The sequence below is a fragment of the Helianthus annuus genome, chromosome 9, assembly GCF_002127325.2.
Source record: "Helianthus annuus cultivar XRQ/B chromosome 9, HanXRQr2.0-SUNRISE, whole genome shotgun sequence".
NCBI classification, from domain to species: domain Eukaryota; kingdom Viridiplantae; phylum Streptophyta; class Magnoliopsida; order Asterales; family Asteraceae; genus Helianthus; species Helianthus annuus.
The window spans coordinates 188281601-188353689 of record NC_035441.2 but is presented as its reverse complement, the minus strand read 5'-3'; the positions used below and the strand labels follow the sequence as shown (position 1 = coordinate 188353689).

The following is a 72089-nucleotide window of genomic DNA, read 5'->3' as shown; positions in this document are numbered from 1 at the left end:
TGAGGGGTATTATACTAAAGGTGATAATAAAGTGTGTAAATTAATAAAGTCTTTGTATGGTTTAAAGCAGGCTCCCAGAAAGTGGAACGAAAAATTAACTGATGTGTTGATTAGTGTTGGGTTTGTGCAGAGTCAGTGTGATCATTCTTTGTATGTCATGAACAAAGGTTCTGTGTTTGTTGCTTTATTAGTGTATGTAGATGATATTGTTGTTACGGGCAACAATATTGATGAAATTAATAGAATAAAAGGTCTGCTTAGCAACAGTTTTCAAATTAAAGACCTGGGTGTGTTAAAGTATTTTTTAGGTTTAGAAGTTATATATGATAAAGCTGGGTTGTGTCTAAACCAGAGAAAATACTGTTTGGACTTGTTGGCTGAATTTGGGTATCTTGGGTGTAAGCCGGTTAACACCCCAATTGAGCCAAGTCATGTTGTGCATAACAAACTCAGTAGTGAAAAAGAGGAAGTTGTTGACATTACTAATTATCAAAAATTAATTGGTAAGTTGATCTACTTGTCCTTAACACGTCCTGACATTTGTTATGCAGTTCAGTTTTTAAGTCAGTATATGCATAAGCCTTTAGTGGGTCATCTTAAAATTGCTTTGAGATTATTAAGATATCTCAAGTCATGTCCAGGTAAAGGGTTGTTGTTTAAAAAGGGAAACAATCTTGAGGTATCTTGTTATGCTGATTCAGATTGGGGTAAGTGTTTGCAGACTAGAAAGTCTGTGTCTGGTTACTGTGTCTTTCTTGGTAGTAATTTGGTCTCTTGGAAGAGTAAAAAACAGAGCACTGTGTCTAGATCATCAGGAGAGGCTGAGTACAGAGCTATGTGCTCAGCCACCTGTGAACTTATTTGGATTGTGAATGTTTTAAAAGAACTGAATGTTAACTGTAAAGTGCCCTTGAATTTATACTGTGATAGTAGTGCTGCCATTTCAATTGGAGCTAACCCTGTCTTTCATGAAAGAACAAAGCACTTTGAGTTGGATTTGTTTTTTCTTCGAGAGAAAATTGCTTCTGGTTTTATTCGAACTGTGAAAATTGACTCAGATAGTCAATTGGCTGATGTGTTTACAAAAGGCCTAAGTGGAGGTCAACATGATGTTTTTTGTGAAAGGCTTAGTCTTATAAATCTGTTTAAAGCTGTAGAATGAAGGGGGGATGTTAAAATAACATGTTATGTTATTTGTTTCATTCTGGGCTTTATATCAGTCTAGACTTTATTTTATTTATTGGGCTCTTATTTGAGCTTATGTGATAGATGGGCTTTGGGCCGGTTATATCTGATCTGTTATGTTTGTTACAAGTTGGTTTGCAAGTGGTTAAAATATCTCAGGGTGCTTGTTGTAACAATAAGGACTGCAGCTGACAAAATGCAATAGTTGAAGACCTGGGTGTAACATGCTGTGTTCGAGAATATAAAAAGCCTTGATCAGTTGGAGAGTTCTAGATCTCTTTCATTGTTTGTTTTTCACTTTCACTGTAAAGTTAGGGTTTGTTGAAGTTTCATCGTTGGATCTTTGAATCTCTCATCTGTTAGAGAGATTCCTGTATATTGTTGGTATAGGTGATCATCAGTGGATGATCATCACCTCTGGTTGTATCGTTCCTTTTGTATTGATCTTACAGTTGTAAGATCTAGGGTTTTTTGGGGGGAACTTTTTTGGTTTGGGTTAATAAGATTTTTGGTCACGTTTTGTCGCTATTTCTTTGTGTGTGATTGTTATTTTCTGGTTCATCAACTTCCATACCATTGTTTTAACAGTATCACGACTAAAAAAGAGAAAACTACCAGAAGTGACAATAAATTAAAAATAAACGAGTAATTTATAGCCATGTACCTTCACCTCATGCTAAATATCACCGATCATTAATGATCAATGACTGCTAAACCATCGTCGGGGCATCAACTCTCTCTCTATATATATATATATACACACACAGACCAAGGATTAGGTTCAAGAGTGAACACTAGTGTAGCTTGCGAACTGAGTGAACTAATTCTGGCCATACACATGTGTAGATCAATGGCCAGGATTTGATGTTAAAATACATTAGTGTATTTTACGATTTGATGATGAGATCCTGGCCATACACGTGTGTAGATCAATGGCCAGGATTTGTTCACTCAGTTCGCAAATACATTAGTGTTCACTCTAGAACCCCACCCTATATACCAAATGACACGGGTTATATATTTGTTGGAGTGATTACAAATTTCAGGGTGACTTAGAGGTCTTGATCTTGAATTCCATACTTGATATCACTACTCTGCAAAATTGTAAATGATTTATAAGATAGCTATATGACTTTTTTGAACAATTTTATAAATGTACACGACTTTTGTGTACTGTCGTTTTTCATGATTTTGGTTAGTGGTTGATATCGTCCAAATATGTTTCTTTTAACTTATTTAAGAATAATTTGTTAGCATAAGTGCTTTATTGTTTCTTTTGTCTTATGACAACAAAACATAAGGGTAAATACAAAAGAATAAAAAAAAAGTTATTTTTAGATAAACTTTGGTAAGCGACCTTTATTGCACACCAAGCAGATTGTGTTTGTATTGCATGTGGGAGAGATGACAAAACTCTTGAAGATTTGAGATATAAATATAATAATCAACCTAAACTACTTGATGAGCGAAGACATCTTCGAATATGCCTCTAAAGGATAAACCTAAACTTTTTTTTTTTTAACGGCTAACGAATCCTCTAAATAGACTATTGGCGAAATTCATCACATCACGATAAAATCAAATCTTTTACCACTTCACCACCACCTCATTAGCCCAAATCTTTTACTAAACACTTAGAAATGTAACCTCCTTTGCTTGGTGTTGGATGAGATGCCAGGGGAACATAATAAATAGAGATACAGGTTAGGGGTTGTTTGTTTAGTTTTCAATGAGGCTCTTAGTGGTTCAGACCTCTTAAAGGTTCAGACTGTTTGTTTCGCGAGCATATGTCTGAATGGTTCAGACATTTGCCTCTTAATGGTTAAGCATTATACTGAGTCTGAATGGTTAAGACCTCTAATTTAAATTGGTCAGACATTTACCTCTGAATAGTTAAACATTATACTGGCTCTTAATGACTCAGACTTTTTACTGATTCAGCACTTAATGGTTCAAGCATCTAACTGTTTCAACACTTAACCATTCAGTAGTTACCAAACAGCCCCTTAGATCTTTTTCAGATCCCTCGAAATTCCACAAGCTACTATTTACTCTAAGCTACCAAATGGCTTGTACTCTAGGGATTCCGATGAGTGTAGTAAAATAATGTCCCCTAAATGGTGTAGGTTCTGATTCCATACTCGTAATATTTAAAAGTAAAATTAAGGATTGTGTAAGTTTGTTGTTCTAAGAAAAACTATTTACTCTCAGCTTTGCTCTCAAAGACTCTAACCCTAGAACATGTCACAAGAAATCTTGGTTTCTAAAATTAAAACTTGATTTCACATATCAGTTAGATATGATTTTAATAAATATTTTGATAGAAAGTAAAACGTTGAAAAATCCATTTTAAAATATGTTTAAGTTATAATACACTATTCAAACATAACTTATCTGTTTTGGATGTGATGAAACAATGGTTAACCGGGCAGGGTTAACACACAGGTCTCGCCAAGAAGGGTTAATCCTTTCCTCTCGAGGATCGCTGACTGGATCGCCTGCCGGTTGATCTCCTGCACAAGGAAATAAACCGTGACTCGTAACAAGGAGGATGGGGTGGGGGGTGCTCCTTGTTACCACTCTCCGGCGTGAGAATCAGTAGTCTGCTTGGGAAGCAAAGTATGATAGTAGTAGTAGTGAGAGAGTTGTGAAGAGATACCTCAAACCTGGTTTGGGGTTGGTATTTATAGCCGAGCAGTGAAGGAGGAGGTGGATGGATAGACTGACGGCATGCTGCACCTTTGCAGGTGTGTCAGACATGTCGGCCGGGGAGGCGACGCCACGTCAGTCTGTCGCTTACATAGACCTGACAGGCGGCTGCCATTGGTGCTACTTGCTCTGTGGTGTCAGTCCCACTTGATGAGTAGACAGGATGCGGTGCAGGCCGCATCGCTGTTTGCGGTAACTGTAGATGTTCCCGCGTCTCACTCTTTGATCAAGAAATACGCGAGATGCGGTGCCAGGCCGCATCGTCGTCTGTGGTGACTGTTGCTGTTATCCAGCTTCCCTGTATTGATAGAAGTGTTCACTGGATGCGGTGCCAGGCCGTATCGCTGTGAATACTTCCGTTTTCATACACCAGATGCGGTGCCAGCCGCATCACTATACCGTTCTCATATTCTAGGTAAGTCCTCCATCATTGGGCAGATTGGATTCAACCACTGTGTCGACGCGTTCCCGCACGAACACAAGTAGGTTGTTAGCTAGTGGGGGTTTTGATAAGGGTAATGGTCACTCGCGGTCGATGCTGACGCGAGATCTGGGACCATACCCCTTCAGGATGTAAACTTTTATGTAATGTAATACAAGTTATGGTGTCATGGGATTAATTAAAATGATAAATATATACTATTACTTGACAACATACTGTTGGTAATTACATGTCCAAATTCAATTTATAAGTTTTGAATATGATAAAGAAAAACATAACATATGAGATGAATACTAAATACACATATTCATATATTTATAACTTTACGACCTTTCATGTATAATTGTTCAACATCCTTACAATAAGTGGCTATAAACAAATAAACTTACTCTTAATGTTAAGCAAATTGACCACACCACATGCACCGAGTACAATTTGAGAAATTTGATGAGTAAGAGGTTCACGGTCGAGCCATTTATTGACCGTCTAATGTGAAATATTTAAAAATGGGCAACAAATTTCAATAGAAGAACCACAGTCAATGTCAAATTTCGACTATGCATTCACCATCAAATCACTCGATACAACTTACTAATAAATCAACACTGGAGAAATCAAACCCACCTCAACAAGACAACAAGTGAAAAAGTAATATAAATACACATGACAGTGACACAATTGAAGGGATCAAAAAAGAAAATAGAAATTCCCATACCTGATAGGTGACCCAATAGCAGAAGAAGTAAAAACACTTAAGGTTTGGACGTCATGAGTTCAAGTCATATAAGTGACAGTATTAAACAAATTCGTCATTAAAAAAAATATACTCCATGTGATTTTTTCTAGTTAATAAAAACTACAAGAATCTAAAATCTTATCAAAACGGGTTTAATAAAATGTTTGATAATGAATGTTAAAATAGATAATGAATGTTAAAATAGAACGAAGTAAATTTTTTCTATGTAATTGTCCTACACTCCTACTTGATAGAAACTAATAAGTGTTACATTTGAAAATAAGTCACTTTCTCTTTTACAGTAAAAAAAACACCTATCTTCTAAATCATCAAGTATCTTAAATCAAAATAAAGTTTTAGATAGAATTTTCTTTTATTGCAACAGAGAGAAAAAGTATACGATCAAGTTTAAATGTAGACAACTACAAGTGATGTTTTTTCTCTTTGTATCAAATTTGACAAAGCGAACTGGTTGTGTTGAGTACGTAACAGTTAAGCTAAGTTCGGGTCAAAATAGGTTGTTTCTCTGATTGGGTACTTGTCGCTAGAGTTAGTTGTATATTTAAAGGGATATTTTAGTATAACTGAAAAATCAGAATGTTATTTAATGAAGACGAGCTTTTCTTTTTATTATCACGTTAGAAATAACCTTTTTTTACTTAATAACCTTCTACATATATACGGAGTACATACATAACAAACAACATGTAAAACACAGTTCTGATATAGCTGCCAAAACTATATATTATAGATAAACAAATCTTTAACCGGTGGTTTACGTCCTTACGCACCTATTGAAATTCTATAAGGGCATGCTTTTCTTTTGAAAATCATTAATAATTAATGGTAAAATGTTACAATACATTTCACATCAAAATAATTTTACAGAAAATGCAAAAATGCCATATCAATAATGTACACAACTGATGTGACTCAAGCTACTCGGCTCATATAAACATTTGGTCTATGGTAGCTTGAACTTTGTCACTGTATCATCAGTTGACTCGAATTCAATACTAGCTTAGTTTCCAATTCGACTTGAATTGTTATGAGAGTGAATCACCATTGATTTGAACTCACCTCATTCGTGAAACAACTCTACAATAAATAAGTCTCAAAACTCATAGGCTTAATAAACTTATTTGGTATCAAAATTTATCAACACTGATTGGTTTAAAAAGACCCAAATTTACAAGATTGATCTTTAATCATTAGCAAAAGATTATTATTATTACTATTATTATTATTATTATTATTATTATTATTATTATTATTATTATTATATTGAATGTAATCACATCACGAATTCAGGAATCACGGTGACCCGTATCTGTTTTTATTGGCTAGTGTTTTCCCCGACAAATACCACATGACACTATGAGTTGGAATTGCTGTTTTATTGATTCCAATATACAACAAATTGTCATATAATTACAATAAATATGATCTTGTTGTCTTGCAAAAACAAAGTTGTCAACATTTTTATATCTGATATGTTGAATATAAAGGCGATATTAAAATTAAAAAAAAAAAACAAAAACAAAGCAAGTAATAAGACATTTAATTACCATGCAATATTTAACTGTTTTGGGACATCATTAGAAACTTAACACGTCTGAACAAGCATACCCAGTAAATCCCTTAGATAGCAAAGCTATTGGTAGGGTCAGCTTAGCTACTGCGATAAATCAATCTGCAGTACAGGAGTGGCAACTCGATCAATGGTATGTGTTGAACGAAAGGCCCATTACAGGGACGGCGAACGACGATTCTAACATAAGCCTCTGTTGATACGTCTCGAACGTTCCTCCGGCTGCAATAACGTCCTTGAGTACCGAATAATAATACTCTTTTAGCTTCTTCAAGGTGCATGCCTTCTTCATCTTCATCCATCTGATTCGAATTCGTCTGAATATTTTCACCAGCAGCTGCCGCTTTCCGCCAAGTCTCACCGTCGGCAGCTTCTTCTTCTTCCGCCTTAACGGCCAAATTCTCCGGCGGGTTGTGCACCGGTATATGGCGGTTTGATTATGTTTCATTTCGGCCATGTTGACATCATCGGAGTCTGAGAAGGTGGTGGTGTTGCGGATTGAGTTCATGGTGAGGATAAGATTCCGGTGGCCGGCGATTATTGGTGGTTTGTTGTTACCCTCTGGTCTGATTGATCTTCTTTCAATCTGATTTTTTGTTTGTATAAATTTATAACGGAATTCCACATGGGGACCACTTATTTGTGGGCCCAGATGCTTCTTGTTCTGTAGTTCCAGTGTTCCACCACGGCATCTATGAATATTTTTTTATTTTTTATTCTTTTGGCTCATATTTTTCAAATTATCATCGACTCATGTTAACATCAATATGTATGAAGGTCTATGATATGTTGTTATATAATTAGTTTATTTATATTTATTTATTTCTTACGTGTTTCTTGAATTGATCCCACAACATTATTCGTTTGACATGTTTTTTAAACGTATTAAACTCCATTGGACGGTTACATAACAACTTAAAGTAATTTGTGTACTTATATGATTGAATGACTGGATAATCAAACTTTAAAGAAATTTAAATGAACCTTGAATTGGGTATTCTTAAACTTTCATAAACTCAAGATACAACAACATAATACTTATAGAAACATTTAGTCACCTATACAAGATATGAATCAACCATCCTTGATTTCAGAAATAAATCTACATAAACTTTAATTAAAGTTGAAAACAGAAAACGTAATTTTTATTTTCAACCCATACTAAACTAAACGAGTGAACAACACCCAACATCATGGCAACATCATGACTTTTATTAACTTGTTTGTTTTGATAAAATGTGTAGCAACTTCCTAAATGTCAAGGCCGATTTAATAACTTTCACAAAAATGGTCCCAATCTTTTCTCAAACTTCACTAAATATACATCACATGTACTCGTGTAGTGACGTCATCCAACTTATCAAAGGTTCTTAAGGAATAGTTTATATGATCTTCGTATAAAAAATTACTAGTATTTAACTTTGGGAAAATTGTATTTCGTAATCCCAACTTTGACATATTGGTTAGCAACAGTCTCAATTAAGAAATGTTTTTGTGACAATTCAAACTTTTAACCTATTTTCCCTCAACGACCCTGTACTAACTAAAAGTTAACCCGGGCACGAATGAGTGAATCAACAAAATATGAAGAGATGATAGAATAAAGTTCACTTTCAATATTAAAAATTAGTTCTTAAAGTCATTGATACATACTCAATTAAAAAGTTATCCAAAGCTTGGAAATAAAAAGTAATACTTCACTAAGTAATGTAAGAGATTAGCCAAGCATGACCTTTGGTTGGACACGATCATGTGTCTCTTATCTGTTTATGTTTATCTTTTTCTTGTTGGTATCTTGAGGGAGGCACGACCCCATGCGTTGATGGCACGACCCTGTGCTTGTTAATAAACATGTCCACATCATCGTATCTCTCTTTCACCGTTATTTATCATTTTACATATAGAGTTAAGTGTCATTTTAGTCCCTATGGTTTGGGTCATTTTGCCGATTTAGTCTAAAAGTTTCATTTCGGTTATGGGTCCAAAAAGGTTTCACCGTTGCCATTTTAGTCCACTAGGTTAATTTAATCTATTTTTTCTGTTAACGAGAAGAACAATTCGGTCATTTTATATGTAGTTCTGTTAACTAGAAGGGTAATTCAACCATATAAAATGACCGAATTACCCTTCTCATTAACATAAAAAATGGATGAAGTTAACACAGTGGACTAAAATGGCAACGGTGAAACCTTTTTGAACCCACATGCGAAAATGAAACATTTAAACTAAACTGTCAAAATGACACAAACCAGGAATTTAACTCGTAAATCTATATATATGTAGTTTTACCAAATGATAACCGCATAATCATAGTGAAGAAATCAAGAATAGGTAGACAAGTCAAACCTAACAAATCGTTTTTTTAATTTATTAAAGCATCGATTTAAAATAAGGATTTTTGAAGATTTGCATTTAGAAAAGATAACATGACGAATTTCCAGGCTACAAAACTGATAACAGTTAGACTACGCGATGTTTGGGTTTCCTTCTCAAAAAAACTTATTAACTTATATAAGGGGCTGTTTGTTTACTTCTTAATAAGTCTTTTAATGGTTCAGACCTCTTACTGTTTCAGCATTTAATGGTTCAGACTGTTTGTTTCACAAGTAGATGTCTGTATGGTTCAGACATTTGCCTCTGAATGGTTAAGTATTATATTAAGTCTGAATGATTAAGACCTTAATCTGAATTGGTCAAACATTTGCCTCTAAACTGTTAATCATTATACAGGCTCTTAATGATTCAGACCTCTTACTGATTCAACACTTAATGGCAGACCTCTTTCTACTTCAGCACTTAACCATTCAGATGTTGTCAAACAACCCCTAAATCATAAGTAAAAAGTTACAAATAATAACTTTTCAAAAACAACTTCTCACCACATAAAATCATCTTAAATAAGCTAATCGAAACACTATAAAACATCTTATTAACTTTTATAAGTGAATAAGTTATAAATTGCTCCGAAATAAGCTAATCCAAACACCCCCTAGTTATCATATAAAATATTGAAATTACCAAATCCAATTCGTTTGCACTTTTTAACCCTAGACCAGTTTACCGGCGATTTCGTTGAATTTCAATGGATTCAGACGTAGCGATGGTTCCCGCCGGTGACTCATCGAGTCTTCCAGGTCCTTCATCATCTTCAAAGAAACCGAAGCGTTTTGAAATCAAGAAGTGGAACGCCGTCGCTCTTTGGGCTTGGGGTCGATATTTCAAAACCCTAATTCTGATTTTATGTTTTTTTTATGATTAAAATCTGTTTGATGTTGTTTGTGCTTTGATTGATGCAGATATTGTTGTTGACAACTGTGCGATTTGTAGAAATCACATCATGGATCTATGTGAGTGTTTTTTTTTTTTTTAACTGAAAATTGATTTTGTTGTTGGATGGATCCAGTCTTAACTCTTATGTGTTTTGATTTATTCAGGTATTGAATGTCAAGCTAATCAGGCTAGCGCTACTAGCGAAGAGTGTACTGTTGCTTGGGGTAAGTTTTCAGTTCTAAACCCTAGTTTTCTGTGCACAGTACTTGTTTATATGTTTGTAGTTGTGTTAGTGTGAATATATGCTGTGATTGTAAAGCTGGTATGAGTTATGACTGATCATTAGACTGCCCGTAGTGGGGCGTTTTTTTTAAAAAAAATTGCATTATAACGCCCAAAAACGCCCAAACCCCCATTACATGGGGCGTTTTGGGGCGTTTTTTTTGAAAAAAAATCCTCCCGGCGTGATTATTAAAACGCCATTTTGCTTGGTTGGAGGTTTGACTTATGTTTGACCCACCAATAAGAAATAACTTTGTTTTTTTTTTTTTTTTAAGGATTGAATGGGGCATTATGGGGGCGTTATACCCACTACACCACTTTTGCTATAATGCCCCCTTGCTGACTAGGACGCCACATGGCGCAAAACGCCCCATGGTGGGGGCATTATAGTGTTTAACCATTACGCATGGTCTTAGTTGTTTTTTGAGTTTTTTGGTAATTAGTTAGTAAAGTAACAATTTGTGACCCTATAAGAAAAAACATGTTATCTAGTTTTTCTATTAGATGGTTTAGTACACTGGATATTATATGGAAGTTCATATATCCTATCTTGTTGCGTTTAATGGAGCAAATACACTCATACTTGAGAGATCTTTGTTACATTTGTGGTTTGTATTTTATTGAAGATTATTACGCTAATCTGGCAAATGTAACTAAGAACTTGTCACTTTGGTAGGGATAGTTAGTTGAGGAGGTTGATTCGTATTCTTGCGATTCTGACAGTCTCTTGGATGGGATATGTTGTGAATAGATATTTCACAACTAAACAACGATACAAATGAGAATATAATCTGATTGATTTCTAGTATTTTTTGTAAATGATTACAAGTAAGAAACAAGATAAGTTTAGAGTAAGGGGATGGGATATCAGAAACATAAAGATTAGAAGAAGAAGATGCACACTGATACTCATAATTGTCATGCCCTATTTGCTCTGCTCCGTTTCATTATATCCTACGACATTCCTATTTCTTTTGTTGGGCTGCCTTAGTTGGGCTGGTTGGGCCAGGGTCCGGGTCCGGTTCATAACATTACTCCCCTCTTTCAAATACACCTTGTCCTCAAGGTGTAAGGTTGTAAAAAGAGTGGAATAAACTGAAACGACTTTCCAATGAGCTACTTTCTTTGTGGCCAGACGGTTGTGGACTAGTAATAAATTGTTGACTACTTGACACAAATGAACTCTGGTGGTTTGTGGGTATCCAAAACAGCAGGACTGATAAGATCATGGAGGAAATGTATTATGTTTGGTGGTTTATGTCCATGAAGGGCGGAAAAGGATGTGAGGTCGTGGTTCAACTGTGCGATTGGGTGAACCTTTGAAGGTGGCAATGCAATTGACAGAAACGTTAGGGAACCCGTATTAGGAAGCGTACTGCCAACCACATTACTAGCAAGATTAACATAGGCACCACTTCCTATAATACCAATTTGCAGGTGAACAGAGGTATTGATCAATCTAAGAATCTGACGTCTCTCCAACCAGCTACCGTTGTTGAAATACCAGTTCCATGCAGTTTGACAAAACTTCTTTCAGTAAAATCTCAAGACTGCTTAAAATATTGTGTGATGGGTCAGATGAAAAGTCAAGTTTGTGCCCCCAAACCACTTCAAATATTGTTTTAACAAAACTTTAGGTATCACATAGGAAGGACTTCCAACCCCATCACCAAAAGTTTCCTCCGGTGGAAACAAATCTAATAGCCCAAAGTCTAGAGTGTTGAGAGGTGAATCTTCATCTTCAAGACAAAGTCTAATGACGAAATGAGCTTCAACCAAATCGCCATAAGCCCTGTGAATTGAAGCCACATTAGAGTGTCCAGGTAAATGATGTAGGATTGCTGTTTTCCTCTGAACGGCTGCTGCAGTTTGCAAGTTCCATTTAGTGAGCGAGTTGCAAGCAAATTCATAGCCTTCAGGCCGCTGTAGGAAAATAAAAGTTGTGCCAGAATAATCATGAACCAGCTTTGGACCCAAGTTATAGTGCTCGGTTAAATGACAGTCGTAGTTTGCAACACCAATTCAGCCGGTAACCCTACACTCAACATTCTCTTCACATTGTACGGAGTTATAATGTTGCCTATGATCCAGAACCATGCTCGTGCTTTTTGAGTAGGGACAGTTGATCTAGGATCTTTGTCTATTATTAGCGGTTGTTTGTTACAATATGCATCCTTGTAATAGATCAAATGTTGTGACCAAGACCATGAAGTGATTTGATATAAATCTGTTAAATCATGCACGTGTTTTCGAGCGAATGGATTGAATATATCTGGAAAAATAGACAACCAAATAGTCGAGTGATCTGGAAGTGGAACATAAGTGGTGGGATATGGCACCCCAATAGTGGAGCCCAAAAGTGAAGTAGGAGAATAAAAAATAGTCTCAGCAATAGAATCTAATGTTGCTACATCCCTGTGCAATTGATGCTTCACAAGAAAAATAGAACGATAAAAAATAAATGAGTCCCAACTATGGCCATTCACCCCCAAAATATGAATTAGGACTAACAATTAGGGTAGCAGAACCTCTACTTGGAAAATGATTTCCCTTAACAGCCCGTGCATACATGTACGCCCATAACCCTTGGGCATGAGATGTAGAATTCTGCACTATTTGTGTAATATCAACAGGTGTAGAGCCCAAAATCCGAGACTCAAATGAGGAACCAATAGGGGCACACAACTTAATAACACGAGGAAAGTAAATCCGGTTAACCACAATCGGACCAGGATCAAAAACAAATTTCATCGATCGCAATGTAGCATTAAAATTCGCATCAACACTAGAAGCAATAAGGTGAAAAGAGTCATTCGCATGCATAAGCGCATCGTAACAACCCATACTAGAAGCATCAGACTTGTCAAGTGAAGCCGTCAAGATATTGCATTGAATTGGCACAACGACAACCAGAATCTAATCAGTAACAGTGCGATTATGTTGGAATAATCCCTTCCCAAGCCCCAATGTAGCTTAGAGTGACATCGTTGATTATTAAGTTTACATATCACTATTCTACTTGTTTTAGTTTTTCGACATACGTTCTCCACCCCGAACTTTATCTTACCAAATAAGCACTCCTAATAACCTTTTTTTATAATTATCTGGCTCGTACTTCATACATTGTTTGCTCAGTTTCATTAAACTTTCCATGTTGGCAATATGCTCACCACCCCAGATCTCATTTTTTTTCTGTAATTTATTCAAGTTATTTAGTTTATATGTATGGGGCGTAACCAAGCTGACCCCAAGCTTGATAAACCGGAGTTTGAGCTTACTTTTTTAAAATCGAGTTTGGCTTGTAACGCATCCTGTTAGCTTGTGCCACTTGTTTGTCTGAAGAGCTTAAACAAGCTAAAGCTTGGCTTGATCTCGGCCCTTCTTTTGGTGGAACCTGAGATCACTGGTTTGTTCAAAATTCACTGTTTTGAATGTTAATTTTGTTCTCTGTAGTGAAAAATACCCCGTTAGTAATTATCTCTACGTTTTCCTGGCTTTTGCCTGTGTGATCCAATCCGAGCGGCTAGTTTGTTTGCACGCCTTAATATTATATCTTACTGTATAATATTTTACCAAACTATACCATCTCGCAGGTGTCTGCAACCATGCGTTCCATTTTCATTGCATTAGCCGTTGGCTGAAAACACGTCAAGTGTGCCCTCTAGGTACACAACTGCTATTTATCATCATGATGATTTTTTAATTATCTTTATAAAATAGTGTTTAATGTTTTCGTTTCGCAGACAATAGCGAGTGGGAGTTTCAGAAATACGGTCACTAGAGAATGCTACTGGGCAGGCAGGAAAGCAGTCACTGTCAGATGGAAGTTTATAAAACATGAAGCAAGAGAGGCGTTTGTTTTCTTGTATTGTCGTTTGGAGCTTGAAACCTTTTATTGAACGATTGCAGGGTTGTTTTCACAAATATTATATTTGAATTGTATTTGCTAAACATTGCCTGTAGGCTATGGTTAACCTCCACCCCTGACTTTTTTTTTTCCTAATGAAGAATGTCTTTTATCAAGTAACAATTACCTATATACGTATTTACAGATCAATCTTTATCTGTTAATAACTAAACAGAATGAATAGTAGATGTTGTGATGTTGATCTTAGACCCGGCCTTTTGACGGTGGTAGCCTCATCACCAAGGTGACGTGTCTTCCTCGGAAATAGCCACTTTATTGTCATTTGGTTTCATCTGGGTCACATTAGAGAGAAACCGAAAGAGAGAGCGATGAGACAGAAGGGGTCGTGACCAGCTTTTGAGCAACTCTGTAGACACGTCTAAGTAAAGATGAAGATGGGGGGTGGAAGGGGTTGTCCTGGTTCGACGATGGCGGTGTTGGTTTCGCTGAGTGAAGACGGTGGTTTGATTCCGCCGATATGGTATCCGACCACCACCCTCGCCGCCGTTAAGGTTTCCGACCACAACCAACACCGCCATCGTCATCCACATCCAGATTTCTTCTAAACGATTCTGCGCACGTGTTTATTGAATGTAGTCTTGTACGATTGAGTTTTGATGATCTGGTTATAATTTGATTTATATTGTTTGCTTTTTAGCTTCTTCACATCAATATCTCTTATTATTTGTTTGAATTTTGATGTTGATTGAGTTTTTTTAACTAGATTTAATTTGGGGTTTTTAATTAAATTGTGTTTCTTTGATCATCAATTTTGAATTTTGAATTTGAGTTGTTTGGTGAATTTATAGCAAGAGGGTCAGATTCAGTTTGTACGATTTTAGCACGTACCCTTATTTTTCCCTTTCATTATTAATGAAAATGAAAATATTGGTTTGAATCGGCAGCAGTAGATTCATATATACTTGCATTCTTCGTAGAGGATTTATTCAACAAATGCTAAACTTTAGTAGATCAAGAACTTGATCGAGGCCAAACTGATCTCATCCTCTGGGAGGTAAACGGGTCTTTTCTAGCCGGGGACGTTGGAACGAGCTCAGGTCAATTGCAGATATAAATAATTTGCTTCAATATATGTTTCTCTCTCTTGCGGATGCAAGGTAAGTTTAAATAGAACTCCATTCCATCATTCAACCCTGGACTTCTTACTAGAAGGGAATCAGACGCTTACCATTGCGCCATCCGTTGAATAGCTTGTAAATAATACCATTTGATGAGTTTATTGTTTTTGTTGATCGCCGAACACTCGAGCATCGAATATGTAATTCCTGCAGAAAGATATCAAAGAGCCTGGTGATCTTATATAATTTTGGTACAAGTTACCAAAGCTTATCACTAATATCACTAATCACCGAAAGGTGAATACCGGTTTTTGGGCTTTATCTCAAAGTACCTATGCAGTGACATAACGTTTACAAACAATCAACGAATTTAACGATCTACTATAATTTTAGATCTCGTATCATACAAGTAATTTAAAAGCATGAACATGGATTACAACAGCAACAAACCGAACATTTAGGGCAAGTAGGATTGCAGCAACAGTTGCATGTAAGCTCGGGACACTTGCAACATCCTGAGCTACATGTCTTCTTTCGACCACCCCAACAACAGCAGCCTTTTGCACATGAAAAACACGCGCATCGGTCTTTTGTGTTGCAACAGCCACAACAGCAACAACACCGTAACACCGAGCCAATTTTTCTCCTGGACAAACCAAAGATTTAGGATAAACAGGGGATTTATCTAAATGAAATCACCAAGGCCTTATAATAGAAATCTACCAAAGATTTTTCCAGCAGCTTCTGGATCTACCACGAACCTGATTTCTGTTCCACGACACATAAACAAAAGGGTAAATTACTTTTTGAGTCCCTGTGTTTTAGTGTTTTTAACTAGTTGAGTCCAAAAGCAAAAAGTTTAACGACCTGAGTCCCTATAAGCATTTTCATTAACCATTTGAGTCCTTTTGAGTCCAAATTTAAACCTTTTTGAGTCCAATTTTTTGGACTCAAATCGTTATAAAATGAATAAAATTGGACTCAAAACGTTATAAAATAAATGGCTAGGGACTCAGGGCGTTAAACTTTTTGATTTTGGACTCAAGTGGTTAAAACCACTAAAACACAGGGACTCAAAAAGTAATTTACTCTTAAACAAAACGTTAAAATGCGTCAACTTGCTTTTCTGTTTGACTTGCTAGAGATAAGACATAATGAGACGATAGGGGAAATATGAATTGGGCCGGAATGACCAACTATACTAAAAGGGAATATCTACGGTGGATGAAGTGAAGGAGGAGGATTCATACATCACGACGAGTGGATCCGGTGTAGCTTCTACATAATCTTCAAGTCTGTATGCAGTATTAGTTGGTCAAATATACAAGAAGTTTATTATATAAAGACTAAAGTGAAGGAGCATATAATTTTGACATGATCATATATAATAATTGAGTAAATTACGTTTTTTGGCCCCTGTGGTTATATCACTTTTACTATATTGGTTCAAAATAAGAATTTTTAACATATCTGCCCCCATGGTTTCTATAACTAACCATTTTGGCCCCTAAGTCTAGAGATCATGGGGGCCAAAATGGTTAGTTATATAGACCATGGGGGCTAAAATGGTTAGACTTAGGGGCCAAAATGGTTGGTTATAGAGACCATGGGGGCAGATATGTTAAAAATTCTTATTTTGGGCTAATATAGTAAAAGTGATACAACCACAGGGGCCAAAAACGTAATTTACTCTAAATGAAAGAATGAAGATTAGCATACTCTTTGCAGCATCTTGATGCAACTTCAAGCTCTGCAAGTGATTTAATCTCATCCTGTTTACAAAAGATAACAAACAAAGAATTGTAATTATGCAAAGAAAACATGTCAAGTAACACACATTATCTAAACCTTTCAAACTTTCAAAAAACGTCACAAATCGTTTAACTTTTTAAGTTTTTAACATTTCGAAAAATCGTCTAAGAGCTTGACCATGGTTGTAAAACAAGGTTTCCAAGGCCGAGTACTCCCCGAGTAGTCGCTACAAGGCAGGCTGCCGAGGCGACTTTCTTTGACTCCGCCTAATTACTCGGAGTCGGTCAAACGCGGTCAACCTCAGCCAGAATTGGATCTAGTAGCTCAACACGGGCCTAGTTTGACTTAAATAATAATATAACATAATTTCTATGCCTATCATATTAAAGAATGAATATCATTTTCACGTATTTTGTTATAAATATTAGTAAATTTGAGTTATTTGACATATATTTAATCTCCAAAAAGTAATTTCTTTATAATTTAACATGTCCGAGTACTCCCCGAGTACTCTCCGCATAGACCGAGTACTCTCAACTCCCCGGTCGACCGACTAGGGAGCGCCTAGCAACTTTTGCAACAGCTTGTTAAAAAACAAGTAATTCTTTTAAACTGTAATAAAATGCAATGTTTTAAAATCCGTTTTTTACCATACCGGATTGGACTAAAAAACGGTTTAATCGGGTGTATCGGGCAGTTCAACCGGATGTACCAGACGGTTTAACCGGTACTACTGGCCGGTTTTTAAAACATTAAATGTAAAATAATTGATCAACTATGGAGTGTACTATATTTGGTAGTTCAAGTGATCAGACTAGAAATTAAAGTTATTAACTATATAAACCGATTCCCCACCAAACCACATTCAAATTACAACCATATACAAACAACAACTAGGGGCAAATATTGTACATTTTCAACCAATAAAGGCAAAATAAGTCACAAACTCAACTTAATAAACTATAAACTAGATGTTGATGAATTTGAACAATATATAATGAAATCAATAATAAAAAAAATGCAAATGAAAAACAAAATGAAAAGGGTAAGAAGTAATGTAGTAGTACCTGAAGCAAGCCAATCTCACGCTCGAGAACCTGAACCTTAGCAACCTGACGACGTTTGCCGTACAAATCGACAAAAACGATGGAAGAAGGGGAAGAAAGAGGGGAGATTGAGGAAGAAGAGGAATCATTTGAAGTTCCGGCCATGAGATAGATGAGACTGACTGACTGACTGTTGTTGTTGGTTGAATAAATGGTCGTGTGTGTGGAGTGAATCTGTGTCAGAGGTGGTGGGTACGAACAGTGATGATGAGACGTAAGTAGTGGGAGGGAGGGAGGGAGGGTGGGTTTTTGTATTTCTTTATTTTTGTTTCTTCTCGAGGGATGCCATGTGCGTGATGCTCGGTCTGCAGTTTGGTCACGTGCGTCCTTCTTGTCTTCCTCACTCCAATCTGTACTTCAAGCAATTATGATGGTACCTTAATGGTGGGATGCTTCTTTGATCATTTGAAGTAGCGGTGACAATCGTGTCGGGTTAGCGGGTTGTCGTGTTACGTGTTGGTGGGTTGAAATGTTCAACTTGAACCCGACCCATATTGTTATTCGGGTCAAAGATTTCAACCCTAACCCAACCCATATTAATTCGGGTCAATCCGAAGCCGACCCGTGTATACCCATATTTTTAAATGATTGATATAAGTTGACGATTTATAAACGAGTTGTTTGGCTTTAAGCGGGTTATCGATAACATGTTTAATGATGAGTATGAGTGATAAATAAATAATAGAGTAAATTACTAAAATCGTCCATGAAGTTTGAGCATGTTTGTCATCTTTATCCAAAACAACCTTTTTGTACCATATAGTCTTCACTTTTAGGATTTTTTGTCATTTTCATCCAAACGTCTGACTTTTTTCCCAAAATCGTCCCTGAGATTTGAGATTTTTTGTTATTTTCATCCAAATGTTTGATAAAAAAATAAAGCAAATTAGATGTTTAGATCAAAATGGCAAAAACTCCCAAAAGTGAAGGGCTATATTGTAAAAAAAAAGTTATTTTGGATGAAAATGACAAACATACCCAAACCTTAGGGACGATTTTGGCAATTTACTCTAAATAATATAGTATGTCAAAATAAACATTATTATAACTAACCATTTAAAATAGGAAACCGAAAAACAAAAACAAAAATATATTTTTTTTTATCTAAATAGTTAAACACGTTAATGGGTCAACCCGTTTTTATACGGGTCAACCAGAACCCGACCCGTTTTTAATACGGGTCAACCCGGACCCGACCCGTTTTCTTTAAACGGGTTGTGTTAGTCGACCCAAACTTGTTTTTTTCGTGTCGGGTTCTGGTCGGGTTAACTGGTCGTGTCAAGAATTGCCGCCTCTACTACAAAGTGTCTTACACGGACATCCATAAGCTAAGCTTGAGGTGTCGCTGAGTAGAGGAGATATCAGTTTTCACTAGGGGTGCAAACGAGCCGAGCCGAGCCCGAGCTCTACCAGGCTCGAGCTCGAGCTCGTTTAACATATGAAAGCTCGAGCTTGAGCTCGGTTCGATTCGAGCTTTATTTCTGAAGCTCGAGCTCGGCTCGAAGGTATTTTTTCAAGCTCGAGTTCGGCTCGGGCTCGACTCGTTTAGTATTTATTAATACATTTATATTAATTATAATTATTATTATACATATAATTTAGTTATTTTTTATATTTATATAAATGGTAATTATTATTATATAAGTATATGTTTAATATATTAATAAAAAAATATATAAACAAAAAGCTCGATTAGGCTCGCGAGCCGGCTCGAGCTCGTTAAGCGAAGCTTGGGCTCGGGCTCGTTTACTAAACGAGCTTGTTTTTAGGCTCGGGCTCGAGCTCGTTTAAGCTCGGCTCGTTCGAGCTTTTTTTCGAGCCGAGCTCGAGTAGCTCGCGAGTAGCTCGGCTCGTTTGCACCCCTAGTTTTCACCAAGAAAGTCTGTGGCCAAGTACCAAAAGCTCAAGCGACCCCATATTTTTTTTCCTTTAGAGGCTGTTTGTTTCGGCTTTTAATGACCTTTTAATGGTTCAAAAATCTTACTTCAGCAATGGTTCCGACATCTTACTTCAACACTTAATGGTTCAGACTGTTTGTTTCGCCAGCAAATGGCTGAATGGTTCAGACATTTGCCTCTAAATAATTAAGTATTATACTGGGTCTGAATGGTTAAGAACTCTTATCTGAATTGGTCGGACATTTGCCTCTAAACGGTTAAACATTATACCGGCTCTTAATGGTTCAAACCTCTTAGTAGTTTAGGCCTTAGTGATTCAGCACTTACCAATTTAGAAGTTGCCAAACAGCCTCTTAGTGTTGTGTATACCACCGAAAATAGAGTGACACTATGGTTTTTAGAAAGATGACTGGGACGTGTTTGTTGCGTGATAAAAAAAAGTCAGTGATATATATGTGGAAGTGGGTTATTCTATGTTTTCTAGTCTCTAGATGTCTCCTTAACTAGAAGGCGCGGGTCCAAATCTTGTTTATTATTGGTTTTTCCTTTGGTTTTATTTTCCCCTTTGGGCTTCTTTTTCCATTTAATTTTGTGGGCTTCTGGGTATGATATTTTGGGTGCCAACTGCGCAGAAGTTGTGTGCAAAGTGCAAACAAGTGAAATCATTGTGAAATCAGTTTTTCCCTTATTTAATTATGAACACCATTAATCATGGTTATCTTTAAATGTTACTAGATATTTTTTGCAATAATGTTAGATGTTAACTTGTTACTTGTTGATGTTTTGTTAGGTATGTAATTCATCCATACCCTACACAAACCAAATTATATTATCAGTATCAAATTTAAATCACTTTTAAAAACCATACGAAGAAAAATAAAAAACTCAAATCTCCACTAAAAACCATTTTGAGTTAATAGCCAAAATGGTCCCTGAGGTTTGCTCACTTTTGCCACTTTAGTCCAAAATCCAAATTTTTACATTTGGGTCCCTGAGGTTTGCATTTTGTTGCCATTTTGGTCCAAAATTTAAAAACTCTATTTTTTTACTGTTGCAACCTCCTATTTTGTCTTTTAGTTCAAGGGCATTTTGGTCATTTTGCTTTTCATTTAACATTTTCTTAATTCAAAAATTAATATATATATATATATATATTAATATACACACATCAGTTCTCCAAACACCCATCTCTCTCTTCTCTCTCTCTCCTCTCTGTCGAACACCACCACCACCACCACCACCGTGATGAGAACCGGCGGAGCAGGTGAAGGATGTGGTGGTTTTCCGATAACCACACACCCACACCCAAATCAGACATAGCACCAAGGAGGAATTACGACGGCGACATAGATCTCCGACAGTGGTGGGATAAGGCGACGGTGGTGGAGAATAGTAAACCGATTAGGGTTTTTAAAGTGGGATAAGGCGACAGTGGTGGAGAATAGTGGAAGATTAGGGCGAATTTTGGGTGGAGGTGCTCACCGGATTGAATGGTATTATAGTGGAAGATCAGGGCGAATTTTGGGTGGAGATGCAACCCTTCACGGGGAAAATTTTTAGCTCTTTTAACAGACTCCCTGGATGGCTTCTCTTTTGTTTTGGTGTACAAACGGAACGCTCTTTCACAAGGCCTCAACAAGCAGTCCAATTCTGTGGACGAATCAAGTATTTCACAAACTCTGTCTGCAACAAGATCAATAGCCGTTTGGGGGAAACGGCCATACACAATTTCACCATTGGCCATTGCCTGTTCGATATTTGACATAACCCCCTTCATATCACGCACAACCTCTTCCTCAGTGGGTGCAGGCCTAATTGGTCTAGAAAGAAAAAGATGTAGATCTAGAAGATAAGCCATGTCTTCAGACGTGACAAAAGAAAACGCAGTACCGGTCCGACCAGCTCTCGCAGCCCTACCCACCCGATGAACAAATAGTTTCGGTTTAGGAGGAAAATCCCAATTGATAACGTTGTCAAGCAGTGGAATGTCGATCCCTCTAGCTGCAACATCTATCACAATTAAAAGCATGGTTTTCCTTGATCTAAATCGTGAGACATTGATCGTTCTGGCAGTGACATTATTATTGGGATGGTGGTGGTGGGGATGATGCGGTGGTGGGGGTGGTGGAGGTGTGGTGGCGGTGGTGGTGCTTGTTGTTGTTCTGGTAGTGGTATTATTGTTGTTCTGGCAGTGACATTATTATTTATTAAATTTGAGTTATAATAAATCTAAATGACCAAAATACCCCTGAGGATAAAGACAAAATAGAGGGTTTAAGTTAAGGAATCTAGTCAAATTTGAATTTTGGACCAAAATGGCAACAAAATGCAAACCTCAGGGACCCAGATGTAAAAAATTTGGATTTTGGACTAAAGTGGCAAAAGTGAGCAAACCTCAGGGACTATTTTGGCTATTAATTCAACCATTTTAATAGACATCGTATACCAAAAGTTTTGACATAGGTTAAAAAAATTTCTTGACTCCGGAATTGGGTTTTCCCAGATCTAACAAGGAGGCCAATCTTCTTTTGCCGACTACAGATGTTCTATAGACTTTAAATGTATATAATTAAAAGCTAAATAATATTAACGCTGGTTTTATATAGATAGATACCTACTTTTGTAAAGTGTGAATCACATCTTATAGCTATCTAAAAAATGGATAACCGAAAGAAAGATGATAAGTTGATAATCATTGATGGGTACGTGAATGGAACGGGTTTGAGGTTGTTATTGAGTGATGATGCATGGTGAATTGGTGCATTGTAGCGTAGTGTGTATGTTGGTGAGTGAATCATGTGGTACAATGGTGATCGAAGTAGTGAACCATAACTTTGGAGCATCTTTATAAGCATGAAAAGTTACATAATGTAGAGATGTTCAATCAGTTTAGCTTTCAGTATGCTTGGATTCTTTAATGGAGATGAACCAAATCAAAAACCAATATTGAATTTGGTTTGGTATAATTAAATGTTAGCAAAATATCTAAAATCTAAATTCTAAAATATTATACAAAACATATGATATATATAGCAAATGTTCAACTAAAATAATCTACATTGGGTTTGTTTTCACATGGATGGTAAGTATTACGGCGTCTACGTAACTTTAATACCATCTCCAACGTGTCTGATGTGGCAAAACTGTGTGGCACTCGCCTAATGTGTACGTGAGGGGGTTGAGGGGTGGAGAAACCCGTATGAATGAGCAGTCAGGCGTCAAGGATTTTGAAAGGGTTAGGATAGAGAGGCAGGCATGTGGGGAGGGGGGGGGGGGGGTCGTGCACGTCAATGTAGAGGGTAGTCTATGGCATCCATAATTAAGGACCATACCTATATAAGCTCATTAACATATTGTAAATTTTATTATATTTAGCTTATATGAACGAAAACATCGTAACTTTTACATGTTTCTTATAACTCATAATTAAGAGTTTACATACATGGTATGTTTCATGGTTATATTTTAAATATTAAAGTCCCAAATGACAATATGTGTTTGTTTATATCTGATTATGTTAATTCATATTTGAACATTAGATGTTCAAATGAGAACCAAAAAAAAAAAAAAAAAAAAGCATAAGATATGTTTAGACATAATTAGTATAGTCGGTTAAACTGTCTGTATGAAATTCAATGCCTTATGCATGTTTAATCATGTATACACGAATATGACTTTTACATAATAACGCTAGGTTATATGCCCGTTAGCTTTACGGGTTATGGGTTGTGTTAATATATATATATATATATATATATATATAAGTATTTTTTTATGATTCTATATAGACATGTTGAGACAGAGATGATGGGAAAAACGCGAAACCCGGTCACAAACGGTAACCACAAACGCGGAAGCAAACTTCGTTTGACCAACAATTTTCCCAAACTTGAATGAACCTATGAGGATGCAAACAAATAGGGTATATCGACTACAATCTAAACAATCCGAAAACAATAACAAGAACACCAAATTTTAGCGTGGAAAACCTCTCAAGAAAGGAGAGTAAAAACCACGGGACTACTAGAGCCGCTTCAAATCCACTATCACCAATTTAGAGCAATACAAAGTCTTCCCTAGGTCTACTAGAGGCATACAATAATCATCATACACTTGGAATCAACAACATCAAGCATATGGAATCAAATACAAAGACAAAAGAAGGAAATCACCAAAATTCTGCAGAAATTCTGCAGCTACGAACAGAGGCCGTGCAGACGAACATCCAGACCTGATTTCGACAAACCCACCGTTGGATAAGGTCGCCCTGGTGTGCAGATGACTGTGCCCAAAAATCAGAGCGATCCAACGGTTCAAACTCCGGGAAACGGACGACCTCTGCAGCTAGGTTTTGGAGTGACGGAAATGAGCGAAAATTTTCTTCTTCTTTGTGTGTTGTTTTGTGAGGGTGTTAACCAAATGAACCCTGCTTCTTCTCTTTTATCCATCTTCAAAAAATAAGATTGGGCCATAGAAAGTATTGTTGGGCTTCCTCATTGGCCCAAAAACCCAACAAGAGACGTAACCTGTGCTTGAGTAACAACAATCAACTTTAATCATAGCTTCAACTCATTTGGGTAGCGAAATATATTCATATGTCATATATTTTTAACGTATTGTTCAACGTAATACATGGGTTATCTATATATGAACTAAGTTTGTTATACAAAAATAAACTTTTTTTTTAATTTTATTTAGTGTGGTATAATGCAATCTGACATAGCATTAAACAAGGAGTTAAGGCCTAAGGGTTGATGATAAATGCATAAATAGAACGTGTGACTTTTTCACCACCAACATCATAAATAATTTTATAAGTACACTGAATGAACCCATATATTAAACAAGTGGTACCCAAAAGTCTAAACAAGGGTTCACACGATGAGGTCCATGTGGGGTTAATCGAACCCCTTTTATGTGGAATCCGAATAAGGGAATTGAACGTGGCTTTGGGCTAACCATGCCAACAAATGGATGTGATGGCTCACCGGATCCTAATTACCCATGGCTCATATTTAACCAACTCACATGTTCATGGGCTATCTATATATGCTACTTGTACCCCACATGTTTAACAATATTTCCTTTCTTTTTACAATAACAATTGCTACTCTTAAAGTCGCCATTTGTTTTTATACAAGAACTAATAGTTGTACTTGTAAAATAATGATAGTAATTACTATATATAACAATTCTAAAAGCCGAAATCACTGTAGCCCGTTTATAAATATTTTTATAAGCCCATTTATAAATAATTTTTTTGGTTTAGAATTTAGCCTACTTGACATTAGGTTTATTGAGCACAATACTAATTTGATTCTTCTTAGAAAATAATAATAAAACATTAAGGAATGACACATTTTTTCGAGCTCGAATATGGTACGTGAATTCTGATAGACGCCTCTGTATATGTGGCCTCTAAATTTGTGTCTTCTACAATAAGGCATTAGAACTAACAAAATTTAAGGAAGTATGTATGTAGTCAAGTTAATAGAAGCATCAAGATCCATACTTTCTAGTTTCTACAAGCTACCAAATTGCTTAGAATTCGCTTTCCGATCCATTGTGATTGCCACTGTGTGGAGGATATGGAAGCGGATTGTTTCGGTGGTTGTAATTGCCACTGTGTGGAGGATATGGAGCGCTAGGAATACCAAAGTTTTTGAGGATCTTTTTATTCCTATCACGAAGACCGTGGATTTAATCAAGGAAGACTCCTTTCTTTGGGTTTGCAATCGTGCGAAGAACAAGAATCCGGTGTGGGATAAATGGGTTTTATTTGATGTAATCGATCTTTTGTAACGGGTCGGTCCGGTTTTGTCTTTGTCCCGTTTTTTGGTTGTTTGTTTTGTTTGTTTTTTGTCTTCCCAGCTTCTTGCTGGCTCTTTATATTTATATATAAAGTGATTCGCCGTTCAAAAAAAAAAAAATAGAAGTATGTAACCTATGCATGTTCTAAAATCTACCAAATCAACAGATGTAGATAGTGATAACCGGGCTGTCAATGGTACCGATTTCCAGTCCGGTTTAAGTTTGAAAACATTGCATTTGAACGAACCAAGCCGATATCATATACCCGTTTTGTCTTATGAATAAAGTTGTTCTTTCCTTATATTTTTAATGATAAAATATGTTCAATATATATATTTTGTCAATAACAAAATGACAAAAACAATTATAAATAGATACATTGGTTTCAATAAAACGATGATTATTTTATTTTAATATAGCAATTATTGGACTTGTGACATATACTATTCCAAAGTAAAAAAACCAAGTCCTGCAATAATTTGGTTGTTGACTTGATAATGGCAAAAGAAACGAGAGACAGGTCAGTTTTCCATAAACCTGGCAACACTTAACTGACCTTGTGTCCACACTTCATATCATACGTCTTATTTGGGTCGGACCTCAAATCAACTCCAATCATTCACAATTATTTACTTTTATTGGTAATTCAATATTTTTTTAAATTGATTCCTTTTAAGTATTCGAAGGTCGGCCAAAACTTTTAATTAATGAGGAAACACTCCTTAAAAGCTACTCATAAAATCCATTTAACTTCCACTTTGTGGACTCGTCCCATATTACTTTGAGAATGATAAACATTGGTGTCACTGGACTAAGAAGTTATTGACAAACATAATTTATTAATCAAAGAATGCCTAAGGAAACTTTGAAACCCTGGGATATAGGACACCCGACGAAATCAATGGAGGAGGTTAAGTCGAGAGTAAATGAGGATATCAAATAAAATAATTATTAAAAAAGTTCTTACGTAATTGATTTTTATTTTAAATAAAATAATAGAATAATTCATTTCTAAGTCTTTGAGTTTAAGTGGTTTAACTATTTGAGTTTAATTAACTAACAATTGCTACAATTTGAGTCCAAATAGAGTTAGTCAATTGGACTCAAATAGTAGCGAATTGAAAAATTAGTGACTTTGATAGTTAAAAATTTTAATTTTAAACTCAAATAGTTAAAATCATCAAAATTGCAGAACTTAAAAAGAAATTTACTCAAAACAACAACAACAATAATAATAATAATAATAATAATAATAATAATAATAATAATAATAATATATTATAGAATATATTATGATGGTGTATCCCCTCCCTGATATAGACCCATCCTTGAGTTCACTTAGGCCATCTCTTATGGGCTCACGCCCTTTCACTTCACATTATCGTCACGTTATAAAGTAACTGATATCTCACTGACATATCATCTCCCCCTTTCCTTTACTTTCTTTCACCTACTATGGTTTCATGCCCTTCCACTACCCAATAAAATAACACTATTTGTAAATAAGTTTAAAAAAACATACTAAAAATTGTGATTGGTTGAGAATGAGAGGCCCACTGATGTATTGCAAAATACATCCTTTATTCGTGTATAGTTTGTATAGTTTCTCGTTATATTTAGTTTAGTTTTCGTTAGAATGTGCATACTATTGATCAGATTGTGTTTTCCAGGTCTTGGTACTTAATATTGCTGAAAATGGAGTGAAAACGAGCCAAAATGCTGAAACACCAAGTCCCGGAACGAGTTGAAAAGAGTTAGAATTATTTTTGGAGAATTTGGAGAGCTGAAGCTGGAGAAAAAACGAGGGAGTCTGGTCATTTTGAGCTGTGGCGTCGCGCCACAGCTAAACTGCATTCCCGTCGCGCAGCGCTAGCATTAAACAAATAATATCTGGAATTCTTTATTGTGGCGTCTCGCCACAGCAATACATGACACCCGTTGCGCGACGCGACGGGGTTATTGTACGAGTTTTGTTCGCTGGTTAATGGTTATTAGGGTTAACTATAAAAACACAAGAAACTTAAACAAAATCCTAGTTATTCTTGGGCGAATTTGAGAGCACGTTTGAAGCTGATTCGGAGATTTTGAAGCTTTGGAATCATTGGTACGAGTTCGGGACGAAGGATTGAAGACTACACGGGTTTTCTAGTTCTTTGTTTTTGATTTTCTTACAAAACTTGTTACAATGAATTCTCGTTTAGACATCTTTGATTTGTGTTCATTATTTAACATGCTCGGCTAAACTTTTAAGCCAACTAGACTTAGATGAACGGATTAATATAAAGTTTTTACCTTTTTCGTTAATTGCATGATTTTTATGGGTTAATTGTGTTTAGTAAAGAGTTTGATTTTGTTGATTTGATGTATATGCATACTTTAATCTGGTTTCTTGTTATCAATTGCTTCATATGATTCTTAGTGACAGTCTTTATCACAATATAGAGTCATGCTAGGGTTTTAGATTTTGGTGAGTGTCTATATCACGTAATAAATCTTAACTCTTTAGGGTGAAATTGCGCAAATAACCTTAAAAGTAATTGTTAGTGATTTGCTAGACCTTAGTGTTCTACTAGTCCTTATAGCTGGAAGGTGCGGGGCTATTGATAGGTCTTACCCGACGAATTGCTTTAGACAGTCCTTGGAAAAGGTCGTGCCTTAGTTGCCCGTCGGTTTATTAGTCTATCAAGTCAAATTGAGAAATTCAAACTAACCTAGATCTATGATTGGAAAAGAGTAGGTCAACATTCGGGTACTTACACAATAATTAGACAACTGGAAAGACGTCTAATAACCGGTAGGATTAACGGCCTAGGTAGCGCCATAAGTTTCACCTCGAGAAGGGTTGAGGGGCTTAGTTGGTGTCTTACTAGGTTTAGTATCATAAGATCCCGGTTCCATAAATCGGTAATTCTTTAAAATCAATCCAGGATTCTAATCTAGGTGGTCTCGTTCGTCATATAAGAAAAGCCTTTGCCTTATTTCGTATTAGTCTAGTTTTAGTTTATTAATTAGTTTAAATAGATTTTCTTAGATTTTCCGTAACCCCCCCCCCCCCCCCCCAAAAAAAAAAAAAAAAAAAAAAAACAATTAAACAAGTTTAAGTCGTGTCTGTTAGTGTCTATTAGAGTCTAGTTTACGTGATACATAGAGTCTCGTGGTTCGATATCCGGACTTCCTAGGGTTATACTACAGTGATCGGTACACTTGCCGATTGTGTGGTTTAGGTCGAGTCTAGAATTAAAGCTTTTTAGTGTCTAGCTTAGAGAGTCTAATTTAGTTAATTTTTATAGTCTGTTTAGCACACATCACCCACCTCCATCAATCCATCCTTTCCTCATGCCGATGCCGCCTTCACGCCAAGCTCAACCCCGCCCCTCTCCACGGTGTTCTGCGCATGTTCAAGGGGTAGGACATGGCCTTACATATAATGTGGGCGTCACCAAAGTCCGGATATACACAATACAAGCTCTGATTAATTTTATGAACACACCTAACATTATGAAATTGTTGTAGCGACATCTCCTAATTTTCTTCCACTGATCTTTTTTAAATATCATTATCTGGAAGGAAAGAGAATTATAAAGTTATCTTCATTCATAAATGTAGAATAAGTTACGTGTAATATAAAAATCAACAAAAATATAAAATAAGTTATGTAGGCTTAGGGGTGTGATGATTGGCTAATATATATTTTTTTTGAACGGTAACTTTCTTCAACAACCGGAAGTTGTTACACCCGCCAAGTCGGCAGGCCCACCGCCCCACTCTGGCCAAGACTATGTTGTCTTAACCGGATCCATGTTTGACGTCAGAGTTTGGCTTGGCGTTCCCCGAGAAAATTTCCAGCCCCTGTCACATGCCAGGAGTTGCACCCTTCACAAGAGCTGAGACTCTCTGAAGTAAATGCACTGTAATAGAAAACCGGAGACCTCTCGGTCCCCATACTGAATCTTCATTGCCATGACCACTGGGCTATGAACCCAAGGTCGATTGGCTAATATATATGCACTCTTTTTTATCATCTGTACCTTTTGAAACACATGGGTTCCCAACCCAACTACTACTTTCCATGTCTTAACAACACGTACACCACACAATACACATGCATCACTTCCAACTTTATGCATACTTTACGTATACCATACAATACACATGCCTTAATAATAATAATAATAATAATAAGTATATTACACAACGCACATCAAACTTATAGTAATATACTAATATTTGTAATTTAAAGGTAATTAGTAGTTTGAAAGACTTGTTTAAATACAATAGCTAAAGAAATTACGACATGAGTTTACATAAACACAAAGATATATAGTTGTTTAAGTGAATGTTAACTGCTAGTTCTCTTTAATTCCAGTTTTTGGTTGTAGTTGTATTCTCTCTAAAATATAGAGATCACATTGTACGCTATTTTCTCTGATTTTGATAGAAATGTCCTTAATGAAGGTAGAGAGATTACGTTACAACTTCTCCTTAATTTTGTCAACTCCTCTCTAATCAAGAGATAATTCAATTGCACACTTCTCCTTAATGTTGATTAGGAAAGAAGTGGAGACTACCTTTACGATTTTTTCTTTGATTTTGGTTTATATCATCATTCACAAATAAAAATAGGAGGTGGTGTTTGAGTGAATGTTGTGATTTGGCTCATAAAACACTTCTTTTCTTACCTATCATCTAACTTCTTATATGATGGTTTTTAGGAGGCATGAGATTACATTAATTTTTATATATCTATTGTCATCTCATCTGATTATTAAATTTGGTTCAAGCGGTGGATTAATAACAATTAGGTGTGGCATCAACTGACCAAGTTTTTAATTTACATATAATGTATATTACTTTTTTCGTCTGACCCTTGCATTTAGAAACAAATTGACCAAAAAATGAGTATAGAATTCGATTAAGTAATTCAATTATTCTTGCTAGGTAATAATGTTCTTAATTTAATAATATTTGTTGGCCATTAAAAAAACATTCTTTCTAAATGGTTGTTATACAACACGTTATCTTTTCACGGAGTTAATTACCAAAAAACCGTACCCTTGTTTACAGGTTGCGGAGGCATGTTATCATTACTTAAGAGACATTCGAGCAACAGAAAAACCGACCAAGTTGTAATTTTTTTTTATCAATTCATTTGCTTGAAAGACGAGCGGTTCTTTTTTAGTTCGGTTTCGAAAATATTGGTCGCTATTAAGATTAATACAAATATTTATAAGATGTAAAAAAAAGTAATTTTATTGATTCAAACAAAATCTTTTAGTGTTATAGTAACTTATAGTAATGTAAAAACGATTTTAAAAGATTTAGTCCTACAAAAAGACGTTTAATATCCATATCCAAACCGTTATTTATCATATCACGCATTACGTTTGTACCCCATTACTAGTTGTCCAATCAAGTGCATTCCAAATAACATCATTTGATACGTCACCTTCCGTTGAGTTTTGTCTAATTTTCTTTTACACAAATATAGGATGTTAATTCGTACTTTGTCCGACCAACTCATTTTTAACATAGCGAATAGGTTCCATTAAAAGTACTAGACTTATGTTCTGTTTTATTTGTCTTTCTAACACTTAAGGACCACCATTTACAGAATCTATTGTGGAAGCAAAATGTATGTTCATAAAAAGCCAAATATATTATTCTTATTTCTTGTTTCAAACCAACTTCATTATGCATATTGCATCCATCAATTCACTTCCAACTTATTACAAATTTACAACTGCTAATCATTCATTATTCTTTCCAAACAAACCATATTTAACACATCTTACAACTTAGGGTGTCCGGGGCACCAGCGGTAACCCCATTCGGTGACCCAAGTCACCTAGCGGGAAGACCATCGCCGTTGGTGCGGTGAGGCAAATCGGGGACCAAGCGAGGTGGGAGTTCACCGCTGAAGAAGGAGAGGGATGGTGGGGCCAATCTAATTTCCAACCAATCAATTGTTTTTTGAATAAAAAAAGCAATTCCCCTAAGAGGGAAGTGGCGCCATCAAATTGGGGTGTGAGGGGAGTTTAAGAGGGGAGTTGATGTGGCACACGATGATTGGTTGGGCGTAAGAGAGGGGACTCACCTCTTAGGTGAGCACAATGTTTTAAAAACCGGTTTTTTATTCATACCGGGTTAGGCTCTGAAATGGTTCAACCGGTTGAACCGGGTTGTACCGGGCGGTTCAACCGGGTCACTAGTAACACTATAATTCCATAAAATACAAATTAATCTAAAAAAACAATCCAATCTCAATTAAGATTTATATAACTGATTATGGTTTTATCTAAAAACAATTGTTTTCTTGTAAAATGTTATGTATTTTTTAAGAACATTTTTATTACTTATAAACAATATTACATTGGATGATGTGAGTAACAGCTTCAATAGCGATTAAATATTGTAATGGAAGGCACTAGGTTAATTACCAACCATGGAACACCGGTATTACCTTAATAGGGTTAAGTTATTCTACAAAGGCTTCTAATTGTAAGAAGTGTAAGAAGGATTTATAGAGTGACAAGTGTCTAATAACCTAAAACTAAACCACTACATCACCACCAAAAACCTAAACACCCACCCCCACCCCACCCCACCACCACCAAAAAACCTACCCCCCCCCCCCACCAAAAAACCTAACCCCCCCCCCCACCCCTCCGGCAAAAAAAAGCAAAAAAAACTATAATTCACCAAAAAACCTAACCCCCCCCCCATCCCCCAAAAACCTATAAAAACCTACCCCCCCCCCCCCACACCCTCCAAAAACCTAAAAAAAATCTAAAAAAAACTAAACACCCACCCCCACCCCCACCCAAAAACCTAAACCCCCACCCCCTCGGCAATTTTTTTTTTGGGGGGGGGGGGGGTGGGTGATGTGGGGGGGGGGTTTAGGTTTTTGGTGGTGGTGGATGTTTAAGGGTTTTTTTTTGTAGTAGGGTTTTTTTGTGTAGTGGGTTTTTTTAGGTTATTGGATACTTGTCACTCTATAAATCCTTCTTACACTTCTTACAATTAGGATCCTTTGTATTTGATCCTAATCCTACCTTAATATCATATTTTTATTATTAAAAAATTCAAATTTTAAGATAATGTAAACCGGTTCAATGGTTTGAACCGGTAGAACCGGATTTACCGGCGATACATAAGACATACCGTATTTGGGTTTTACCGGTCTTTATCGTACCGGCCACATGTCCGGTATCCGGTTTAACCGGTATAACCGGCCGGTTCATACCGGTATTTAAAACATTGGGTGAGCACTCCTTACACCCTTACAACCAATATATAACTTCTCGTTTTAAAGCTTTGTATTCTTCTTCTTTCGACGCCTTCCTAGTGATTGAAATGTGTGTCGTTTTAATGAAATTTGCCGTTCAAAAAACAATGAATATATGGAAAATTGAGTCGGTTTTCATTGATTGATGCATGTTTTCTTATGGAATCACAAAATATTCACAAAACAATATGATCATAGTAATAGAAGGATGAAAAAAGTTGTTTGCTAGTATTGATGATGATCTTGAGTACATTAAGTTCAATAACTATTTCGTCTAAATTAAGCATCTGGTGTTCCCACATCCTTTTTGCAAGGGCAAGGATGTAAACTTACATTGTTCACGGCGGTTTTCATTTTCATTTTCGTTCATTCAATCATTCAGTTCAGTAGCTTCTTCTAACTGATCATCAAAGGTAGACGATTCAACCGCAAGGGTTAGCTTCGGAATACAGCTCTCCGATCGAGCAATTCCAACAGTATCAGTACTTTGAGTTGGACTACAAGGCACAGACCTAAGAGATCTCGGCGAATCCAAACTTCGCCGGAGAATCTGTCTCATGGCAGTAATCAAATGCACCGCCGGATTAGGCGGCGGACCTGACGATCGAGACGCTCTACGAAACATCATGTGACGCGTCATCGCTTCTTCTGTACTGATCAATCTTCCACTCCTCATGATTTCATCTTTCACCGCCTCCCCACACAATCCGCAGATCCATTTGCCTTTATATCTTTCTCGAATCCTCTCCATATACGCCGGCGTACACTCCTCCGTCAATCCGCAGCAATCGCACTCCGCAAACTCTACTTCCGTCGTCAGATTCGCCGTCACCGTTTGCGACTCCGTTACAGGCATCATCACCGCGTCACTCATTACCGTAGTTGACATTTCTTCAATAAATTCACATAACATTTACAAACATTAACGTCTTAGAATTTCCAGAATTCAAATCAGTTATTAATAATAATAATAAATAAATAAATAATAAGATTGCTCAAATTACCTGAAACAAAAGCAAGCAGTTGTATGTAGAAGACAACAAGTAATTAGAGATTATTATCTCTCCTTCTCCCACTGTGATTCTTCAAGCTTTGATTTATTTATAAAAAGAAAGAGAAATCTGAAAGGCATTTCAGATCAATCACTTGCTAAAAAACTTGACAATCAAATCACGATAATAAATAGAAGATCAACCTTGAATTAAACACAATATCAAGCTAAAAATAGATGAGTTTGTAGAGAGAGAGAAATTTAATGCGGTTTATTATGTAGAGAGAGGGTGTGCAAATGGAAGAAAAAAAATACTCAATGATTAGGGAGGGGTATATTCCACTTGGAAAATGGGAATAGAATAATTTCCACGTCAATAATGGGTGCTGCCAGCTGGATATTATCGCCGTCAGGGGTGTTTTTGTAATTTACTTATAGTTTTGTTCGCAAGGGGGGATTACTTTCCATATTGGTTACCTAATCTCCACTCATTTGTCGCCACGTGGACGTCGCCAACGTGTACATCCAATGATCCAGCTCAGCATGACAGCCATTTTCTCTTATTTTAGTGCAGTTTCTAGGAAATTATTTAATCATATCGTAGCATTATACGTGGGCATTAATTTTGATTATTTTAGGAAAAAAAAACTTGGTTAAATATTTTTTTTTTCAGAAGGATAAACATATACACATTTTTTCCCGTTTGAACCCAGTGAAGACAACATAGTTTGGCTAAGATATATAGGGCTTTCTGTTAGAAGGGGTAAAATTTCTCTCACAGCAAGTTAAAGAGTCTCACCGTTCAAAAATAAATAAATAAACATATACACGTTATCATGCTTTTAAATTTATATTGTTATTTATTATAAAACTTGAATTCTTAAAATAAAATAAAAAACACCAATATATCACTGTGTTCTTCATTTTGATATCTTTATCCTATAAGCCCTTAGGCTGAACGGGATGTTCGCGGTAACCCCTTGCGGGGAGTGCATCCACCGATGAGTGGTGGTACCGCCATCTAGGCGGTGAACTAGAGAGAGGGAGAAAAGCGGTGGGCTGTCACCGATGGAGGAGAGGGGAAAGATGGTGGGCCAGCCCACTTTCAACCAATCAAACCTTTTTTTTTTTGAATAAAAAAATAAGGGGAGTTAAGAGGGGAGTGCCGTCATCAATTTAGGGTGTTAGGGAGTTTAAGAGGGGAGTTGACGTGGCACACGAGGATTGGTTGGGCGTAAGAGAGGGGACTCACCTCTTAGGTGAGCACCCCTTACACCCTTAGTTGTATTTTCAGTTGGGTTGAATGATACAATGAATTTGGTTACTGATGTGGTGCCTTAAAACAATTGTTAGTATCTGAAAAAAAAAGATAGATGAATATTTAATAAGTTTCCATTTTTAATTACACAATTTAAATATTTATCTTTACTCGCAATGAAAAAAAAATATGAATATTTAATAAGTTTCCGTTTTTAAGTACAATTTATATAAATTATCTTTACTCGTAATAACTGATTATTTAATTATCAATTTTTTAACATTTTTTTGGAGCTTGTTGTACACGTTTCGTCAATCAAGGATTGTGGGGGGTTCACACGATGATAATTAAATCAGTTTTTTAGAAGACAATCCAATTTGATTACACAGAGTGATTTTAACTGTATGTTCATGTGGTAAAATAGACACTCAATTTAACATGGAAAAATAGTTTGGTTTAAGTTTTTAGCTAAAGGGGTATATCGGGTTATTACCACAAGGGGTTCTTCGCATATTTATTGGGTTTCCTTATGAATTTGTGTATATACATTATTGCCAAATGGAGATGGATATGATCGGGTGGTTCTGTTGTTTGCCCGATGATACTTCAGTGGTACGTCAGTAATCCAATTTGTCGGTCAAAAAAAAGGTTACCGGTTTTAAGATTTCAAAATTACATTTATAACTTTAGCTTACATTGTTCACTCAATCACTAAATATTTAGCGTTTGTGACTAACTGACATTAAAATTATGATTAACTTTTGTGAAATAACGATACCCCCCCTCCCCCCTCGAGTTCCTTTTCTACACTGTAACACTCCAGTTTGGTGAAGGCAAGCGGTTCTAGCAAATGTCAACCATTGACAACCCATTACAACCACACGTTTCTTGTCAAGTGGTGATGGAGGCTTAAAGTGAAAGTCAATCGTCTTTGGGTGAAGTAAATATCTCTAATTGATGGCAAATCAATTGCTAAACATTGTGTTTCGGGTACATGGTTAGAGACTTCCAAAATCGAGAGGGATTTTGAACTTGGGAGTCTCTTTACCATCCTTATTGTTCAACAAATGGTAAAAGAGATAATACATTTTTTAGAAAAGACGTTTGGTGTGCTAATATGTCCTTAAAGGACATGTATACCCTCACGTGTATGCATTAGAATATTGAAAATGTTATTTGATCATGGGCAGGGTGCTTTAAGAAGTTGAGTTAAAGTTGGGAATTCAGTTACATTGGAACTTGAAAAGACCACGAAGACGAGGAAGGGAAGTTGAGGAGATGTAAGCAAATAGTAAAGACATTAGTGATTTTAGTTTTTCGAATGAAGTCAAGTGTTGGCGGTTCACTAGAAGCTTCTTGAGGGATGTTCTCGTTCAAAGGTCTTCGATATAAGATTATAGAAAGGAGCACCGATTATCAGGATTATAAATTTACTTAGGTTAATTGGGTTCCTCTTAAGATAACTAGTAGTAAGACCCGTGTGCAAACACGGGTGGTTTTTAGAAAACCATGCATAACACATTTTAATAGAAAATATAGATAAGTTTATAGATATTGTACCAAAACGTGTTATCTATTATAGCTAATAGACAACTATAAACATAGATGATCGGTTAATATATCAGTTACATACGACTATTTACATTCTCATTTCCAAAAATCGGAGTACCCACCTATTAACAATGTAAACTGCTTATAGACATAAGTACATATAAAAGATGTCTAACAAACTTAATAGAATTTGAATACAACTTAAGTTTCAACAAACATTAACTACGAATAGGGCTGTAAACGAACCGAACGAACACGAACAAGGCCATGTTCGTGTTCGTTCGTTAAGGAAACTAACTTGTCCGCGAACTGTTCACGAACGCATACCGAACATAAATTTATGTTTGTGTTCGTTCGTTAAGGAAATTCAATTGTTCACGAACAGTTCGTGAACACTGGTCTCGAACGCAAGCAAATAAAAATGAACGCAAACGAACATTTAACTTGAAAATAAAAAAAATGAAAACATTGTTATCCTTAAACATTGGATATACGTAGTTAAATACAACCATCAAATGATAAATCAAAACACAAGAAGTCTACCACACCACCAAATGATGAATAAAGTTTAACTAACTTAAACATAATTATCCCCAAAAATGTCTTAGAATGTCCAAATTTTAGCTAACTTAGAAAAAATAGGGTTTCAAGTTTTCAATATGTTTAGATAAAAGGTTTATTATTTATTATTTTTTAATATAATCAAACGAACATATTACCGAATGTTCACGAACGCAGTCGAACGAACGAGACCTGTGTTCGTGTTCGTTCGCTAAGCGTAACCGAACGAAATTTTTTGTTCGTGTTCGTTCGTTAAGCTAATCGAACGAACATAAACGAACTTCACACCGAACAGTTCACGAACTGTTCGCTGAACGTTCGGTTCGTTTACAGCCCTAACTACGAACACACGATCACCTGCCTCAACAACTTTCACCAAAGCTCAATCAAGGTTGATCAGGCCTTTGACTTCCAGCAGTTTTTTGACTTCAACAGAAGATAGGTCTTCAACAGACTTTAGACTTCAGCAGATCATTGTGTATAACAGTCTTTATAGATTAACAAACTTTAGAAATCAGCATATCTTTGTGTATAACAGTCTTTATAGATCAGCAAACTCTGATGAGACTATCCGTTGATGATGCTCAACCACTGATGAGGCTGAGCAGTGCTTTCCATTAAGGTTGATCAAGCCTTTGACTTCAGCAGATGATTGGTCTTCAACAGTCTTTACATCCAACAAAATTTTGCATAACAGTCTTTATAAAACAATCAGACTTTATAAAACATGCTTGGAGAATGATTTGGAATCGAATACCTACTTTCTAGAATCTTGAGCTTAGAGGGTGGTGATGTCTTCTCTAATTTGCCCGCTCTGCGATTTAAAAAAATATATATATACACTAAAAATAGTGATTTTTAATAAAAAAAAATGTTATGTTTTTAAGGCCTTTTTTAGTAGTTTTTTAGTTTTCTCATAATCTTCTCCCTGTATATATCGGTTGAGCACTGTATTGTTTACTATTTGTTGTTAACTCATGGGAAAATTATAAAAATACACAGTTGATCTTGAAAGTCAAAGGAATAAACATCCGTATATAGTCCTAGAAAAAATAGACAAAACTAAAATGAGTGCCAAATATGATTCGTCGGCTAAGTTAGCTTGCACAAAGGGGTACACATTATAGCCAATCAAATTGAAACGCGTGTAAAAGAGTGGGCCCCATTGAAACACGTGTAAAAGAGTGCCATCGATGACTATTAGCTCCCCATTATTAGCCACAAACTATTTAGCCCCCGCCTTTTCATCTGTCGATTATTTATCTCGCACTTTACATGTGTCTTTTTTATTGCTTTTTTATGGGCCCACTGTAATTCATCATAATTTTTTGTGCATGTTAACTTAGACGACGGATGACATCTTGTCACACCCCGATTTCCACGTGTCTCACCGGTGGGCCCGGTGGGGGATTACCGTGACGATGTTGGCAATAATATAGTCAAACCACACAATTATATAATGCACAGCGGAAGCTTAAGATAAATATATAAACTTCAACCTCTGGTTGTAATATCAAATGTATTACAGAAGCTGAATATATCCACAGCGGATCAAATAAATAAATATTGTTCATTCAGATACGACATCGAGTTTGCGAGACTATTCGTGATGCTTAGGCAGCTAATACCAGCCAATTTCGTCTAGTACCTGCACTTAATCTTTTTGGGGAAAATACGTCAGTTTACACTGGTAAATACATTCAACTGACACATTTGAAAATGTTTATTAAAATTGATTTGAATGCACAAGGCACAAACTCTTTTATAACTTGGGAAAATTATAATAAAATCTTGTGAACGTTTTACATGTTCTTTTATGCGTTCAGTAGCCCGGGTCGTGCCGGGTTAAAGATTTATAGACACACCACATTGCGTAAAACCGTAGTATAAAAACCAACGGCTACGTCTTTTAAATTTAATGTCGACACTTTATACCGGGTGTACGCCTACACCGGGATGTCGATGGTCGTGGCCATTTCGTAAAATGATGCCAAGGATATCCGGGACAACGGTCATTAAACCTCCCAAAGGCTTATAAGAAACAAAACTGTTTAAATGAGCCGATCATATTATTTAATTAACCACCTAAGCGATGGAAGAATACAATGCTCAATCAAGCGGTATTAGTATACCGTAACCCAAGCCCATATAGGGGAAATAACTTAAAGTATTTACCTTTGCAAGTATATTTCCTTAATTTGGATTAAATCACCGATAGCTTTTACTGGGGCTCCTAATCTGGAACGAAGGTTTTAATTAACCTCTTAGAATCCTAACGAGTCGTTATAATGGCCGTAGCCTAGACCGGTTGGTTCCGATATATATAGATATGGTTTAATCGCGCGAAAAGGCGACAACCGAGAATGGAGTGTGATTCTGACCCAACAAGTTCAGAGACTTGTTTTATATGGGTTTATGGTTCACACTCTGGAATTTGGGGTTCAAATAATATAATTTGACCCGTATCGGCTAATTTATGAAAACTAGTTTCATAAGCCGAACCGTGCGCGCAATAGGCGAAACGGTTAACCATGAGAGTCGTACGCTTATTTCCTAAGTCAATATGCCTTAAAGAAGTTGTGGTATGAGTAGGATACCTTCCGCGATGCCCGTAACGAGTTTAAGTTAATATTATGCCCCGTAGGGGCTTTTGGGTCATTTTAAAGACTTTAAAAGGGCTTTTCGAGTTCTACAGGAAATCTGAGTTTCCCGAACAGCTTATAAAGCTTAAAATACTTTATTTATTATTTAAAACCAGTAGCAACTGGAATCGGGTCAAAAGACCTTGTAGAACTCATGTTTTGGCCGAAAAGGGCATATTCGGTATTAACCGAACCGTAGCCATAACCGCAGGTTATGAGCAAGGTAAAAATTATTAAAAATATTTAAAATTCCCAAAATATTAATTTATAACAGTGGGTAAAAGATTTGGTGACGAAATCTTGGTTTAGATAGGCGTTATGCTAATTGCGCCGTTTATTACAAAAGTTTATTTTAATTTGCGCTAATTAACATATCTCCCATTCTAGACCTCGGATTGACGTGAAACTTTACGGACATGCTTATAATTTAATAAGCAAGGTTCTGGTCCGTTCCCGTGTCCGGAATACTCGTTTTATTTTCAAAAGGCCGTTACGGTCAACTTTTAGGCGAATGACGGAAATACGTAAAAGACTCGGATAACTCATGAACCGATCACAGAGGTTTATACCGACATGTGACCTGGTCCTACGAGAGTCCTAAGGTATATCTATACCTCACTAAAACGGGTCAGAACTGAAGTCAAAGCAAAAGTCAACTTTTGCGACATTCGGCTCCGAACCGGGTCAATATAGCAAATGATCGATTCAAACGAGCGCAAACAAGTTTATATACTTAATATCATGTTTTATAAGTGTCAAAACAGGTTTCATAACATATACATTACAGATTATGCATAAATCGCTAAAATAGCTTTCTGTTGACTTTTTAACCGCACGTTTGACTCGATATTTGACATAGTTAGAGTGGTGATCAGGGGGAACCCTTTTAGAGGTTTATTACCCACATAAATACCAACTCATAACCACTTTTGATTCGTCATAAGACTGAACCATTTGCAAGTTATCGTAGTGACAACCGTTAGTTACGACGGTTGTGTTTATAGGCTAAAACTATGGAAATGTAAGACCAAAATGGTTATGAACGACTTACAGAAGTTGTATCTTGCTTATAGAGCAGAGATGGATGCTTGGGAGCTCTTAGAATGATCAGAGATGTGTGTTTTGTGTTGTGTGAATGTTATGAGCATAATGTGCTATTTATAGTGTTCAAAAACCTTCAAGATCATTACAACACATGCTACACTTGATCATGGATCATGGGCAGGTGTCCCTAAGTGGTATGGGTCGAGTAGGGGGCACCCATGCTCCATTAATTGGTTGTTTGATCGTTCAAAGCTCCAAAAGGCAAGAAGTTACAACTTTCTGCATCTGGGCACTTTACGCGACCCGCATGGAAGTTCCATGCTTGTTTAATGCGGGTCGCCTGGGAATCAACTAACAGATGCGTAATAGAGGAGGCTCGCGGCCCGCCTCAACTTAACCCATAACACATCGCGGGTCGCGAGAGGTCAGATTTCCAGAAATTCTAAATCTTTTGTAATGATTATCAGAATCCGGTAATTAATAACGAAATCTTTCGTAATGATTTACCTGACCTTTCGGGTCTGAAGAGGTAACTTTGCGGTTTGGCCCTCGGTTATTTACCGATAGGGGCCTCGTGTTATTTACTCGCATTATAAAGTCCCCGGTTAGTTTATTAGTTATTTGGAAAGCCTTAACTTTCACTGTTGACGCTTTTAACCCTTCTCTTACGAATTCGAGTATAACTCTCTCGTTTTAAGACGGAACTTCGCGGAATTTATACCGTATATTCTAGTGAGCGTATAATACTGTTACGAAGCCTTGGGAACGTTAAAGGGTCACTCAGAGGTATAATTAAACATGTTGACACAGTTAACCCCCTGTAGTTCGTAATCTCTCACTTTCTTCCGCGTTTCGCTTCCGTACGATTTGTGATTTATTCGTTTGAAGGTACAAGCATTATTTAGGGTTACTATACAGTATATTTACCCTTGTTGACATTTATAACCCTCGAATTTATATACTTTCAAGGTTTGTCAAAATTAGTCCTTTATTTAATATAAATGCCACGTGTAAACAATGACACGTGTTAACACATTATTGGACACAAAAATTCGAGGTGTTACATCCTCACCCCCTTAAAATAAATCTCGACCCGAGATTTACTCAAATAAATAGGGGTACTTTTCTTTCATTGTAGCTTCGACTTCCCACGTATATTCAGGACCTCTACGAGCATCCCATTTGACTTTTACAATCGGTACGTGCTTTCTGCGAAGCTTCTTTACCTGTCGATCCTCAATCGACAAAGGTTTTTCTATAAACTTTAAGCTCTCATCTATATGCACATCTGTGTGTGGAATCACCAACGATTCATCGGCGAAGCACTTTTTGAGATTGCAGATGTGGAACACATTGTGAATTCCATTGAGCTCTTCAGGCAAGTTCAACTTATAGGCGACTGACCCGACCCGTTCAATGACCTCAAAAGGTCCTATGTATCTCGGACTCAGTTTGCCTTTCTTGCCGAATCGCATCACCCCCTTCCAGGGTGATACCTTAAGCAACACTTTTTCACCTACTTCGAAGTGAAGATCCTTACGTTTTGGATCAGCGTAGCTTTTCTGCCTATCGCGGGCAGCCTTGAGACGTTCCCGGATCTGGACAATCTTGTCCGTCGTCTGGAAAACAATCTCTGGTCCTGATAATTGGACCTCTCCTACTTCCGCCCAACAAACAGGCGACCTGCATTTCCTACCATATAATGCCTCGAAAGGCGCAGCCTTTATGCTGGTGTGGTAGCTATTATTGTAGGAGAATTCGATTAGGGGTAGATTCTTATCCCAGTTACCGCCTAAATCGATTGCACATGCACGAAGCATATCTTCTAGCGTTTGGATAGTACGCTCACTTTGACCGTCCGTCTGTGGATGGTAAGCCGTACTAAAGTTTAAACGCGTGCCCAAAGATTGCTGGAAACTCTTCCAAAAGTGAGACGTGTACCTGGTATCCCTATCCGAGATAATAGTCACAGGTATGCCGTGTAAGGCTACAATCTTATCAACATAAAGTTGGGCTAACATATCGGAGCTATATGTCTCCTTGATGGGTAGAAAATGAGCTGATTTCGTCAGCCTATCAACTATGACCCATATTGTATCGTTTCCTTTCCTGGTTTTGGGTAACTTGGTTATGAAGTCCATAGTTACGCGTTCCCACTTCCACTCGGGAAGTTCAGGCTGTTGTAGCAAGCCAGACGGCTTTTGGTGCTCGGCTTTGACTTGAGCACAAGTCAAGCACTTTGCTACGTGGGCGGCTACAGACTTTTTCAAGCCTATCCACCAATAATTTGCCTTTAAGTCTTGGTACATTTTGTCTGCACCAGGATGGACTGAGTATTTGGAACTATGGGCTTCCTGGAGAACAACATCTCGTAGTCCTCCATAAATCGGAACCCATATACGTCCGTTCAATCTAAGGATTCCATCCTTGCTAAGAGTCAACTGCTCCTCAGTTACTCCTAACTTTTCATTAGGATAATTAGCTTCCAACACAGCCTCTCGCTGTGCAGCCAAAATCCTTTCAATTAAATTGTTCTTGACCTCAATGCTCTTGGCATTGATTCGAATAGGTTTTACCCTTTCCTTTCTGCTCAAGGCATCGGCGACTACATTCGCCTTGCCGGGATGATACCTGATCTCACAGTCATAGTCATTCAGGGTTTCCATCCAACGGCGTTGCCTCATGTTCAACTCTTTCTGGTTGAACAAGTGCTGGAGGCTTTTGTGATCAGAATAAATCACAAATTTAATACCATAAAGGTAATGCCTCCATAATTTTAGTGCAAATACAACGACACCCAACTCCAAATCATGGGTGGTGTAATTCTTTTCATGCACCTTTAATTGCCTTGAAGCATAGGCAATCACCTTGCCCTTCTGCATAAGAACACACCCCATGCCCGTGTGTGATGCATCGCAGTAAACCACGAATTCATCAGTACCTTCAGGTAATGTCAACACAGGTGCGTTGCTCAGCTTTTGCTTCAGGATTTCGAAGGACTCTTGCTGCTTTGGGCCCCAAATGTACTTTTCTTTCTTCTTGGTCAAGGAAGTCAAGGGCGCAGCAATCCTCGAAAAATTTTCAATAAACCTCCTGTAGTATCCTGCTAACCCCAGGAAACTACGGATTTCGGTAGGCGTCTTTGGCTCTTGCCAGTTCATGACCGCCTCTACCTTAGCGGGATCCACTTGGATACCACGCTCACTCACAACGTGTCCTAAAAACTGAACCTCTCGTAGCCAGAATTCACATTTCGAGAATTTGGCGTAGAGTTTCTCACGCTGTAGTAATTCGAGAATGCAACGGAGGTGCTTCTCGTGGTCTGCTTGGTTCTTGGAATATATAAGGATATCGTCGATGAAGACTATGACAAATTTGTCCAAATACGGCTTGCAGACGCGATTCATGAGATCCATGAACGCAGCCGGTGCATTTGTGAGCCCAAAAGGCATCACTAGGAAATCGTAATGACCATAGCGAGTCCTAAATGCTGTCTTATGTACATCCTCATCTCTGACCCTTAGTTGATGATAGCCCGACCTTAAGTCGATCTTTGAGAAGTAGCTCGCTCCTTGCAGCTGATCGAACAGATCATCGATCCTCGGCAAAGGATATCTGTTCTTTATGGTAACTTTATTTAGCTCTCGGTAGTCAATGCACAACCGCATTGATCCGTCCTTCTTCTTTACAAACAGGACAGGAGCTCCCCAGGGAGATGAACTAGGTCTGATAAAACCTTTCGCCAGCAGTTCATCCAACTGGGTCCTCAGTTCTTTCATTTCCGTTGGAGCTAGCCTGTAAGGTGCTCTTGCTATTGGAGCCGCTCCAGGAATGATGTCTATTCTGAACTCCACTTGTCTATCTGGTGGCAAACCAGGTAGTTCTTCAGGAAAAACCTCGGGATATTCAGAAATGACAGGAAGATCCTCGATCTTCGGCTTAGGTTCTTTAATTATCACCTGAGCCATGTAAATTACGCAGCCTCTGTTCAAACACCTAGAAGCTTTCAGCATAGATACGTCTTCGGGTAACCCGTACTGCGTATCTCCTCGAATGGTAAGGGTTTCACCACTCGGAGTCTTTAATACTATCTGCCTCTTGCCGCATATGATTTGGGCCTGGTTATGGGATAACCAGTCCATGCCTAGCACAATGTCAAAACCCGCTAATTTGAAGGGAAGTAGAGATAAAGGAAAAGAATGGTTCCTAATGGACATTTCACATCCTTCTAGAACAGTTGAGACGGTTTCTATCGTGCCGTCTGCTAACTCTACTTCGTATTTCGCATCAAGGGTTTTGATAGGCATATTTAGTAGTTGGCAAAATTTCTTGTCCACAAAGGATTTATCGGCGCCAGAATCGAATAATACTCTTGCAAATATATTATTTACGAGGAAAGTACCTGTAAGCACGTTGTCGTTCTGGACCGCTTCCTTTGCATCCATGCGAAAAACTCTCGCATTTGACTTCTTTGTCTCTTCCGCCTTCTTGGCATACTTTGGGCAGTTACTCTTGATATGCCCCTTTTCATTACAACCATAGCAGGTTGCATCCTTGATCTTTTTGCACTCCACAGTCTTATGATCCTTGGACTTGCATAGTCCACAGGAAGGAGTCTTTGATTGTGACTGTGAGTTCGATGCAAATCTGCATTTCCCAGAGTGGGGTTTCTTGCAGATTTTGCAGTTGGGCTTTTCACCAGTTTGCCCATCCTTCTTTGCCTCCGACCCTCTTTTGCCTTCACCGTTTCCACGGTGCTTCTTCCCTGATCTTCGTGAGGTATCATCCTCACGTTTTCTCTTCTCAGCCTCCTTGTTCCTTAGTGTCCTCAGACGGACAGCGTCTAAGGTGAGAGACAAGGAGAGGTCAGTAACTGACCTGAAGGTCGTCGGCCGAGAGGCCTTTACACTCGCCTTTATTGCGGGCTCCAAGCCCCCAATAAAACGGGCGATTCTTCGAGGTTCTGGGGTCACAAGGTACGGGACCAGACGAGACATGGTATTGAAACGCGTCAAATACGCCTGGCAGTCCAGGTTCGTCATCACCAGTGACACAAAGTCAGCCTCGATCTTCTCAACCTCATGCTGAGGGCAGTAGTTTTCCTTAATGAGAGCAATAAATTCCTCCCATGTCATTTTGTACAAAGCAGACTTACCAGATGCCTGCACCAACGCCCTCCACCATGCCAGGGCCTCGCCTTTGAATGATTGGGACACATACTTCACCACATCCCTTGCTGCACACCCGCTGATGTCCACAATAGTGTCCATCTCATCTAGCCAGGTGATACAATCAACAGCACCTTTCTCCCCTGTAAATTCCCGGGGCTTACAAGATACAAAGTATTTGTAAGTGCAACCCTTAGCATTTGATGCATCAGTATATTCTCTATCGCGATGAACGCTGTTCTCAGTGGACGAGTGTTTGTCGTCATCTTTCTTGGGTTCAGAGGGTGGTTTGGAGTGTGTCTTTGGTTTAGAGGGTGGTTTTGACACGGTTCTGCCTTGGGACTCAGTATATTGACGATCAAGAGCTGCCTGAACAGCATTGTCAATCAGAGCCTTCAGTTGTGCGCCTTTCAATTGCACTGGTGTATTGTCGTAGTCATCATCATTAGTATGGCTATTTTCTCCGTTGGGATCCGCCATTGTAACTTGAATCTGTTACAGAAGATAAATAAAAAAAAATTTTATTTAGGAGATTATTATAATCGTCATTTATGACAATTTGTCAACCATGGTACAGAGACCATATTTGGTTAACTTATTATTTCATTACATATTAGGATTTGAATATATCCTATTTCAGCTATATACATAGTATTGGCGGCATGAAGCCTAATCATGATGATGTTTTATAATATTAGCCGAGATTTCAGAGAATCAAAGGCATAGAGATTTGAACCGTGGTTCTTTTATCTCTTTCTGACAGAGAGTCATAGACTACCACTGTCTTTTGTCGTTATAAGACAATTATTACGGCCCATAGGCACTACACCTCTAATGGATGTTTTAATATGGTTGGCCCGTAGGCACTACATCACTAATGGATGGTTTAATAAGGTTGGCCCGTAGGCACTACATCACTAATGGATGTTTTTATAATACTGGCCCGTAGGCACTACATCACTAATGGATGTTTTAATAAGGTTGGCCCGTAGGCACTACATCACTAATGGATGTTTTTATAATACTGGCCCGTAGGCACTACATCACTAATGGATGTTTTTATAATACTGGCCCGTAGGCACTACATCACTAATGGATGTTTTTATAATATTGGCCCGTAGGCACTACATCACTAATGGATGTTTTTAATAAGATTGATCACCTTTATTGGTGATTTAACCCATGATTTATAATTCATTTAGTTGGGTTTTGAAATCCTTAAAGGATTATTGTATAAGAATGACGTGCGTGATTTTAACGAATCACATCTACCATGATTGTTAACATGCGTACAGAGGTTAACAGGGAATCAGAATCTTTTCAATTAGGTCGTACCATCTTGACTGGATCTTAAAAGACACCAAGCTAGGTTTCACCTTTTAAGATTCTTTATTTAGGCAGATCAATATAAAAGGAATGGTTTTGATTTATTTTATACATATTAAAACAAAACTCATAACATACATTCCAAAATCTCAAATACAATTACATATTGCCCTAAACGGGTCTTTCAAATAGTACATACCTCCATAGAGGTTTAAAAATAAGTGACAAGTCCACGCAGGGACTAACATAAGATAGGTGTCCATGTAAGGACTAAAAGATAAGTCTTCGTAGAGACTGAATACGATAAATGTCCACGCAGGGACTTTATTTCAAAGTAGAAATTACATTAGTACAACTATTAAGGGCTAGTGGTCTCGTTTCTTCTTTTTGCCCTTTAGTAGGTTCGCCAAGCCCTTGAGAAATCCTCGGTGGCTCTTTTTCTCTTCTTCGAACTCTCTCTCCACACGATCTAGTCGATGGAGTATTTCTTCCTGTTCAGGAGGAGAGAAACGTGGTTGTGGCGCTTAATGCGGAACTGGAGGTCTGGGAGGTATTGGATACCCATGAGCTGAGTAGTCCGGTGGTCCCATGTTTCCATGTGCTCCGTCAGGGTAGCGCGCATTATATCTAGTCGACACCACATATGGGTCGCGCTCATAGCCGTAGTTGTATTGTGCTTGTGATGGTTCGAACGGGTTGTAAGCCGTCGGACCCGTGTAAGCAGGTATGGGTTGGTCATACCCAAATGGTGGCGAATTTTGTGCAGCTGGTGCGGAGTTCGCCTCCTGTATAGGACTTGAAGGTCCTTCTTCTTGTAGTGGCGGATAGTGGCTACTACTAGAATGTCGAGGAGTGCTGAAGTGAATACCCCCTCCTCCTCGTGTAGACATACGAGCATTTGTCCTCCTACGCCTCGGCGGATCAGGTATTACTGGTTGCGCCGGTGGCGGAGGTGGTGGCGTAACTGCCTCAAAGCGTGAATGCTCAGAGGGATCCTGTGGATGTCGCGGTTGTTGTGATGTCTGTTGAGGTGGCGTGTAGTACCACTCATGTCGGTCAAACATCGCTTGGAAACTGTCTGGTCCCTGATAGGGTGTGCCATGGAAGGATGACCCATCAGAGACTTCTATCGGATTCGTGGGCGTACCACGCGCAGGTTCAGTTGGATCAGTATCTTCATCCATATGGTCCTCGGAGAAATGATCTTGTGGCCCTAGGGGAACAAAACCCGAAGGTTCCTGTATGTAGTCAGCCGGATTAAACTGACCTATGTAGTATGGAGTAGGGTCGTCATAATTCCGGGTCGATACCGAACGTTGTAGAGGTATGAAGGAAGGTTGTGGGTTGTTGGGATCATTTTCTGAGTTTGGCCCAAAGGAGTGCCGGTAGGATGGCGTCGAGCTGTGCGAAGTGGAATGCCTCGCGGGTTCGTAAAGATCTCTTCGTCGTTGTGGTTCTTCGCTCCTTGTCATAGAAGGATGTCTTGTACCTGATGGTCCAGCTTCGTTGTCGTGATGTGTCACGACTTCTCCTCTGCCTCTTCTTCCCCTTCCTCTTCCTCGGAATATAACAGGTGGCATTTCCTGCTTTATAAAACTTTAAATTCCAATAATAATAAAAGAAAAGACAAAATTGGAATAACAATTCGAATTTGTCCTAAGTTCTTGTCTAGACTCAAGTATGTGCAATTGTGTCATTGAGATTAAACACAATAGGATAGTGTCTAACTCACTCAATGTTGGCTCTGATACCAACCTGTCACACCCCGATTTCCACGTGTCTCACCGGTGGGCCCGGTGGGGGATTACCGTGACGATGTTGGCAACAATATAGTCAAACCACACAATTATATAATGCACAGCGGAAGCTTAAGATAAATATATAAACTTCAACCTCTGGTTGTAATATCAAATGTATTACAGAAGCTGAATATATCCACAGCGGATCAAATAAATAAATATTGTTCATTCAGATACGGCATCGAGTTTGCGAGACTATTCGTGATGCTTAGGCAGCTAATACCAGCCAATTTCGTCTAGTACCTGCACTTAATCTTTTTGGGGAAAATACGTCAGTTTACACTGGTAAATACATTCAACTGACACATTTGAAAATGTTTATTAAAATTGATTTGAATGCACAAGGTAGAAACTCTTTTATAACTTGGGAAAATTATAATAAAATCTTGTGAACGTTTTACATGTTCTTTTATGCGTTCAGTAGCCCGGGTCGTGCCGGGTTAAAGATTTATAGACACACCACATTGCGTAAAACCGTAGTATAAAAACCAACGGCTACGTCTTTTAAATTTAATGTCGACACTTTATACCGGGTGTACGCCTACACCGGGATGTCGATGGTCGTGGCCATTTCGTAAAATGATGCCAAGGATATCCGGGACAACGGTCATTAAACCTCCCAAAGGCTTATAAGAAACAAAACTGTTTAAATGAGCCGATCATATTATTTAATTAACCACCTAAGCGATGGAAGAATACAATGCTCAATCAAGCGGTATTAGTATACCGTAACCCAAGCCCATATAGGGGAAATAACTTAAAGTATTTACCTTTGCAAGTATATTTCCTTAATTTGGATTAAATCACCGATAGCTTTTATTGGGGCTCGTAATCTGGAACGAAGGTTTTAATTAACCTCTTAGAATCCTAACGAGTCGTTATAATGGCCGTAGCCTAGACCGGTTGGTTCCGATATATATAGATATGGTTTAATCGCGCGAAAAGGCGACAACCGAGAATGGAGTGTGATTCTGACCCAACAAGTTCAGAGACTTGTTTTATATGGGTTTATGGTTCACACTCTGGAATTTGGGGTTCAAATAATATAATTTGACCCGTATCGGCTAATTTATGAAAACTAGTTTCATAAGCCGAACCGTGCGCGCAATAGGCGAAACGGTTAACCATGAGAGTCGTACGCTTATTTCCTAAGTCAATATGCCTTAAAGAAGTTGTGGTATCAGTAGGATACCTTCCGTGATGCCCGTAACGAGTTTAAGTTAATATTATGCCCCGTAGGGGCTTTTGGGTTATTTTAAAGACTTTAAAAGGGCTTTTCGAGTTCTACAGGAAATCTGAGTTTCCCGAACAGCTTATAAAGCTTAAAATACTTTATTTATTATTTAAAACCAGTAGCAACTGGAATCGGGTCAAAAGACCTTGTAGAACTCATGTTTTGGCCGAAAAGGGCATATTCGGTATTAACCGAACCGTAGCCATAACCGCAGGTTATGAGCAAGGTAAAAATTATTAAAAATCTTTAAAATTCCCAAAATATTAATTTATAACAGTGGGTAAAAGATTTGGTGACGAAATCTTGGTTTAGATAGGCGTTATGCTAATTGCGCCGTTTATTACAAAAGTTTATTTTAATTTGCGCTAATTAACATATCTCCCATTCTAGACCTCAGATTGACGTGAAACTTTACGGACATGCTTATAATTTAATAAGCAAGGTTCTGGTCCGTTCCCGTGTCCGGAATACTCGTTTTATTTTCAAAAGGCCGTTACGGTCAACTTTTAGGCGAATGACGGAAATACGTAAAAGACTCGGATAACTCATGAACCGATCACAGAGGTTTATACCGACATGTGACCTGGTCCTACGAGAGTCCTAAGGTATATCTATACCTCACTAAAACGGGTCAGAACTGAAGTCAAAGCAAAAGTCAACTTTTGCGACATTCGGCTCCGAACCGGGTCAATATAGCAAATGATCGATTCAAACGAGCGCAAACAAGTTTATATACTTAATATCATGTTTTATAAGTGTCAAAACAGGTTTCATAACATATACATTACAAATTATGCATAAATCGCTAAAATAGCTTTCTGTTGACTTTTTAACCGCACGTTTGACTCGATATTTGACATAGTTAGAGTGGTGATCAGGGGGAACCCTTTTAGAGGTTTATTACCCACATAAATACCAACTCATAACCACTTTTGATTCGTCATAAGACTGAACCATTTGCAAGTTATCGTAGTGACAACCGTTAGTTACGACGGTTGTGTTTATAGGCTAAAACTATGGAAATGTAAGACCAAAATGGTTATGAACAACTTACAAAAGTTGTATCTTGCTTATAGAGCAGAGATGGATGCTTGGGAGCTCTTAGAATGATCAGAGATGTGTGTTTTGTGTTGTGTGAATGTTATGAGCATAATGTGCTATTTATAGTGTTCAAAAACCTTCAAGATCATTACAACACATGCTACACTTGATCATGGATCATGGGCAGGTGTCCCTAAGTGGTATGGGTCGAGTAGGGGGCACCCATGCTCCATTAATTGGTTGTTTGATCGTTCAAAGCTCCAAAAGGCAAGAAGTTATAACTTTCTGCATCTGGGCACTTTACGCGACCCGCATGGAAGTTCCATGCTTGTTTAACGCGGGTCGCCTGGGAATCAACTCACAGATGCGTAATAGAGGAGGCTCGCGGCCCGCCTCAACTTAACCCATAACACATCGCGGGTCGCGAGAGGTCAGATTTCCAGAAATTCTAAATCTTTTGTAATGATTATCAGAATCCGGTAATTAATAACGAAATCTTTCGTAATGATTTACCTGACCTTTCGGGTCTGAAGGGGTAACTTTGCGGTTTGGCCCTCGGTTATTTACCGATAGGGGCCTCGTGTTATTTACCCGCATTATAAAGTCCCCGGTTAGTTTATTAATTATTTGGAAAGCCTTAACTTTCACTGTTGACGCTTTTAACCCTTCTCTTACGAATTCGAGTATAACTCTCTCGTTTTAAGACGGAACTTCGCGGAATTTATACCGTATATTCTAGTGAGCGTATAATACTGTTACGAAGCCTGGGAACGTTAAAGGGTCACTCAGAGGTATAATTAAACATGTTGACACAGTTAACCCCCTGTAGTTCGTAATCTCTCACTTTCTTCCGCGTTTCGCTTCCGTACGATTTGTGATTTATTCGTTTGAAGGTACAAGCATTATTTAGGGTTACTATACAGTATATTTACCCTTGTTGACATTTATAACCCTCGAATTTATATACTTTCAAGGTTTGTCAAAATTAGTCCTTTATTTAATATAAATGCCACGTGTAAACAATGACACGTGTTAACACATTATTGGACACAAAAATTCGAGGTGTTACACATCTCTTAATTGATTCTTTTTGGGCTTGTCTATTTCTCTGAAGGCGTCTGTTCCTTCAACTTTCAAGGTCCGCTTATTTGTTTTTTCTAATTTTCTAGTATCACCTAGTTTTTTCACGAGCTGGTAAAACAAGTTAATCTGCAATCAGGAGTGGACCTAGGTGAAGCACAGGGTGGGCGGGCACACCTCTTGACAAAAAAAAGTTAGCGTATTTTTTAGGCAAAAACCTAACCGCACCCCTTAAAAATACGCTTGAACCACTCATCCGCACCCCAACAAATAGTTTCTAGGTCCGCCACTGTCTGCAATATATCTCACTAATTAAGTCACAAAGTGCTAAGGATGCATATACATACTTTAAAGAGTTGTAACTAGTCTATTGTAAGGATAGCGATATAAACAGGGCCGGCTGAAGTGTAAGTCAAATGAAGCAGGTGCTTAGGGCCCCCATGTTTAGTGGGCCTCCACTTTTTATCTTTAGGGTTTTTGAGTGTTGAGTTTTGAGCGATATTTCCTGCAAGGAAGAAAGATAATATGGTTTCTGCAAAGCAAATGGGAAGAAAACAACATATGGTTCTATTACTTTTTGATTTGTAACACTTTGTTTCCGATTCAACCCTTCTGTAGTTCTAATTTTTTTTCAAGTTATTTGTGTGTTACTCTTTTCTCATATTATCTTGCACAGATCACCGTCCAACTCCCTATATGTGTACTTCTTCAATGTCAATGTCTGAAGAAATCTAGCCTCCCAGACTTTCAAAATCGTCTAGTGTTGCTTTTTATATTCGACAGTTTTTTTAATCTTGTTAGGAGTAATATTTGTAAAGATTTTGCAGGATGTTGATGTGGATTGTTAAAATTTTGCTTGACAGAGTTGTACTGTTGTTATAGCCTAACTTTGACGATTGAAGTTCAAAGCTTATATCATATAAACTCTGAACTTCCATCGTAATGCAAATGTTTTTGGTTTACAGTCTCATAGAATATATTTATAGGACGTAATGGGAAAAACAAGCTCCGGTCATCCCAATAACATCGATGGATGGTTTTGTCACTTTTTTTGAGAATTTGATGAGACAGAATTTACTCTTAAGAATTCAAAAATTGATCGATTTATTAGATTACGGATATAATATTGTATAGAATAGAAAAAGATCTTACTGTATAAACGTACTAGTCTAAGTACCCGTGTGTTACACGGGTGGCCTCAAAGTAAATTATATTACTTAACAGTGTTCAAAAAACTTTTAAATGAAAAAAAAAAAAACGTTCTATTCCTTAATATTAAGGAACAATGAATTGAAAGAAATGAATACGAAAAAATCACAAGTCTTTAAATATTTTTTTAGGCACCACATTTTCCTAAATTACTCGAACCAAGCTAATATCTTTCCCTTCTTATGTGGTTTGGCTTTCCCTTTAATAGCCTCTTTCATCTTTAACAATCGTAAACCACATTATATACAATAAGCACTTATTACATATTTATAAACTAATAGTTACTACCATTATATATAATAAGCTCTTACTAAATATTGACGTTTCATTTTTCTTTAAAAAAATTACACAAAAGCCTATAGTTGGATATCTCATGTTAAGCTTTTGACCCACCATATCCCCAATTTGCTTCCTCGTGTCAAACTAATTTGACTAACAAAAGAAACAATCAAACATAATACAATGAATATTACCTGTACAAAAGCCTAGAGTTGGATATCTCATGTTAAGCTTTTGACCCACCATCCCCAATTTGCTTCCTCGTGTCAAACTAATTTGTTTAGAAAGATACCTCTGTGTTACGAAGGATCTTCAAGCTTGCAACATGATACAATGAATATTACTTGTACAATGCTACAGAAGTAGCCAAAAGGAGGCGAAAGTTGCAAAATGGAATAGATCATCTTTAGAACATTATTTAACTTCAATAATTATCCACCACCATAAGAAGTGCTAAACAAATGGAGATTGCCAATCAAGGGATGAGCAAAGGGTACCGGTACCGAATTTACCGAACCGGACACATTTTCGGTACTGATTCGGGATCGATTTTTGACATTTCGGTACCGGTATTTACCACAATAACCGGTACCAAACCATACCGGGTATATTTGGTACCGGTACCACTTTTGTGGATTTCCGGTACCGGTTGGTACGAAGCTCATCCCTATGCCAACCTAAGCTTGTTAATATCTTTTAAACATAATGATGATTAAGTGGAACAATTTATTTTAATAAACAGAGTAGCAATTTAAAAGAAAAACAAACTTATGTGAGGAAAGATATAGACACGAATATTACCTGTACAAATCAATAAAAGTAGATAGAGCAAAGCAGCTATGCATCCAACAAACTCGTTATTCAACAACTTTTTTTTATTTCATACCATTTGAATTCTAATCTCTTAACCACCACAGAAAAAATAATATAATTCTCACTTCTTCCGTAACAATATCATAACAGTCAAATCAAAATTAAATTTAAATTCAAAAATAAATGAAACAGAATCCCTAAGAAACCTAATCACAGTATTGAGATCCCTAAAATTAACAAAACTACTCACCACTGTGCTTAATTGAAGCCATTTCATCAAATATAAATTGTGTATGATGCAAATTAAAGATCGAAAAATCCGCAGTAAGATGAGAGAAAACGTAAGCAATAAAACGAACACACACTTGAAACTAAACAACCAACCGATTCCGAACAAACGCTTATACAAATTATTAAACAATTAATTGTTTTCTTAGTTCGAATGTTTTTGTTTATAGCTCTTTGAATCCTCCATTTCTATTGTTGAACAAATCTGACCCGTCTCGTCTACGTTTACGATAGTTGACCGAGTTAATTAAGTGTTGAGCCGTCTCTATAGAGACCTTATAAGACTCCTAGCTTCCGGTCACCACACGTTTATCATCCAAATCACAACCATCGACAACCACACCGTGACCACCATGTAACCACCACTTGTCATCCGACTTCCAGCGGTTATGTCGACGGAAACAACACCTGTCAAAGATCACCACTCCAACCATTGTGTAAACCTCTTTTTGTATCCATCATCCAAGCTAGTCAACCCATCAACAACACTCACACAATTAACCATCGCAGTTCATTCCAACATCTATCACCACTGTTTTCCAACAACCATCACCACTGTGCACTACCGCGGGTCCACACCTTAAACCTCACCATAAAACACCATGGCCGACGGCCTGCCTTACCACCAGCAGTCACCTTTTAATTACTGAAATCACCATCATACTTGCTGCTCAATCACCAACCTCAATTCTGGCCTAAAAAGGTTACATTTAATCGGTTATACAAAATTATTCAATCGGGTCTAACCTTTTTCGTCAAAAAACCATCGCCGCGACCGATAACCATCACAACAACATCACAGTCACCATTGGAGCCCTTGTCAGAAACCTTGTTGATTTATTGGAACCTAATCATAACTGCCACCATCGTAGTTAACAACACCACCATAATCATTATCGGACCACCGCTGACTTCATCACCGGAACCCACCTCTGTTTACCCGTCTTCGAACCAAACCAACGCCATTATCACTGTCTTCCCCTGCAACAACATCAATCTTCAAACCAAACGCTACCGCCGTTGTTAGCTGTCGTCGCCTAAAGACATATCACCAGAACCGGACGATCACAGGAATCTGTACCATCATCACTATCATCTCCAGAACGGGACGATCAGTTTTCTCTCCACCTCTCTCTCTCTGTTGGTTCTCTTTCTTTCTAGATATTTCTACCAGAAAGTCGAGCGGTAAACCATCTAACACCATCACGTGTACGCCATTAATATAAAGGTTGTTTTTCGTAGCAAGCCACGTTCCAGCAAGAAAATATCAAAAGTATAATATAACTACAGAAGCTAAAGTACCTCAACATCATATGATAATCAAGTTTTTCGGGTAGCAATTCCTCCAAAATGAGTACTTATCTGAACGCATTAATTGAAACCAAGATGACTCACCCATCACTTTTCCGGGTTTTTGTTTCAGTAAACCAATTCTTGTTCTCCTATAATCTTTCGAGTTTTCAAAATCAGACTTTCTTTCTCTTCTCTATGGCCTCTCATCATTTCCTCGTGACTCCTTAAAGCCCGTGAATAGCAAATACATGAAAATTTGTGTTTTCAACACCTCACAAATATACGTTCACGTATATACAATAAAAAAATCATGACATGACAACCTAGTACATCGATGTACCGGGTCATGTTCTTGGGGTTAGAAGTATAACATAACATGATCACAAATAATAACAGCTAACGATTTAGATTTAAAAAAAAGAACATGATCTAAGATAATAATCAAGAAAAAAAACCATAGTTCTAAACATTACTGAACCACTATAACACATCATGACATCAAAATTCAAGAACATAATATACAATACACAAAACACATATATACATACTTGCACAACAATTCTAGTTGTATAACAAAAACTATAACTTAACTATGATAAAACCCCAGAGTTGCAATATAATTTAAGAACAACATGATCAAATACTAAAACAAAAACACTTACATGGCCTTCGAAATCTATTAAGTGGTCCATACACTACACTGAATCACATTTATCAACAAAACCACTAAAAACTCAAAAATATCAAACCATATGAACTACATCACAGCCACAAATATGAGCTGAATTCATATACAAACAATTGTAACACTTTCAGAAGCCAAGAAACTGCCAACTATATTAATTGCCAGGTATAGTGTTTCAAATGAAAGCTCGAATTTTGTTGTGAACTTCAATCAATCACCTGTTCTACAGCTAGGGAATCATGTGCATCTGCATTCTCGGCCCAATTATATAATAGTACTGTACCGTATCAATCATTTCATCAATTTACACCATCTAGCCATCCTTTAGTTTCTAATAAAATACAAAAATCTGATCAATCAATTGAAAATAAACTTACAATTGATTCAAAGATCCTAACCCTCATGAACCAAAACAACCCACATAACAAAATGCTTTGTAGTGCATATGATAAAAATAATATTACATATTTCTAATCTAATTAAACCAAGTTAGTGAATTCAGAAAACATGGGTTGGTTGTATTGTAGCACAAGGGGCCCATATCTGATGAGTAAAACATGGGCCAGGCCCACACATTGACTTTATCAATGATGTTATTGGCCCATTTTCATGTGGTCATCATCATGGAAGGCAGTTTTAATCAGCTGAAATGTTTTCCGTATCCGAATTTAACATTTTTTTGTATAAATATATTCTAATTCAATGATTATATATGATGAGTGAGTTTTAAGATTTGAAATTTGAGTGAGGATGCTTATATTCCTTCTATCAATGAGTAACAAAATTGTATTTTAGTTGCATTCGTTTTCAAACAAAGGTAAAGTATTGCAAAAAGAAATTGTCAAAAAAGTAAACTGAAGACACGTGAAGATCAGCCAATAGGAGTCATGTCAAAGGGTTTAAAAGTCGCTTCAAGTATACTCAAGTGCTGACCCGACCCAATCTGACCCGACCCATTTTGACCCGTTATTGAACGTGTCTGACCTGCCCATTTTTCGAGAGGAAAAATACCTTGAAAGCGGCTGCATAGGCAGCCTGTTGGTTTGACATGCCTTCGAATGGTAACTTGTGTATGAGTTCCCACAATACAATTGCAAAGCTGTACGCGTCGACTTTGTGGTTATAATGCTTTTTTTCTCCTTACCTAACTGTTACCGCGCTGTAAAGCTTCATAAACACCATAAACACCGTTACTTTTTTTAGTTTATAATGCAAAATTTCAACTCATTTGACCAAAAATGAGTTTGTTTTGGGTTATATTTTTATAATTTATCTTGAATAGGATAAATTGATAAATAAAAAAGTACCTAAATATGATACGTGTCAAATTAATCGAACGTGTTAAAAATCGACCAAAATGTATATAAATTCTTACATATTGTTTGATTTAAAAAAGATAATTATATACTTTTCCGCTATAGCTTATACAATCATAATTAGTACATAACCCATTTATATAAGTCTATAAGAAAAAAACGAAAAAAATGTTTTGGGGCCAACCCAATCGAACCCGTTTTGACCCAAACTTATTTTGACACGTCAACCGCAGTAACTAATTACCTCGGGAGCCATCCATCGATAGGTTCCGGTTTATGCAGTCATCATCTCTGTTAACAATTCTTCTATTGCCAAACGAAAATCAGTGAGTTTCACTGATTTGTGATCGGCTGTAAGCAGCAAGTTTTCAGAAAAAATAAAGCATAGCGAATGTAACACATTAATCGATTGTAAATATTTATTTACATGATTAAAAAGCGGAAATTTACCTGGTTTTAAGTCCCGGTGAATTATTCAATGCGAGTGTAAACACTCCATTGCACGCGCAATATCAAGTGCAAACCCTATAGGAACATGTGTATCCAACCCGTTCGGCCTCATATTAACCAAGTATTTTCTTAAAGTTCCACCGGTAAGAAGCTCGGTTACTATGACCATCACAGGGTCCTTGCAGGCTCCGATAAACTGATATGAAAAAATATATATAATTGTTCAATATATGTTATAAAAGTATACAACATTATCCATTTGATGATCAAAAACCAACCTTTACTAAATTCTTGTGTTGCACTTTCGATAACATTGCTACTTCTCGCACGAAACGCCCTTCTGTCTTCGCTATCTCCTCAGGCGTATCGCCTTTATTCACAAGTTTAATGGCAACAATCTTGTTTTTATATCTGAATTAACGCAAACAATAAATAGAAACACAATTATTTTTATGTAACTGAATAACTCAAATGTTTACACGAAAAAGGATAAAGAATTCCAAATAAGAACACAAAATTAAGACCCATTTCATCAATTAATCACAAACCAAACTGAATAACTCAAACGATTGGTGATTTTAACATTTAAACACGTGAGCACATATACAAAAATCACAAACGATTTGAGATTTCGGATTTTAGATGAACATCAAAAGGTGATTTTGCAAACATCAATTGTTAAATTAAAAACCCTAAATATGAAGAACAAAAAGATTAAACATAAATTAAAGCTTAAAGATTAAAAGAAAACATACCTTTTGCTGGTTGCTTTAGACTGAGATCTTAGGTTGTGATGGAACAGAGAGAGAGATACAACCATCTACTCACAATCAGTTAAACCCGTTCTACGTTCTCATTCTCCCAAATCACTTTTTCGAAAAACAATACTATTGTTGTAACGGGCTGTGCTTACAAAAAGTTGTTAACTAAAAGATCCCTAATAAATATTTGTTAAAACAAACCTTCAGTGATCAAGTAAATAAACCATTAGGGTTTTGACTCTAATAACTTGAAACAGAGCATAAATCGGAAATACATACCTACCTTGGTTTAGGGACCATGATTCATAGAAGATTAGAAAAAGAATAATCAACAGAAGATCCAATCGGTTGGCTTAGATTTTTCTTCGCAACGCCATTAGGAATTGAGTTTGAGAAATCGCCATTAGGGTTTGAGTTTGAGAAATCAACTGAAGATCCATTGGCTTATTTTTTTCTTCACATTTAGGTTTGGACTTTGAGATAGATGAATTTGAGAAAGATGAAACGTATACAGGCGAACAATTAGGGTTTGGATTGATTGGAGAGAGATGAACAATTATGGTTTGGATTGACCAAAATCAAAGGAGCGTGTGAAAGAAGAATGATGGAATTGTGAGGCGGTAGGATAATTGATTGAGAATTGAGAGAATTGAGATATGGCGCCCATTTTCACAATTATCTGGCCAAAGAGAGTTGCCACATCATGGTCAAATAGTCAACCTTTATTTTGCTTTAGTATAATAGATAGATAGGATAGTAAAAGATCTTGCTGTATAAACGTAACAATCAATAATATAACACAAGGTATTATTGACAAATTAGGTGTATGTATGCAATAGCATAAAATCATTTTACTTGATTTGATAGGGACTTCCACCTCAACTTTCTATTCTTTCATTTCCATGTTTTCGTGGTCCAAACCAATTAAATATTTCTACACGTCATCACTCTATATAATTTGACGACGAAATGTATAAACTATTAATCAAATATTCAAATATCATTTTGACAATGACACATGTGGTAACCAAGCTAATGGTATCACTAATTTGTGGTTATCAATTAAGTATGTAAAACCAATAAAAGTCTACAATACTACGAGCTTAGGAATCATATACCTAGATAATGGGCATATTTATTTTTATTAAACATGCATCGATCACCTAATTAAGGTTGGTTAATAATTTAAATTTAACCTTTGATGCTTCCAGAAACAATAATTACCAAATTAGGGTTGGTTAATACTTTATATTTAACCTTTGATGCTTCCAGAAACAACTTGATTTACAATAATAATAATAATGAGATAAAACACAAGTACTATGGAAATGTTTATGTGGAAGCATTAGTCACCTTCACATGGCAATTCAGGACCCCTTTCTTTTTGTATTTTTTGGCTTTTGATGTCCACGTATTATCAATGATGTTGTCCATTGATGCATGTTTCACACATTTCTAATTGTTTGATTGAGTGACTCTTATCTAGAATTTACGATCAATATCATTTTAATAAGCATATATTTTTTGTATCAGATATAATGTATTTGCTAAGTTAAATATGATAGAATAATTCAAATTATATGAAGATAAAATTCCTTATAATTTTATTATCATATCCTCAAGTTATAAGCAGTTTCGATTTCATTTATAACTAGGTATTTAACAATCGCCGCGTTGCGGCGAACTTCTTTTGTTATTTAGTTTGTGTTTACATGTGTTTTAAAATCACTGTGAGCGCGTTGCGCACGGAACCGCTGACAAGAATAAAAAGAAAATATAGAAAAAAACACTAAATATACATCACCGAAAGAAAATCAACAAAAAAAGTTATATGTTAATGATGTTGTTCATATGAAACCCATGGTTAGAGATGAGCAAATGGTATTGGGTACCGGTACCCAAATTCTCGAACCGAAAGATCTTAAGTACCAGTTCAATACTGACTTTCGGCGTTCCTGGTACCGGTTCTACCGGTTTTTACCTTCATATAGCGGTATCGTAACCGGTATTTTAGGTACCAGTACTAATTCGGTATCGGTTGGCACCAAGCTCATCCCCACTGCTGCTGAATTAGTCTGGCTAACTCACCTTTTACGAGAGCTACATGCTTTACCGCCGGATCGTCCTACTTTGTTATGTGATAACAAGAGTGCTTTGTTTATGACTCAGAATCCTATTTCACATAAACGTGCTAAACACATTGACTTGGACTATCACTTTATTCGTGAGTTAGTCAACTCTGGCAAACTTTATACTAAGTTTGTTCCAACCAATCTACAGGTGGCTGATATTTTCACCAAGAGTCTTCCGCGCGCTCAATTTGATGTATTTCGCAAGATGCTTCGTCTTGGACCGCCACCGTTTCGATTGAAGAGGGGTATTAGGAAATAATCTGTATTTATTGTAATTATCTTATTTCCTTGTATTGGTTGTAATTATTTTGTATATATATTATTCCCTCAGTCCTTGATTTTTACCAAACTTTACACACTTCTATTCAGAATTCCTAATCCATAAACCAAACGTGAAAGTGTGTGAGTAATAAGGTTTGTCCTATAAACTTCAAACAAAAAGCAAATTTGAGGGAATTCATTCAAATATCAATTCCATTAATTCGCTAATCTTGAATTTATATAAACAACTAATGAATATAACTCAGGTTTTAGTTATATTGAATTTCAAGTTTTCAACAAAGAAACCATATTTATAAGTGTGTATTTGGTTTGTGATTTTTTTTTTAAACTGAAGTATGTCAAACGAATTAGATTTGGAATTAAATCTATACTATATATTAAAACAAAACATGTTTAGGCCATTTGGCATTATCTTAAACCCTTATTTGCCACCTGGCACTCTATTAAGCCTTATTGAAAGAATTTGAGCGGGATTACACCATGCCCTTCATCCGCTCCTTTATACGATTCGGACTTTCCATAATTCTGAAATCAGTTTTTTTTTCAATCTTAATTCCAATCACAAATCCTAATCCAAGACGATCGATCTTTCTGTTATTTCTCTTTCGTCATTTCTTCAAACCCTAGAATAGATCTAGGGCTCGAATAGATGATTCATTTTCTTCATCCGATCAAAAATAGGAGATTTTCGGTAAGTTTAAATCATCCTATTTGATTAATTTTGCTTTCGGTTGGTTGGAATTACATATGATCCATTGATCTGTATTGAACTTTTTGAATTATTTGATCGATTATACAACAATACGAGTCAACGCATCTCCATCTGTGCTGTTAATCTGCTCACATATTGTTGTACTTTTGTTGATTCATACTCGAATTTCACAGATTTGTTGATTGATTTGCAGGTGAATGAGTCTCTGGAGACGGTGGAGTGGCAGCATAGACGACGCCGAACCGGCCTCTGCTCGGTGAGTTTATAGTCGTTGTGTAGAAGCTCCTTCAACCTTCATGTTGTTGTTAGGGTTAGGGTTAATTGTAACTGTTTGTTGAAGACAGTAAGTTTGTAACGGGTTGTTATTTTAATATTGTTTCTTTTGGTTTCTGCACACCAGGTGTTCGATGAAATGTTTGAGTTTTAATTATGTGATGTGTTTTGTTTTACAAGGGTTTATCAACGTTCATTTTCTGTACCTAGCATATACTTTGGTTGCTAAAGTTATAAAGGCATGGATATCACCTCACTAGAAAAGTGTTATGAGCGTGGTACTAGGAGTTCCTAATTTGGTTTTTTTTTAGGGTTTAGGTTTCACAAACTGTCTACAGAGTAAAAGATTCGTCATGGGTAAGCCTAAGGCTCAAGGGACGTTGGTTTGTTGTCTAATTCTTGGTTTGAATATGTGATATTCAATCTGATTTATTCAGTCTGTTAGTTTGTTTATTGAGTACAATCTGTGTGCAGGAAAGATTCACGGATCCTTGGCTTCGTGCTGGTTAGGTGAGAAGTCAAACACCGAAGGCTTGGTGATTGTTTGTTGTTTATTGAGAGGTCAGTCTGTTTGGTGATTCATGTTATCATATATTAGAGGTAAACTGCATCAGTTTTTCAATGTATTTCTTTTCTTTTCCATTCTTCTTCATCGATTGTATCACTTACTGGTTTGGTAAGGGTTGCAAATATAAGTATGGTTGCTGCTACTAATCTGCTACACGTTGTTTAAAGCTTTCATGTGTGGAAAATGAAAGTATTTTTTTAATTGTTCTTATTTTCCGTCTTTGCTCGCTCTTTATTTTTCTAAACTATTCTTACTTCAAGCAAGCCACATGGCAATCAGATTGCTGGTGGTTTCACTTTTAAGAGTGATCAACAAGCGGAACAAAGGAAAGAGGCAAGAAGAGCATTCATCATGCATTTTACTGAAACCAATTATTTTCCAGCTTTTATTGTTAATGGCCTAATTGGTGAAATTATAAATCCATTGATTATCTGATAGTAGTCCTTTTGCTTAGGGATGAGCATGGCACCGGTCTGGTACCAAATCGGTACCGATACCGAGTCCAAAAAACGAAAAAAGTGGGTACCGGTACCGAAAATAATCTGTACGGTACGGCGTTTACCGGTAAATCAACCAATATACTGGTAACATACAGAACTGGTACCGGTCACGGAAACGGAAAAGGTTGGTACTGGTACCGAAAATGAGCGGTACGGTACCGGTACCCGGTACCAAATGCTCATCCTTACTTTTGCTTTCTTCAAGCCAAAAAAAAAAAAAAAAGTGAAACTTCAAAGCTGCTCTTAGCTGATTTTTTTTCTTTTACAGGAGTTAATTTTGAAGATACAGAAGACATTGCTGTTAGTTGCTATACGAAAACATACCGGGTATTTCAAATGTTCGTTCTTTCACTCAAATCTTTCAAAATTATGGTTATGTATCATAGTTTCCTAATTCGTGGTTTGCTCCTACGGCTACGCGTTTCAGGTTCGCGATTCGCTAGAGTGGATGTATTTGGTACGGAGGGGGGTAGGTTCAATGTGAAAACGAATTTGCTTTCATTGTTTTATAAATACGTAATTATATATTCTCATAGTTATTCTCTTTAGCTTTTATTTATAAAATTTCAGAGTTAAATTCATTTTGTATAATCTATGTAGCTTTTGTCTAAATTGCTTATGCTCGCTTATTGCAGGTTATAAATTTCTTTGTTGGTCTGCTATTTCTGAGGATGCTGATTTTGTACACGGTTCTTGCAAGCGATTAAGATGACACTTAATGCAGCATAGTTAATGGTATATTTTGTTTTGGTTTCTTTTGGGTTGTGGTTGATTTGAATTGTGCTAAAAAAAGTTGACTAAAAGAAAAAAAGGTCATACGGGCAAAAATTTGCTCCGTGTCTTTTAAAGCGTACAACCCCCTAATCATTTCCTCAAAATATAAGGCTTTTTTTTATAAGATTATTCTAATCGTTAATAGCACATAATTTATTAGAAAGGTTTAAGGGCAAGAAAGTCCTACAACCCGACCCAGCCTGTTTCGACCAACAATAAACACTATCCTTTTCACCAAAAACTTGTGTTGACCTACTACTTGACCCGCTCATCGTGCCGCTTCTTAACGTTTTGCTTTTCCTCTTTAAACTTCCTTACGATTTTCATCTCATTAATCTTCAAAATTTGTACACAGATTAATATGCTCTCGAGTATTAATATGATGTAGCTGTGGAATTGGGCTCTTTCTCCTGAATTCAGCGCTTTGCCTTTAGGAGCAAGACATGCGCTGCTGTCACAGTGGAAAGAATCATTGAGGAAATAGATTGAGAATAATGTTAGTTTGTTAGCGTGTGTTATGAACATATGAAATGTTTTGCTGAATAGGTCACTGACACAAACCAACAAGCTATTGTCTCTAAGGCACCAAAAATGTAAGTTGTATCTCAAGTCAACACATTTAGCGGTTCCCTAACATTTATACAGTTGCAACAATCCATGTGGAGCCTCAAAGAGCAGTGCAATTTTTGGTTCAACTTAAGAGGGTTAGTTCTATTATTATTCAAGCAATCATGCATCATAAATAATATCATCCAAATGATCTAAATATAAGAAATGTTAATCCTAATTCCAAGCCAAAAAAAAAATCCTACACAAACATACAATACAAATATTGACACCAGACATATGTTCACTCACAGATTAAGATCCACCATCGAAAAGACCAGGTAAAGGCGGGCTGGTGGAGTAAAGCTCGATTTGCTAGAGACGTGTAACCAAATATAAATTATAGGTACGTTATTGTGGTAAATTAGAGCTATCTAACCAAATATTTTAGCTATTACATTATTTGTCTCATTGTAGTTTACTAATTTATTATTACTTCAACGGTTATTTAATTCAAACGATTACTTCAATAAATTAAACTTATTCATTTGTGTTTTAGTCCACCCGCGAACCTCGCGGGATCTTAAACTAGTATATCAAATAGATAAAGAATTCAAAACAATTTGAAGCTATCAAAGGAATTTGATTTATGTAACGCATTTGTGTAATAAAACGGTCATAGCGGAATTCGAATCCATCACCGCGACAACTGCCTACCTCTCATTGCCTCCCCAACCACCTTGTCAGGTGTCACCTTCGACACTGCAACCTCCACTCTAGCACCTATGTTATCACCATCATTAGCCTACGTAGCGTTATTGCCACCACGATTGTTATTTTCAGGGGTGCAACGACAACAACGGTGTGCTCGACGTTGGTCGCAACAATGATAGTGGGGGCTCGTGGCAAAAGTGGTGATTGACCTATTGTCATTGTTATCATCGATCATTAGAATCGATGATAACAATGACAATGGGTCAATGTTAGTGATGATGCTAACGATGGTGGGAATTGTATCATTGGTGGCGATTGTGATAGCAGTATGGGTGCGGGTGGTGGAAGCGGAGACCATGATGTGTTCACGGTTTCAATGTAACCGAATTGTCCAATCAGACAATTTGGATTAAACTATGTAGTCCGAATTTATAGATTTTGGGACTGGTCGAACAAAACCGAATTTCTATATTGGTTTCCATAATGGTTTTGGTTAATATGCTAAACAAAACTAACATTATCATATACACAATTTTCGTTGCTACCGCGGGCTTTACGCAATCGATCGGATTATATAGATATCCCTTTAACGCAACATAGGTCATCGAAAGGATCTCGGAAACCCACCAAAGCACGAAAGCCAGGATCTTTTAGAAAATGGACTCTTATTCGAAGAGTGCATAACCGCATGGATAAGCTTATACTAACCCGTCAATTTAGGATCCAATTCGATATTTTCCTTGAGAGGTATATACCTAGTGAAGAAGCAAATACCTGTCACCAATTGCATAAGAGCATATACTTCTATAAGAATGAGCTCTGAACACTATTGTCTAGATTGAATTACTCGACCGAATTTGCAAAACATAAATCCCTTAGCCTCTCACAACATTGAAATTCCCTTATTGTAACGACCATCTGAGGCGAGAATAAATATCGAAATATGATAAAATATAATAAGTATGTAAGAGAGAGAGAGAGAGAGAGAGAGAGAGAGAGAATGACATAGTTAATGACCTAATTTACATTATGTCACTTGCTTATATACTAGGTGTTGTTGCATGTCGCTTTCAAAGGGTATAACTGTATTGATTAGGGTCACATACACATGCACTTCGCGCAGCTTGCCTCATGAGCGTAACACCGTGCATGTACGCAACACATTCCAAACCCAATCAGATTAGGGTACCGGATCATCAGGTTTGGTACATATCTCTTCACTTGTCAGCTTTAGTTACTTGTGACTGATATAACACTCCCATATCAACATTTAACCAAAAAAAAAAATTATACAACTAAAATATTCGATTAACGTTATGTCGTTGTATGTATCTTATCTAGAGGTGCACAAACCGGTTAATTTTAATAACCGGTTCGGTTAACCGGTTATACCAGTTAATTTGACTTTAACCAATTGATGTTTTAACCGGTTATTTCTTTAATTGGTCTGCTTAATTACTTTAACCGATTCGATTAATTAACCGGTTATTTTCGGTTATTAACCGGTTTTGTTCTTTTTTTTTTTTTGAATTTTTCGGTTAACCGGTCTGTCGGTTGAAAAACCGGTTAATAACCAGTTCCACTGAATATCAATAACTGGTAACTAACATACAGTTAAAAATAACCACTAACCGGGTATTCCTCGATCAGTTATTAACCGGTTACGGTTTCGGTTAATAACAAATTATTTTGTGCGCCTCTAATCTTATCTAAATTCTAAAGCCTAAGGCTTAAGCCTCTAAGTCTAATTGATGAAAGCTTAATGGGCCATATAAAACTTCTCACTTAGCCCAAGCATCTATCTTGGGCTTGGGCCTGCTTCGGTTACAGTTGAAATTCGGGCATCCCACGACTCCATGAGAACGTGATTCTAATTCAACCTATTGGGGCCTAACCTAGTAACCTAATAATAACCTTTTATTATTGCCCTCCTAGAAAAGAGAAAAATGACTTTTTATTGTTTGATTTTTTATTATGTAAAACTAGTTAGCATAATTGTGCATACCTATGTGTAGTTACACACTTATTACCAATTGCTAATTGGTTGGTGTACCTGTCTTATTAATTTTTTTTCCGTACAAAATCGACACTAAAGTCGTCAAAACTCAAAAGAAGTAGACATTACACGTGTGGAGCGACACGAGTGGACAAGTTTGTCCCTACAACAAGTGGTTTTTAAGGACAAAAGAAACTTGGCAAACCCCTATAACAGATGCAGGACCAAACTCCTTTAATACCCGGCCCTCCCTCGTCTAGGATACAATTTAGCGTGTCTTGACCTAGTAGTGGCACCAAGTGTTTATTCTCACTAAAGTGGTGTGGGTTCAAGTCCCAATAGGTGGATAAAAAACAAGTATCAGTTTGATCGTAGAGACTTCTGTTTAAACAAATGCGGTTGAATTGGGTTCGGTTACAAACATATCTGTCCAGCTTCAGAACAATAGAAATTTATAATTATTTCCGAGTATTGAAAATATGTCACTGAATAATACGTACATACATACATACTCTATATGAACAAACAAGACTTTTCTTTCTCAACGTTCAATTTCTTTTACACCTTTTAACAACTAAGTATTATAACAAATTTTGATATTACACTAAAGGAGACAGACCATTAGCAATGGCTCGATTCGCATCAACACTCGTTGTTTCATACAACGGTAACTCTTGCATACACGGATCAATACCAATAGTAGAAAGATGATCCAGTTCAAACAGATCCGAGCTTGCGTAGCTTGAAGTTTCATCGTCGTCTTCATCATCATTATTCTTTATTGAATCAAACACAAATTCAACCTTCTTCTGGTAATTCTTCAACAAATTCCTCGTCCTTTCTTCGACGTGACGGTTTTTATCCTTCACATGCATATTAACAACCTCTTTGTTGATTGAATCAGATCTGTCTCCATTTACCGATTTATGTCCACGACGCTGAGAGTATTCGTCGTCATCAATGATATTATTATTATTATTCATGCTCGCGGGATAAAACCTTGCATTCCTCGTTACTGAGGACCGAGTCTGGTTTAAACACGTTTGTGAAAATGAACAAGGCGTCGAAACATCGACCGTCAATTTGGATTTCCTATCTGCATGAACAATCTCATCATCTCCAGACTTGGATTTCTTCTTTGTGTTTGTTGTAGTACTGAAAAGTGAAGTTAGAAATCTGGCTAACCGGCCTCCAGGTGAAACCGGATGCGTCCCTTTCTTTATGTAACGGTAGATCTTCTTCATAGCTTTGGATTTCGCTTTCGGCTCGTGCAGTTGCTTTTGACAAATACTTGTGTTTGTGTTCAGTTCACCATCTTCATTAATGCTGGTCCGTAAAGGTTTAAGCCTGGTTGGAAATCCGTATATTCTGTCCGCCTCTGAAGACGAAAACTCCGAATAATATCTGGAACCGGTTTCAAAACCTGTAGCTAGAAAAACCGCATCGCGGATATTCTTTGAACCTTCAATGGTCTGCCTATTTCTGGTGGTTTTTGTATGCTCATCGTCAACTGATTGGTAGATGACGTCAAGCAAAGTCGACGAGAATGATGGTTTTTGTTTCCTGCTTCTGTATGTGTAGCTGTCCATTGTAGCAAAAGCAAATGAAATGAAATGAAATGAAATGAAATGAAATGACTACATTTGCAACAAACAAACAAATGAGAACGGTGGTGACTTTTATGAAACAAAGTGAAAGTGGAAAAGAAGGAAGTCGTGTTCCCTATTCCACCTGCATTACAACATCGTGTCTATTTAAGGATGGAAAATTTAGAGTGAGAGAGAGTTAGCCCATTAATTTAGGGGTATAAAAAAAATGGTTAGCGAAGTAGCAACAGGGGTGCTGAGAATTTGGGATGATCATAATTTTGTGACGTTTCGTATCTTACGTTGCCCCCCATACACAAAACAAAAGGATATTTTATTGTTTTGGGGTTTGGGCTATGTTGGTTAATTAGGTTTTTTCAATTATATCATACTTTATACAAGTTTGGTGTTGTAAAAGTTTGTGCTTATAAAAATTTGGAATTTTTAATAAATTAAAGTATCCTATTTTTTAGGGTATCCCCTTATTTGTTCAGGTATATCCTTTATATAAAACAAAAAAAAGTAAAAATTACACTACGAATACGTGGTTGGGCCGTAGCCCGTGAAACCCCTCCTTATCCTATACCTCCGCCACTGAAACGTACAAATTAAAATAGAAAATAAATAACCATAATTACCTATTTAAAGATGGAAGATACACGGGTGGAGACACTCATGACAGGAAAGTAAGACCGCCCGTGACATTGATGACAGAAACACCGTCAAAGCTGTTGGCATTACTATAAATATGGGTGTTTCAGACAGTGGGCTGATCTCATCGGAACTAAAACACTGACCGTCGACCGTAAACCATGAAAGTAAAACAGAAAAATAGGAGTTGCAAACAATCTTAACTATATAATAAAAGAAATCACTTTAGGGACACTTGTCATTTTATTAGGTCATCTCTTATAGATAGTTATTATTTTAGTTTAATCTCTTTTAGTTAATTATAGATAACTCTCCTATTAAATATTATTTAGTTTAATATTTTATATTATAGATAACCCTCCTACTAAATATTATTAGTTTAATATCTTATGAATAAATATTATTAGTTTAATTTCAGTGAGTTTTATATATTCATAAATCTTAAGTATAAAACGACTTATTTCACTCTTCCATATTTAGACCATGCACACTTTACTTTGTTATTTCACTTTACTCCATATTTAGATCATATACTCTACTTTAGCTCAATTTCTTTATAGTCTATTTGGTTAACTTTATACTCAGTATTTCATATCAACCTCCCTTTTTGTAGTGTTGTTTGTCACATTTGTAGCGTTGGTTATCGATCCATGATATAAAAACAAATTATGTTATCAATTGAAACAACCGATGATGTGAACATCTATATCTATATACTATATAATAAAAGAAACCAATATGTGACACGTGTTATTCATTGGAGGCACCTATTTTGGGGGTTTTCCGCCTTTCTTTTATATTTATTATATAGTATATAAATTAGATTTTTTTTACTATTATTAGTATTTTTATTATTTATCAAATATATTGATTACTTAAAATTTATATATAAGACTTTATCCAAAATTATATTTATTTAATACACTATTAATCCAAAATTATATTTATTTAATATACTATTAATCTAAAATTACATTTATTCAACTCGTGTAATACATAGAGTTTTAAAGATTTAACTTTTTAATTATTTGGTATATAAATTACAATACACGAGTTCTTAAAAATATAATATTTTTTTATTATTTAATATATTAAATTATATTTATTCAACCCGTCTAATAAATGAGGTTTTTAAAGATATATTGTTCTATTATTTAATATGTAAAATTACATTTTTTTCGACCCGTGTAATACATGGGGTTATAACCTAGTAAAAGAATAAATGAAGTTGAAATAAAAGGGGTTAAAATAGGATATGTTTGATATATAGTTTGAAGGGGAAAAAAAGGAAAAGTGATTCTAACATGGTGTTAAATTCTTATTGGAGGAAAATATATAATAATAAATGTATTAGAAAAACATCATTGGCCGACGTTATTAAATTCGTGTAAAGTAGGAAATTGACATTTTGTAAGCCTAAAAGAAATTCATCCTGAAATTTGAGAAGTATTTTAGATCATATATTTCTTTAACATTTCCGTAATATACACATATGTATATAGTTGATTTTAAA

At 36.8% G+C, this 72089-nt stretch overlaps 4 protein-coding genes and 1 long non-coding RNA gene across 5 annotated transcripts; 1 reads left to right on the top strand and 4 right to left on the bottom strand.

Annotated features, from left to right (window-relative positions):
* The first annotated feature begins 9669 nt into the window (after nt 1–9669).
* LOC110880261 (RING-box protein 1a) lies at nt 9670–14245 on the top strand. Its single transcript, XM_022128847.2, has 5 exons — nt 9670–9872; nt 9960–10010; nt 10098–10157; nt 13809–13880; nt 13959–14245. Exons 1-5 carry the CDS (start codon nt 9746–9748, stop codon nt 13994–13996), a joined length of 348 nt encoding a protein of 115 aa, XP_021984539.1. The 5' UTR covers nt 9670–9745; the 3' UTR covers nt 13997–14245.
* A 771-nt stretch (nt 14246–15016) lies between these two features.
* LOC110880260 (guanine nucleotide-binding protein subunit gamma 3) lies at nt 15017–18305 on the bottom strand. Its single transcript, XM_022128846.2, has 5 exons — nt 18021–18305; nt 16921–16973; nt 16452–16496; nt 15925–15969; nt 15017–15847 (listed from the first exon to the last, which is right to left on the bottom strand). The coding sequence occupies exons 1-5, from the start codon at nt 18162–18164 to the stop codon at nt 15616–15618; spliced, it is 519 nt and encodes a 172-aa protein (XP_021984538.1). The 5' UTR covers nt 18165–18305; the 3' UTR covers nt 15017–15615.
* A 14935-nt stretch (nt 18306–33240) lies between these two features.
* On the bottom strand, nt 33241–34351 carry LOC110880259. Its single transcript, XM_022128845.2, has 2 exons — nt 34058–34351; nt 33241–33944 (listed from the first exon to the last, which is right to left on the bottom strand). The coding sequence occupies exon 2, from the start codon at nt 33940–33942 to the stop codon at nt 33424–33426; it is 519 nt and encodes a 172-aa protein (XP_021984537.1). The 5' UTR covers nt 33943–33944; nt 34058–34351; the 3' UTR covers nt 33241–33423.
* A 20550-nt stretch (nt 34352–54901) lies between these two features.
* On the bottom strand, nt 54902–60441 carry LOC110880257. The gene is made up of 8 exons (XR_002559303.2): nt 60126–60441; nt 59837–60018; nt 59360–59492; nt 59082–59277; nt 58876–58982; nt 58327–58482; nt 56640–57646; nt 54902–56531 (listed from the first exon to the last, which is right to left on the bottom strand). It is a non-coding gene; the product is annotated as an uncharacterized LOC110880257 (long non-coding RNA).
* Nucleotides 60442–68790: 8349 nt separating this feature from the next.
* Nucleotides 68791–70056, bottom strand: LOC110880255 (protein BIG GRAIN 1-like B). The gene has a single exon (XM_022128841.2). It carries the CDS (start codon nt 69926–69928, stop codon nt 68939–68941), a length of 990 nt encoding a protein of 329 aa, XP_021984533.1. The 5' UTR covers nt 69929–70056; the 3' UTR covers nt 68791–68938.
* Between the last annotated feature and the right edge of the window lie 2033 nt (nt 70057–72089).

Excerpts from the sequence above, each read along its gene's own strand:
- LOC110880259 (XM_022128845.2), bottom strand. The coding sequence starts at position 33,942 with ATGTCAACTACGGTAATGAGTGACGCGGTGATGATGCCTGTAACGGAG.
- LOC110880261 (XM_022128847.2), top strand. The coding sequence starts at position 9,746 with ATGGATTCAGACGTAGCGATGGTTCCCGCCGGTGACTCATCGAGTCTT. Across the intron at positions 9,873-9,959 it reads CGTCGCTCTTTGGGCTTGGG|ATATTGTTGTTGACAACTGT; the intron begins GTCGATATTTCA and ends TGATTGATGCAG. Across the intron at positions 10,158-13,808 it reads AGAGTGTACTGTTGCTTGGG|GTGTCTGCAACCATGCGTTC; the intron begins GTAAGTTTTCAG and ends ACCATCTCGCAG.
- LOC110880255 (XM_022128841.2), bottom strand. The coding sequence starts at position 69,928 with ATGGACAGCTACACATACAGAAGCAGGAAACAAAAACCATCATTCTCG.
- LOC110880260 (XM_022128846.2), bottom strand. The coding sequence starts at position 18,164 with ATGGCCGGAACTTCAAATGATTCCTCTTCTTCCTCAATCTCCCCTCTT. Across the intron at positions 16,974-18,020 it reads GTGAGATTGGCTTGCTTCAG|GATGAGATTAAATCACTTGC; the intron begins GTACTACTACAT and ends TTTTGTAAACAG. Across the intron at positions 15,848-15,924 it reads AGCTGCTGGAAAAATCTTTG|GAGAAAAATTGGCTCGGTGT; the intron begins GTAGATTTCTAT and ends TGGTTTGTCCAG.